The following is a 72089-nucleotide window of genomic DNA, read 5'->3' as shown; positions in this document are numbered from 1 at the left end:
ATGAACTCATATTTGTCTTTTATTAGCTAGTTTATTAGTACTTGAAATAAAGCTAAACAAGTTGCAATAAAAACAAAATATTTTATCTAAGTTCTAGAGTAAACCAACCTTCATCTTTGTGCTTCTCATTAATTGCCCAATTTTGAATGTAATATGTAGTAGAAAAATACCTTGAGAATATATATTTTAGAAAGTCTATATTAGAAAGTCTGATTGGCCTTTTTTTAATTAATAGATCTCTTAAATTTGTATCAATATTAGTCTCCTTTCTAGAATTACGTAAAATATTATAAATTCAATCATTGAATTCATTTACAAGGTGGTTCCCATAAGTATCTATGTCAGACTTTTCATTAGTTGTTATTTCTTTTCCTTGTATTGTTGTATTATTTGACTCAACTACATTAGTAACTTATTCAAAAAAGACTCTTTTGTATTTTTTTAAAATTGTCTTTTATTGCTTGTTAAAAAAGTTAATCAATAGCTCATTTTTGAGATTGTATTAAAGTTTCAAATTTTCTTTTTATTTCGTAGTTTTTCAAAATCAAATTCATATGTTCTAGATAGATTTCCATATTTTTAAAATAAAAAACTATATATTTATAAAACATAAATTAAAAATAATGTAAATTAAAGTAATAAAAGAAAGTTGAAACAATAAAATTTGTTAACTTGAGTAGTGAATATAGAAGATTTGCTAAGAAAAAGATATATGATTGGGACTTATTGACACTTGTGATCGATTGATATCTTTTAATCTTGTAAAAGAATAACTCAAAACCCAAGATAAAAAAATAATGATATAAAAATTAGAAGAAAAATCTTGATTTATAATAGAAAACATAACCATTAAGATCTAACAACTAAATTAGTCTTGGAAATAGTTTTGCAAGAGGTTAGTTGGGAGAAGATATTGAATTAGTTAAACATTAAATAAAAGAACTGACGAATTTAATTTATGAGTAATGCTATGTTGATTAGAGAGGTTTTTACGAATCATAATTAACATGAATGGAGAGTGAAAAAAAAAATAACAACGGAGGTGATTAGGAAAATACTAGCAAAAGGGATAAAGAGAAGGAGTATGGCAAGTAGGGCCGGAGCCAGAAATTAGGCAAAAGGAAGAGGGGGGGCGGAAGAGTTTTTTTTTTTGACAAATTGGTGACAAGCATCTTAGGGGGCTAGTTACACACATAAAAAAAAATCAATTAACAAAATTTTTATAAATAAAAAATTCAAAAAATTCAATTAACAAAATCCAATAAATAAAATTGAGGAATAATTACAATTTATTATTTTCTTGAAATAAATATTTTTATCTATATGTGATTTCTTTACGGTTACAACATATACTAGTTTTTTTAATTTTAAATAGTATTTTAAATTAAAAAAAATCTTATTTAATAGAATTGTGATGAGGGCATAAGTAAAAATTCAATGAGCAATTTGATCATTATCTTAAAATTCAATATTATTTTAAGGACATAACTTAATAACTTAAAATAAATAGTATTTTAAATAAAAATTCTCATTTATGATAATTATGATGAATGGGCATATACTATAAGTAGTATTTCAAATTAAAAAAAAAATTGTCGCCATATATTATAATTTATAAGCTAGTTTGAATTAATTATGAATCTAATTATTTAAATGAATATATTTTAAATAATTTTCTGAATTTATTTCAATGATTTTTTTAAGGGAAAATTACTTAAAAAGTCCCTGAGAAGGTTCCAACTTCCTGTTTAGTCATTCTGACTTTTCCATTTTCGTTTAGATCCCTCCTTTTTCCAACCAAAGACTTTTCAATCCTTGGTGTTAATTCCATCAATTAAATGGTTGTGAAATGTCACAATTGCCCATATGAGATGAAAAAGTAAAAGTTAGAATTTTTTTTCCCTCCAAATCATGTCACATTAAATGTAATATATGGTCATATCCTCCAATGAAGCTACTTTGTCAGATTACTTTTGCTTTTTTCAACCCTTGTTCTTCTCATTCTTCTTCAACTTCTTCTTTTTTCATCTTTCTTGGGTTGTCGACGCTTCAGCATCTTGTTTTTCATCTTGTTATCGGGTCAAAATATAAACACATAAGTTCTTCTTCTTCTTCTTCTTCTTCTTCTTCTTCTTCTTCTTCATACCTTTATGGTCGTGGAATCTTACAAGGTTTTTTTAATTTTTATGTTTTTTATAGCTGTGGAATTTAACAAGAATTTTGAAATTTCATGTAGGTGTCATCAATAATGGAAACCTTTGCTTTTCTTGTGTATTAGACCTATTACTTGTGTAGTATTATTGTTTCCTGTGTAGTAAATTTGTTTCATATTTATTATTATGGTGACCTGTGTAATAATTAACGTTCCTATTTATTTTGTGCGATTTTTATTTATAGCCACGTAGGGACTCCTCAGACAGCATAAACACCCAATGGTGTCAGCATTCTCTCCCAACATCCACCCTCTAGGGCACTTGGTATTATGGGGTGTTTCTAAGCACATGATGGGTCGACATTAAAATTAGGCCAAAGGTTTGAGAATGCAGACCACTTCAAAGATTCCTTGCGAAGCACAGATATAAGATAAAATTTTGACTTTACATTTATTAAAAATGATAAAATCCAGGTAACTGTAAGGTGCGCTGCTCCGGAATGCTAATAGCAAGTGCATGTTTCGAAAGAGGGAAACCTAGACACGTTCCAGGTGAAAACAATGCAAGTGGCTCACATTTGTGGTGGAGGCATTGGAACAACAACACATCCCAAAGCAAGCAAGAAATGGGTTTCTGATTGTGTCATGCAAAAATTGAAAGAACGGCCATTGTATCAAGCTATTGACATATAGAAAGACATATTGAGGGACCATGGTGTCTATTTACCGTACAAGAGTACTTCAATGGGGAAGGAGGTTGCTAGGTCGACCATTCATGGTAGAGAGGTTAGTAGCTATGATTTTCTTCTCTAGTATGCAGTTAAAGTGGCCGAGACGAATCCCGGTAGCATTGTCACCATTGACAATGACGACAAGCGGTTTAAGCGTGTTTTTTTCCTTTGGGGATTGTTGGGGTTCAAGCATGGGTGCAGAAAATTACTTTTTATTGATACAACGCATTTGTTTGGCAAGTATGGTGGGATTCTTTTAGTGGCAACAACCAAAGATGGCAATGAAGGTATGTTCCATGTAGCATTTGTTATCGTCAACAACAAAACTGATGAGAACTGGACTTGGTTTCTCGCGACTCTTGGGGAGTCATTGTATGGTCAAGATGACTACGATAAGATTATAATATTTATCTCAGATCGATCCAAGGGTCTAGTTAATGCCATCTCACGAGTATTCCCCTCATTACGACATGGTTATTGTCTATGACACTAGGAGGCCAACTTCATGAAGACCAACGTTAGGCTCGGGAAAGCTTTGAGAGATCAATGTTGGGCAGTAATCATAAAAATTACATACATGTATACTTTGAAAGAGTTTGATGATGTCGTTCGTGAACTTGCACTTATACTGGCAGATGCACATGCTTGGTTGCTACAAAAGTCCGACGTTGATCTTGCTAGAACTTTTTATTTAAAAGAATATGATGGTCTGAGATGTACTCAATATGTGGCAGAATCCTTCAATGACTGGATTAAAGAGGCGCGCCATCTACCAATAACAATCATGGTTGACTCGATAAGGTTAGGCTTCCCTATACACCTATAAATATTTCCCGTGTATCATAGTTTTTTGTTGTGTATTTAGAAGTTTTACTATGTATTATTAGTATGTTCCTATGTAAAATATAATGTTCTTATGAAGTTAATAAAGTTACTGTGTACTAAATAAGGTGTGTTATCCACATGTTTAAACTTATGAATATTTTGGCAGATAGACGCAAACAATCAAACAGGTGGGATACACATCTCTGCCCTGAGATACGTAAGAAGGTTGAACAAATTCTTGACGACAGTCATTTCCTGAGGGTGGGCCGATCCACTGAAGACACGTACAAAGTCATTGACGACCACGACAGTGCAGTCAACCTCCAGATTCGGGGGTTGCTCCTAGAGAAGATGGGAAATACATGGCCGACCTTAAAAGCATGCATGTGCCTCGATCATGCAAACAGACACGAATGTCCATTCGTATGTAGACCATTACTTCACAGTTAAATAGTACCGTCGGGCTGATGGAAACCCAATATCTCCTATTCCTAATAGTGATAAGCTATCTGACGATAATCGTGACCTCCGTATTCGGCCACCAATATCGAAGAAATGGCTTGGCCGTCCAAGAAAGAAGAGAATTGAGTCACATGCCTTCGATGTCCATGATTTACATTGTAGCCGGTGTCATCAAGCTGGTCATAATCGTGTATCTTGTAATACAGTCATAACGGACTAAGCATGCTATTCATAATCATATGACACTTATATTTTGTAATAGAAGTATAATCTTTGTATGTTTTGTTGTTGTTGTGTAATTTCCCATATAACTATGTAATCATATAATTTCCTGTGTATTTATGTCGCTTCATGTGTAAATTTTTCCTGTCCTGTGTACTAATTCTGTGTCCCATGCACTGTTTTGGTTTAGTATGCAGTGAAGATAATTCCTATGTATTTTATTTATTTGGTGTGAAGTATTTCCTTTTCATGTGTACATTTTGAAGTTAAGGTCGATTTTGTAATTAAATGCATACACAATGTTTCCATTGCCAAACAAAATAAAAAAAAAAGTAATAAACAACTACATATATGGATAATGGAGTTATTATAAAGTTAACATCTTCATTCACAAACAACATAATGTTTTTTTTCTAGGTTTATTCCTTGTCAACAGCTTTCTCCTTTGTGGCAGGTTAATCATTGATGGCATCATCATTTGCGGTAGCTTCGACGTTTGTGGCATGTTACTCATCAACGGCTTCCTTGTTTGCAGCAGATGAGTGTCCAGAACAAGCAAATGGTAATGACCATAAAAGACGATTGACATAAGTATGACTTCAGCGGTCTTGTGGCCGCAGATGACATCTTCCATCATGTACACTGCTTGCGCGGCAGCAAATTGCAACTTCTGCCTAGCAATTGCTAGGGGCCCATGACAACAACATGTTTCTTGAAAAATAGTGGATTTAATAGCAATTCTTCGTGGATCATGAGTACGAGAGTATCCACGACATTATCGGGAACATTTTCTTTTCCTTCGAGGAGTACGAAAAGGTTGTCACGGGTGGCATACCCACACTCATTCTGATCCCTCCAGATGACATAACTGTAAAAACAATTTAAACAAAAATCCATCAAAATCCACATAACAGAAATATGCTACATAAGAAATACGATTATTACACAGGACTCTTATACTTTACACATAAAAGTGTAAACCTATACAACAAATAGTTATCGTTACACATGAAAGCTAACACGTTACATTGAAAATGTTAAACGTACACATGAAAGCATATTATTACACATATTGTGGGATCAAAATACGCGTCTGGCATCATGAAGAAGACACCAGACAGTATATCGAAGCACAAATGTCATATTTGTTTTGTGTGGGTTCTTTCATTCCTAATAGGGGCAAGCCCCTATTATTAATTACCCTAGATTAGAAATTTTAGGAACCTCCGATTAAGGGCAAAAATACAAGTAAAAGCGAAAGGATTTGCGAATTTATTATATAAACATATTTATTTCATCACTTATATATGTATATATATATTTTTTTATCACTGTCGCCACCTGTGCCTTGTCACTGCGTTGCCTGCCGCATTGTCGTTTTGAAATTTTTTTTTTGTTGCCATTTTAAAATAAATAAGTCACCCCTGTCTGTGTCTCATTAATGCGTTGCATATCTTATTATCGCTTTAAAATATATATCTCATTGTTGCCTTGAGATAAATTTAGCAACTATCTTGACATAAGCACCCTAGTTGTTGCTACATATTTTCTCTGTGTTTGTTTTCATATTATTTCCAGTTTTTTTTTAATGCACTTTTGTCAACATTTTTTTTGTTATTTTCTTATTTTATTTTATTTTTATCATATGCGTATGCGCAAGTGTGCATGCATGTACTGAAAAGTTTTTATATCATGACATGCTCCTCATTATATATATATATATATATATATATATATTTTTGCCACACACGTGTGCATGCATGGTGGGCCCATTATACTTTTATTTCTCATCTCATGCATGTAGGCATTCTTTTATTCATCATTTTTTTATTATTATTATTATTTTTTTATTTGTTTATTTTAAATTAATTTTTTTATATGCACGTAATCATTTTTTTTTAATTAGTAATAATTTTTTTAAATTATTATTTTTTTATTTTACTTCGCATAATTTCTTGTGACTTTTCATGCGTACGCCTCAACATTTTCTTTTTTGTAACACATGTTTTCTTTTATGGTAGGCCTCCTTTTCATTATTATTTGATTTATTTGATTTATATTTTTTTTTATTATTTTTTTTAAACACGAATGTAAACTTGCATGTGGGTTATTTTATAGTGGGCCTGACGCATGCAACGTGTTTTTATCATTTCTTATTTTTTTCCCCCGCATGCTGTCCATGCCCATTCACATATCACACTCAATATCTTTAAAAAAATAATTATTTCATAACTTGCAGTCATAAGCCATTTTTTTATTTTGAACCTCGTGGGAAATCATCTTCATCTTGTACGTTCAACTTCTTATCAATACTTGGAGATGCATATACTCAATTTTGAGAATTTAATTTAATTTAATTTAATTTTTTTTTGCATCCACCTAACGATCACAACCACAACGTCACTATTATCATCGTTAGCATCATCATCATTATCATCATCAGCGTTAGTGGCATCATCATCATCAGCATCATCATCTATGGTATGTGGGCAACGAGATCCCCTGGCTTTTCATGTAAAACTTTATATGGCTGTAATGGCATGATTGGAAATTTCTGATAAGTCTTGAGGACTTCATTTTCAGGTGATAATTTCCGTCCATTGCTCTTTTATATATAATAATTTGGTGCTCACCCAAAAGCCTTGGCTTTCCTTCACCAGTGCTGGTAGCTATATCAATTGCATAAACTTCATTTTTCTGGAATTCTACATCATCAAACCTACTCTCTTGACTGGCTACACTAAGTACGACTTTGTCACCATCAATAACAAACTGCTTGAGTTGGTGGCTGATCACCACCTCAATAATTCTATAGTCATAAGTAGCAACAATTTTCTGAATAGCTTCAGTGACATCCTTGTTGTGCTTTTCAGACCTGACAAGCTTCAACGCGACCTCCACTGCCATGTTCACAGCTGCAATCACATCCACAACCCTCCCAGTATCCGACCCTTCATGAATGACATGAGTATGAGTCGCCGCAGCGATGAATCCTTCAATATGACACCCCATGTCAATCTTCACAATATTATTCTCCATCAAGACCGTCTCATCAGTAGGAAGCGGTAACATTGTTAATAGAGATGCATGTCAGGAAGGCAACACCCCTCTCAATCTTCTTCTTCTTCATATTCTTGTACACACTTCCAGCTTAGTCTCTGATAAAGACATTGCCTTTCCCGCAGAGGTCGACGGCCTTGACTTCAGGCTTGCACTGTGATACTGCAAACTGAAGAGTCTTGTTAATGATATCAGCAGCGCTCTTACATTTGGTGATGGCATCAAGGGAAGAAATATCAAGCTCGTTCTCCTACTTACCGGCTTCATCATCTGACACCTCTTAATCCTTGAAGGAGGGATGCCACAAGAATCAAAGCGGAGAGATTGGAAGAGAAAAGATGCAAGTTTAAGGTTTTGGTCTTAGTTCTGTTGGATATCTTGTGAGAGAATGAATTAGAAGAAGACAAAGAGAGCAAGCAGTAATGAAGACCAGAAGCTCAATAGATAAAAGTGCATATAAAAACACATACATAATGACATGCATATATAGCACGTGAACCCACAACGTCCACTAGCTACATTATCTCCACTATATACTCAACTAATTACCAAATAAAGACTAAGTCCATTGACTAGTTATTCTCCATGTGAGTTAATCCACGTCAGCCAGTGCATGAATTAACTCCAACACCTCCCCTTAATTCATAGCTGTAGACTCCCATCTTCATCCTGAAATAACTGAATTTCTGAGCCGATAATGGCTTCGTGAGAACGTCGGCTAGCTGGTCTTCTGAACAGCAAAACTTCAAATCAATGACTTTATCCGCAACTAGGCTTCGTATGAAATGAAACCGTATATCCACATGCTTCGTTCTTCCGTGCATAACTGGGTTTTTGGTTAATGAGATAGCAGATCTATTATCACAATAGATCTCCGTTGCATCTGTTTGTCCTTGGCCCATATTGGTTAGAATCCTTCTAATCCATATTGCTTGACATGCTGAGGAGGTGGCTGCAACATACTCTGCTTCGGTGGTTGATAATGCTGTGATTTCTTGCTTCTTCGAGCTCCAAGTGACTGCGGCTGATCCCATGATGAATACACAGCCTGAAGTGCTCTTTCGATCTTCAATAGATCCAGCCCAGTCACTATCTGTATAGCCATATAATTTAAAGTCATTAACATGAGTATAATGAAGCCCATAACTTAGTGTTCCTGCTATGTATCTCAGCACTCTTCTTGCTGCACCAAAATGATGCTTTGTTGGGCACTGCATAAACCTTGAAATAACTCCTACTGCAAACATGATATCTGGGCGTGTGTGAGTCAAATATATTAACCCTCCAACCAGCTTCCTGTATGATCTTGCATCTGCTTCACCTGAGCCATCATTTAGATGAAGCTTTTCACCTGTGTTCATGGGAGTTGCTGATTGCTTGCAGTGGAGCATGTTGAACTTTTTAAGAAGATTCTCTGCATAGTTTTTCTGTGAAACAAATATTTTACCTTCCATTTGCTTGATTTCTAATCCCAGGAAGTAGTGCAATAGCCCGAGATCAGACATCTCAAAGTGACTCATCATGCTGCACTTGAAATCCTCGATCATATACTTCGAGGAACCCATGTATATGATATCGTCTACATACAGGCAGACTAGCATTAGCTCGTTGTTTCCTTGCATCTTCTTGTATAATGTAGGCTCGCTTTCACACCGTTCAAACCCATGATTGATGAAGTGTTGATCGATCTTGCTATACCAAGCCCTGGGTGCTTGTTTTAATCCATACAAAGCCTTATTTAGTCGATAGACTTTATCTTCATGCCCTGCAAGAACAAAACCTTCTGGCTGCTCTACGTACACTTCCTCTTGTAATTCTCCATTGAGAAATGCCGACTTCACATCAAGTTGATAAATAGGCCACTGTTGTTGAGCAGCTAGTGCGAGAAACAATCTGACAGTTTCAAACCGAGCTACGGGAGAAAAGGTTTCATCAAAGTCCACTCCATGCCTTTGTGAATATCCCTTCGCTACAAGCCGTGCTTTATGCCTCTGAACACTTCCATCTGCACCAAACTTCGTCTTGAACACCCATTTCAGACCAATTGCTTGCTTATCGTTCGGTAAAGGAACAAGATCCCATGTCTTGTTTCTTTGTATGGCTAAGAGTTCATCTTGCATTGCTTGTCTCCATTCATCCTTTTCTACTGCTTCTTCATAGGATGTAGGGTCAGAGACGGTGAGAGCAAAATCACAGGTCTCATAAATCTCCTTCAAGGAACGAACTCTTCTGATAGGTGATTCATCAGTAGAAATAGATCTTGAAGATGAATTTTCTCCTACTGTAGCTGAGCTGGAAGAACCTTCTGTTTGGCCATTTGAATTGCTTGGACTTGAATGTGAATTGCTTGGACTGCTTTGACTCCTTTGACTTGCACTGTTGCTTGAATTGATTGATGGAGAATTGCTAGGTGGTAATGCAACTTCAATTGATTCCAATGGGGTTGTCTGCTGAGCAGGAACTTTGTCTTCACTCCAAACCCATTTAGCATCCTCATTAAATATTACATCCCGACTTACAATGACTTTACAAGTGACAGGATTATATAATTTATAAGCTTTGGACTCTATGCTATATCCAATGAAGATACATTTTTGAGATTTTTTGTCTAACTTCTGATGCTGATGTGAGGGAATTAGAGTGTATGCAATGCAGCCAAAGATACGTAAATGACTCACAGATGGTTGCATACCTTTCCAAGCTTCAAGTGGAGTTCGATTTTGTACAGCCTTGGTTGGTGAGAGATTCAATAAGTATACTGAAGTCGCCACGGCTTCGCCCCAGAATTGATTTGGAAGTTCTCCTTCTTTGAGTAAGCTTCTTGCCATTTCAACCACTGTCCTGTTCTTCCTCTCCACGACACCATTCTGCTGAGGTGTGTATGGGGCTGAGAGCTCTCTTCGAATCCCATTGTCTTCACAGAATTTAGTGAATTCTTTGGATAAGAATTCACCTCCTCTGTCGATACGCAGACACTTGATCTCATAATCACACTGCTTCTCCACTAGAGCCTTGAAGCTCTTGAAATGTTCAAATGCTTGAGCTTTAAATTTGAGGAAGTACACCCAATTCATTCTGCTGTAATCATCAGTAAACAAGAGAAAGAAACGATTACCTCCCAAGCTTTCAGTTTGCATTGGCCCGCACAAATCGGCATGAATAAGCTCCAGAGGTGTTGATGCTCTCCATGCCCTTCCAGATTGAAAAGGTCTTCTAAATTGCTTTCCAAGAAGACAACTTTCACATAATTCTATATCTGTGATGACTGGAAGACCATGCACCATTTGTTTCTGGCTCAATACCTTCAAGCCTTGAATGTTGAGATGCCCATATCTCTTGTGCCATAAGTCAGATTCTTTGGACTCATTCACGACTAACCCGAGATGCTCCATGCTAGCCACTTCAAGCGGAAACATTCGATTCTTTGTCATCTTTATATTTGCAAGTGTATGCCCAGTGTTTTGATCTTTGATAGTGCATGAATCTTTGTCAAACAATACACAGTAGCCACATGCTACCAATTGACCTACACTCAAAAGGTTATGAGCCAAGCTAGGAACATATTGTACATTCTTCAACAGTTTCACCTTGCCACATTCGGTCTTGATTACAACTGTCCCTTTGCCTTCAACTTGCACCTTCTTATCATCACCAAGCCGCACAGTCGATTGCATTGTTTCATCTAGATCGGTGAAAAGTTCTCTTCTGCTTGTCATATGGTTGGAGCAGCCGCTGTCCACCACCCATATATTGCATGGAACTATATCATTATCAGAATCAACCATGAAGAGATTGCTAACCTCTTGTTCTTCAGCTAGGTTTGCAGTCTTCTCATTGAACCAACATTCAGCCTTGACATGGCCAAACTTCTTGCACTGATGACACTGAATGTTGCTCTTGAAGTTCTTTGAGTCATTGTAGTGTTGCCTTGGATCTCCACTCCTTCCTCTGTCTCTGCCATGGTTTCTACCTCTGAATGAGCCTCTAAATGCACCTCTGCCTCGACCTCTGCTTGTGGTCTTATCACCTTTCCCAGCACTGGATATTTCTCCTTCAACTTGAAAGGCTTTGGCTTCTGTCTTCTCTGCCGATCGATTGATTCTCACCTCATGAGCTTGCAAAGAACCACTGAGCTCATCTAGGGAGAGAGTGGATAAGTCCTTTGCTTCTTCAATAGCTGCCACAATATGATCAAACTTTGGAGGCAAACTTCTCAGTACTTTTGCCACCACAGTTTGGTCAGAAATGGTGTCTCCGTACACCCTCAGTTGATTGATCACTTCTAAGGCCCGTGAGATGAACTCCTGCACACTTTCACTGGACTTCATTTGCAAAGTTTCGAACTCTTGTCGCAACGTTTGCATCTTTACAGCAACAACCCGAGAAGAGCCTTGAAATTCAGTTTTCAAGATTTGCCATGCTTGTTTTGCTGTTTTGGCTGCAGCTATCCTCGAAAAAATGGTCTCATGCACCGCTTGCTGAAGAAAGAATAGGGCCTTGGAGTCTTTCCTTCTGTTCTCCTTCATCCGAGCCTCATCATCTCCCTCGGTGTAACCAGTTTCCACAAGATCCCATAGATCTTGGGATTTGAACAAAGTACTCATCTTGATTGCCCAATAGTCATAACATTCACCCTTGAATACTGGTAATGAAGGTTGAGAAATACTCAAGGCATTTCCATTTGTCGCCATGGATGCAAGTGCGAACCTAGCTCTGATACCGGTTACATTGGATATCTTGTGAGAGAATGAATTAGAAGAAGACAAAGAGAGCAAGCAGATAATGAAGACCGAAGCTCAATAGATAAAAAGTGCATATAAAAAAACACATACATAATGACATGCATATATAGCACGTGAACCCACAACGTCCACTAGCTACATTATCTCCACTATATACTCAACTAATTACCAAATAAAGACTAAGTCCATTGACTAGTTATTCTCCATGTGAGTTAATCCACGTCAGCCAGTGCATGAATTAACTCCAACAGAAAGCAGAGAAGTGGGAGGCAATGGAATTTGGCAAGTAATGACCGCAGCAACAAATGATTTAAAGTTAAGGATGGAGGCAGTTGATAGGCGAAGATCAGAAGCACCACGAGCAGGGGCTTGGATGAGAGAGAAACCAGATGCAAATGGTCTCTCTCTGCGAGTAGTAATGTCTTTTGCGCTGGGTCCTCGTGGTGCTTTCGGGGACTGCGTCGGCTTCCTCAGTAATTTTTTTTTCGGCGGCAGTGGACAACGAGCGGCGGCAGTAACATGCTTGGCGGCATTATTTCAGCCATCAAGCAAGTCTCGGTGATAAATATTGACAACGGCGACGTACAGCGGCATGCTTGGCGGCATTATCTCAGCCATTCAAGTATGCTGCAACGATGAATAGCGGCAACGGCGGTGAGGGGCGGCACCGGTGACAACGATTTTATATATATATATATAAGAATACAAGGAGAGGAAGAGAAATATACCTCTTTCTTATTTTTGTCTTCTCTTGTTTCTTCTCTCACTGTTTTTTTTCCCCTCTCTTCTTACAAAGAATCTTTTTTCCAACCCCTCCTCCAAATCATGACGTGATGAGAATAAAATCAAAAATTCAAAATTTAAATTTTTTTTAGTGTGGGATCTTATCTTCTCAGCCAACCCTCCGTCAAATCACAACAACGATCAAATCTAATTTTTTTTTAATAATTTTTTTTTAATTTTTTTATTTATTTTAAAATTTGAAATTTTCTTTTAATTTTTTTTATTTATTTAAATCTTTTTTATTATTATTTTTTTCAACCTCCTTTTAAACTTTGACCGCCGGTTTTTTTTTATTCTCTAGATCATCTCTCATTCTTATCCTCGAGAGATTAGAGATAAAATTTAATTTATTTTTTTTTTATTTTTTTATCATCATCATTATTATTTTTATATATATATATATTTTATATATATATATATATATTTTAATTTCAAATTCAAAATTTTTGAAATTTGAAAATTTTTTTATTTTTTTATTTATTTATTTTTTTTTGTATCTTCCTCTTTTAAAAATTCGTCTGTTCTTATCCCCGTAAAATACAACCTCCCGTGGACTCAATCAACCAAATATAAAATTCAAATTTAATTAATTTTTAAATTAAATTTTTTTCAAAATTTAATTAAATTAATAAAAAAATTAATTTTTGAAAATTTAATTTAAAAATTCAAATTGCCTCAGGATGCGTGTCTGGGATACTTCGAGATTTGCACTTTCTCATGTTGCCTCGAGATCTGTTTTTTATAGGCTATATGAAATTTAGGATCGCCTTGAGATGCGCATTTGGGCTATCCTAAGATTTGAGATTACCTCGAGATATGTTTTCAAGTGCAATTTTGTAAATTTCATTTTTGCCTCGAGATATCAAGGGCAATTTTGTAATTTTGTATTTATGTCTCGAGATATTTTCTCAAGGATGTTTTTTTTTTGTATTTTTGCATTTATGCCCCGAGATGTGTTCTCAAAGGTAATTTTGTAATTTGGTAATTTTGCCTTGAGATACGTTCTCAAGGATAATTTTGTGATTTAAATGTTTTAGATTGTCTCGAGATCTGTGCTCTCGGATGATCTTGCGATTTAAATATTTTAGATCGCCTTGAGATCTGTGCTCTAGGCTGATCTTGTGATATGAATATTTTATATCGCCTCGAGATCTGTGCTCTCGGCTGATCTTGTGATTTGAATATTTTAGATCGCCTCGAGATCTGTGCTCTCGGCTGATCTTGTGATTTAAATATTTAGATTACCACAAAAATGTCTTTTGGACTTATCTTGAATATATCTAAATATAATGAAATTTATTTATTTTAACCATATGTTGTCCCAATTCGATTATGATTTGACTGTGTGTAATTTTTTTTAAATTTTCATTCAATTTTAATCAGGTCATGCAATTTTTTTTTTACATAAACACATATGTTTAATAATGATAGGGTAATATAGAAAATCAGTAAGATACAAACAAAAGAATACCTGTCAACTCGTGTGTTCAAGTAAAGGGTGAGGGTGTGTTGCTTGAGATGGTTCAGCCTTCCGAAACCTAGATAATTCTTCTTCCATGACAGGAAGCCTATCTCGGCCTTCTTCTGCTCCTCGTAGTACACCTACCCCTCTACTGGTTCCTGGTATGGGACCAGGGCAAGCGAATCCACTACTAGTTTATCTTTTCCCAAATCGGTGAGTGTCTTAAGTAATATGTCAACAGCGTGCAAAGCAGCCACTTCCGCTTCTGACATGTCAGAATCATGGGATTCTGTTTCAATAGGATATTTCTTTTGTGGAAGGACCTTTTTTCTTAGAGCTCTCTTACATGTAGCTTTCTTCGGCGGAGACTCTCCTCGGTGGTGGTCTCTTTGGTGGTGTCTTCTTCACTATGGCTCATTTTGGTGGAATTATCTTTAGAGAAAGTTTTGTTATACTGTGTTGATGTGTTTTTGTAGTAACTATGCATCCCATAACACACCTGGGGGAAGTCTCTTTGGCTATTAATGGAATATTTGCGGCCATTGGGGTCTCAGGAGTGGAGACAGTTGGAGGAATTTCATCACGGGGGACCTCCAGCACAGGATCCTCATCTGCGGGGACCGAACTATCATCGGTAAGGACCTCTTTAGGTATAGAACTATCATCAGCAGCGACCTTTTATGGGGACCAAACAGTCATTGGTGGGTACTTGTACTTTATTTTCTGCCTTGGGTTAATGGCTTGCTGTTGGGGAAACCTGAATATCCATGCAAGCAACGGCCTCATGATGTGAAGGAATTTCATCATCAGTAGTCATCTGTGCATCATGTTGGCCAGATCGGCCTCTCTAAGACTGTGCTACCCGCTTGAATCTCGTGTCGAAAGTAGGCGACCTACCTGATGGAGGACGACCAATATCTGTTGGTGTCATATGGGTGGCCGAATCCATAGGCGGTGATGGTGAGTTGCCCCTCTTTTGCTTTGCATCTTCTTTCTCACGATCGTCAATAAGAGCTCGAAAGATCATGAAACTCAATTAAAACTTGCTGCAATCACCGCCGCATGTCATTTTCACTAATTGGAACCTCGTCCGGCTTCTCAACCAACTCTTGACGGTGGTCAATTTTGTTAGAGGTGGACTGGGGGGATTCATCCTCAGTTTGCATCTTTGCTAGGTCGGCGCTTGGCCTCTTCCCAGTGTCGGGTGGGGAGTTATTTTTTTTTTGAAGGCCTTCTCAGCCTAGTAGTTGGTTGTTGGGACCTCCTTTTTGAGTTACCCGGATTGGACAATCTATCAGAGATTTGTTTGCGGCTTGGATTGACATGACCAACTAAGACATTCTCTTCATCTTTCGCTAGCACAAGCTCGTAGAACTTCAAAGAAAACACACAAGAAATATAAAGTTGTCATCATATCATACACAGTTTATATAAAATATACACATAAAATGCTAGATCGTACACAGCAAGGACTATTTTTACATAGGAAACTGTAATATTACACAATAAACTAATATATTACATGCGAACAAGATAGTTTACACAAGAAAAAGATATGTTACACATAAACGATTATCATCCACATGAAATAACTCATTACATCAAAGTAGCAAACATTTTACAAAGCAAGATGAATAACTTACTTGCTTTCCTTTGAGTGATTTCAATAGCGGGCCGATAGACGCCGCCTTTATGAAACTTGGCTTCCCCATAACACATTATATGAGGTGTCTCTCCCATTCATAGTTTCTTCACACTTTCTGTCATCTCATAGAACCAGATGATTAGGGTAATGGAGCAGCCTTTCATGTAGCTTGCAGTGCTATACTATCTTTTACATCGCAGTTAGACATTGCGGTTGTTGTAGCGACATAGGTCATGAGCCACCTATGAGTAGCATGAGCCCAAGCATAACGGCCGAGCAAGGCCAGATAGTCAGCGTATGTTGAGACGAATGTTGGGGCATTTAGAGAAGTATTGGGGAACAAGATCATAGTCATGAAGTACACCATGAGGAGCTTCACAAAGGTCACTTCCTCACCGTCTTTGATGTGTACAAGCCTAAATAGGTTTTCTTTAATTGCATCGCTGTGACGATTATGCATTTTATGCAGAAAAGTTTTCTCCAAATTGGATTAGGCTCTCTTGTGCTTGAAGGAGACTGTATCTCCATCGCAATGAAGGCCTAGAATGAGTGCGACGTCTTTTGCTCTGAATGAGAGCATGCTTTCCCCAATCTTAAAGCCTTGGCTCCGGTCATTGTACACCTGCAATAGCGAGAACCCCTCTCTCTTGAAACATCGGTGTGACATCCATCAAATGGGCAAATGGTGTCTGACGGAGGATCTCCCAATGTCGTCTCTTCATTTGTTTCTACAACTTCGAAATCATTTCAATAACAGTGGCTAGATAATACCAAACGTTCACAAGTGTTATTTCCATCTTCTGTTCTATGTAACAATATGTACACACAGAGTCAATGACTGAAAGATGAATATAATATTATACATATCAAAGCACAAATATTTTTACACATGAACGACACAAACAAAGCGACAAATATTACGATCTACAAGCCACAGAATGTCGACATTTACATAAGAAATAAACAATATTACACAGTAAATAAAGAATGCCAATCGGATAACCATCCTTCGATGGCCGCTTGTTTATGATTTCTCACCTTTGTGCTGGAATTTTCCTTCAAGGAAGTCACCAATCTTCAATTAACCAAAGCCCTTGCTAGAGACTTCACGAAAAATTCAAAAACAAGGATGGAAATCTCCAAAGAACTTGAAGGTGAAGTTTTGAAAGACGACTTTGGAAAAAAGGGGAGTTCAATGGACTTTACCACATTAAGGAGCCCAAGGGATGCATCGTTGGCAAAGATAGGATTTCCAGGCGAATCCTAATGATTCATGCACCAACCATCGACATGCCACCGACCAGCAGTTCCCAAGGAATTTGGAGGGTTATTTTGGTCTTTTCTGCCGGCTGACAAGATGAGATAAGGCACGGTTTCAGCAGGTTGACTGTGGGGGTATTTGGGTAACTTCCAATCCCACTTAACGTCTTCATTGACTCCATTAGATGAAAATGGGCTGAAAAATAAATAAAACAAAAAGGAGGGACTTATAAGGAAGCCCAATAATTGCAAGGATTTATTTGGATTATGCAAACTATGTAGGGATTTTTGGGTACTTCTATTTAAATATTTTTTATAGATAATTTTTTTATTTATTACTAAATCATAAATTTTGCTTTTAATTTGGATCAAATCTCTAAATCAAATTAATAATATCAATCCACATACAACAACCCACATTAAATCAATCTCAATCGACAAATATTTCAACAAATTTCCTCAAACTCTATACATGACAATATCTAAAAAATTATTTCATAAATTACCAAAATAAATAAACAAAGTATAAATTTAGAAAAAAAAAATTAGTTTCACCTCCATAGAAAAGATTGGAATTTTACAAAGGAGATGCCAAAGTCTGGAGGCTCAGAGCTTTGCTAATGTTTTTAAATTGTAAATTTGTAATCCTTCTCCACTCTCCACTCTCCACTCTCAAGAGAAGTTGTAATCCTTTCTTTTCAGCTAGGGTAAGGTTATTTTCTCTATATATATACATAATTTATTTATATAAAAAATTGTATGAAAATCTCATCAAGACAACTAGACAATTTAGCCACTTAGCCTAGCCACGTTTCAAGGGAACTTGTAATGTTTAATGTGCTCCAGCCGCTGTAACTCATCTATCCTTAATGTGCTATAGCGATCTTAACTCACGCATCTTTAACGTGATCCAACGGCCCGGAGAGACGCTCACCAAGTCACAGACTCAAGGCTCACAGCTCATGCACTCACGCCTGGGGCGGGAAAGGCTGAAGTCCAAACACTGCTTACTACCGAGGAAGGAGGGCATCCATGGAAGAACGCCTAGGAAGAGGGGTGGTTCAGGTGGAAAAAGGGGGCTGAGGAAAGCTCTGGGCAACAGGGTCCATTGACCGCACCAGTGACAAGGTGGGCGGCTGCCCCCTGTCCCTCCGCCCCTGATGGCAAGCTAGCAGCTTCAAGCGAGCATGAAGTTCTAAGGCAGATGGTGCTCCATATCACGGGAACTAATGAGAAGCATCTTGGAGAGCATATAGGAGAATAGCAAGGTAGGTCACGATAAGAGGATTGGCATTGCGATGCTAGGGGAGGAGATGCAATCACCTTGCCCTTGCAGCAAGCCACAAGTTCCAGAGCTTAGGCTGAGAAAGCCCAAGCTTATTGTTAGTGCCACTCTAGTTTCCCCGGCATCTTGGATGAAGATTTACACTTTCCTTTGTCAAAATCTCATGAGGATGCTTAACGATCAAATCTAGGAGTAATGGAGGGTGAGGCATCAAGAATTAAGGGAGAGATTGGTGATGTTCTAGGTTTTGAAGAGGGATTTAGGTGATGGGATTGAAGTTTGGGGATGATAGAGAAAATGATGTAGATGTCAACTTGGCATCCATATTATTAGTGTTATGATATAATTTTAAGAAATCTCTTAATCAATATAGGATTGCTCTTAATTTGTTACCTTCTATTATAAAAAGTTAGTTGATAGAAGATATGGTATTGATTAAATATTACAGTAAAGAAAATTAAATATCAATTTATTATTATAAATTATTATTATAATTAAAATATAAAATTTTTAAAAATTTTAAGGGTTAAAGTTAATAATGAGGCTCCCAAACTTGAGAGCTCTAAAGTTGTTACTTCAATGGTTTCATCCTTGAGCCACCATTGACTTAGAACTTAACTTTCTTATTTATTGACCTTTAACACAAAAATAGAATCAATTCCAATGAATTCATCTTCTATACTCCATTTAAATTTTATCTTATGTTTAGCGTATTTCCATTAAATAACTCATTTATTAAGTAAGAATACATGGTGAAAAGTAGATTTTAGGTCTAGGGAGTTACACATCTAATTAGCATCTATATATTCCTCAATTTCAAAAGAAATGGTTCCTCTTAACAATTTATTAACACTTATAAGAGAAATTTATTATTCTTTTCTAGGGTTGTTTACATATTTACCAAGTTTGGTTACAACATACAATTAGAAAGATACATAATAGATCTTGTAATTTGTACATAGTAATCATGGTCAACATATTCACCCTAAGATTTTAAAGTTCATAATAAGATTAAAAAGTATAACATAAGATCTGCCATCAAGAAATTCATATTTATCTAATATTTTTCATTGCAATGAGATTGGAACAGTGTAATATCAGGGACTAATCAAGTTAGTTTGATGCTTAGAATCATGTTTTCTTCACGTACACCTTTCATACCAAATGTATTAGATTAGAATCACTTGATATCATTAGTTAAGTGTATATATGTGTTAGTATAAGCAAATCATCAATACATAAACAAATTTTTTTTTTTTTGGTCACTGAAATTATGAATTGCTTTCAATCTGGTCACTGACGCCAATGCCGTTAATCGGTGATCTGACGTGGCTTGGCTATGTCAGCAGGGATTAACACGTCAGCATAGCAAGTTAAAAACCTTTCTTCTTCTTCTTACCCTTTCCCCTTTCTTTCTTCTTCCCCTTTCCCTGTTTCTTTCTTTTTCCTTTTCCTTTCTCCTTTAAATACTGTTAGCCATGTTAGCAGGGCTAACACTGATCTTCCTCCTCTCATGGCTTCGTGATGCTTGTTGATTGATCCTGTTGTGACTATTCTATTTGTGATTCTATGCATAAGAGCATCATTAGAGTTGGATTCTACCAAGAAGGGTGCCCAGTAAAACTTAATGGAAGCATTGTAAGCCAAGGTATATACATCCATACATAATAGTTAAATATCTGATGTAAAAAAAAGCTTCATAATGAAGCTTTTTTTTTTTGCATCAGATATTTAACTATTATGTATGTATGTATGTATATGCCTTGGCTTTGAAGACTATGAGTGAGTTAATGGTTTCAAATGATTTGGTATTCTCTGGGATGACTCTTTGAAGCCAATTTATGGAGACAAATTGGCCTATGTTTAAAGTGTCCCCTACAAACATCATCCTCTTTCCTCGTAGCATTTCAAGCATGAATGTGGCATTGAAACTGTAATTTTCAGTCAAGTATTAGAGCTAATTAGTTCTTAATTATTCAAAAATTTCTTTTTAATCCTTGAGTGATGTGTAAACCACTTTGTCATATATATGAAAACAGAGTAAAGTAAAGAAAAATTACTGAATGTTATATTAAGCTAGTGCATCTTACATGTCAAGGATGTAAATGAAAATTGAAATTTTTGTTTATAGTTCTTGTCTCATGCATTATTGTCCTTCAAACAAATAAAAAAAATCCAACTACTATATATATAATTAGCTTGAAGTCAAAACAGGTTGATAATCACATGAAGAATGGCAAGCATTCAGATCTAATTCATTATAAACACTTAATACTTTTATATAATAATCACAATTAAACTAATTAATGATAAAAAGAAAGACATCAATACTAAACCTGGGAAAAGAACATCCATGAGCTTGCCATCTCCAATGTTGGCATCCTTTATTAGGGTGAAAATGAGCTTGACATGTTAACTAAGGTTGAATGTAAGGACATTCATTTTTTTCATATTGCGGTCTTATATCTTCATCATAAACCCACTCACTGGAAAACAAGTTACAGCCTGTTTCGATAGTCTTTTTGATGACCTTTTGCACAAACTCATTATTCTCTAGATGGATAATAGTATTTAAAGGAGAAAGGAAAAGGAAGAAGAAAGAAACGGGAAAGGGGAAGAAGAAAGAAAGGAGAAAGGGTAAGAAGAAGAAGAAAGTAAAGAAGAAAGTAAAGAAGAAAGGTTTTTAACTTGCTATGCTGACGTGTTAATCCCTGCTGACATGGCTAAGTCAGGTCAGATCATTGTTAACGGCGTTGGTGTCAGTGACCAGATTGAAAGCAATTTATAAGGTCAGTGTCCAAAATAGAATTTTTTTTTTGTTTAGTGACTAAAATAGGAACCGGTGGATAGTTTAGTAACTGATTTTGTAATTTACCCTAATTTATTTATCATTCACATGCTTATAATACACACATCTATCAAAATTATTCACAACAAAACATGAGAAAATTATAGTGGTGTTAAACATAGAATTCCCCTATTCAAGGGCTTGCTTTAATCTATAAAGAGGGGTACAAGTTTATACTTTATGGTTGAACTTAATGACAATAAAGCCTTTAGGTCGCTTTATATAAATCCCTTCCTCTAAATCACCATTCAAAAATGTGGTCTTTATATTTAAGATAAATTATTTAAATAGTCACCCAACTATTCACTCACTTCTATTTGAGGCACTGAATTATAAAAAGTTTCAATTTGGTATCCTAACTTTAAATTCATGTTCAATTAGGTCACCCAAGCTAACTCCGTTGATAGCATGCTGGCGTGACATACCACATCATGCCCTCTTCCCATATCAACATGCTACATGGACAAAAAAAATCAAATTAATAAGGGATATTGCCACAATCTATTTGACTAAAAAAATTTTAAAAACCAGAAATTAAATTACATTCTATTTATTTGACATGAAGGTCTAGTTATATGAGTTGATTATCTCCAAGTTAAAGACGGTTTTTATCCACATGACATGCTGATGTGGCAAGGGGGCACGTGGCATGTCACATCAACACGCCGTTAATGTAGTTAGCCATGGTGACCGAATTGAATGTAAATCTAAAGTTAGATTAACCAACTAAAATTTTTTATAATTCGGTGACTTAATAGGAATAACTAAATAGTTAGGTGACTATTTAAATTATTTAACCTTTTATTTATATGATGAGACCTTAGGCCAGAGAGAAGCAAGTATAACCAAAGTCCTAATAGTAGCTAGAGGGCAATATAATACACACACACACACAGATATATATATATATATATTATAATCATTCCTTTTACTTGAACCCCATAGCTTCTAATTTGTCATTGAACATCTCAATAGTACCATCACATTTAAGCTTCTTCTTGAATCTATTTGCATCATAGTACTTGTTTCCTAATAGAAGAATAGTAAGAATTAATCCAAGTATATTATTAGTGAGAATTAACTTGTATGGTAATTATCATGCCCCGATTGGCTGGCTTGGCACGTGACAACTGCCGCAACAACCCGAGGAGGGAAACCCGTGCCACTCAACTCTCAAGTAGAGCTGTTAAAATGGGCCTGACCTATTGGGCCAGCCCTCTCCACCAACAAAAATTAGTGAGTTGGGTTGGATTTTTGTAGGTCCGTTTGAAAGCGGGCCTAAACAGGTCAACCCGTTTGGGTTATGGTCTTGGTGGGGTAAGGCGGGCTTTGGGCAGTCTGGCCCGTCCCTTTAATTTATAATTTTTTTTCAAATCTCTCTCAAATGAATCTCACAGTCTCACCGGATGAGTTGGAGGCTGATCTTTCCCTAAAAGTCTCGAACCTTTATGACACACCCCTTGCGTGTGACCCGCAGTGCACGGGTTTGTCGAAGTAATAAATCCCAGGTGAGTGGGTATTGTATCCACAGAGAGTAGAGAATACAAACACCAAGATTTCTACTTAACCAAGCGAAGATGAAACAATAATTGTGTTGATAAGATGTAATGTAGACAAAATAAAAGAAACAAGAAAGAGAGGCACAAATAAGTGAGAGGAAAGACAATCGATAAGAAGTGGGATACTCGGATAATGTTTCGCCTAGGATTACAGCTTCAAGTGCAAAACCAACTATTATGCTTCCTAACTAATGCTCAATGAGTCGTGGACATCCTAAGATACACTGTTCCAAACCTAAGGTCAACCATTACTAACTTTGCACTATGGCCCGACGGAGAAATCGATCAGTCTCAATACCTCACGCTGTGAAAAGTTGAAGATCCTCTAGGGATTCCAAGTGATAAACCCTATTTCTATATGTAGACCTAACCCTTTGGTCAAGGTGAAAGGCCCCTAGTCACAATTAAGCCCCAAATACTAAGGATTACTTTAACGCTTCACTCTGTTGCTCGCACAACTAAGCCCCAGTGGAGTTTCTCTCTTAGTACTTCACTCTATTGTGACCGCAAAAAACTCTAGAAAATGGAGGTAGGATAAATCACACCGGAGGGGAAAGGGGACACTCCGCTACTTCTCGACTCACCCTCTCGACCCTCTCCAATCTAGTTTTGTCTAACCCTTGTGGTGTGTCACTCACTCACAAAGATTACCAATGTGAACTCTCAACCCTAGTGTCACTCTAAGGGAGAAATCATTCAACAAGCATTTCAAGATTAGAACTCAATTAAAACATCAATTAAGGAAAGCATAATAAAAGATTAATGAAACAAATACATCATAGGGTTCACAAATCTAAGTACCCACTAGGGGTTTAGCTCTCCATGGAGCAAGACACAATCAATAGTAAAATCAAAAGTAAAAATAAGTAATATATAGGAAAACCCCTCGGTAGTCGTGTCGATGGTCTTGTGGAGTAGCCTCGTCCTCTCCAAAGGTCCCCTCGTTAAGCCTAGGGCACACCTCGTCGGATCGGTGCCGATGAAAGCTCTGCCAATAACTATCTTCCAAGAGAAACGCGGTGTCAAAGCCGTAGAACCACTTCAAAAGCCTTGCTAATACCTCTCTAAACCTTAGCCGCAAGCCTCTCAAGAGTTGGAGAAAAGATAGAAAGAAGAATGCTGAAATCGGGCTAAATCGCGGCTTTAAATAGGCTGGAATCAGGCATCCACACGGCCCTGCGAATGTTCCACACGCTCCTGTGTTTCCCCCCGCCCATGTGGAAATTCCACACGGGCGTGTGGATTCTCTAGAATTCTGATTTTCTATGGGCTGTGAACACTAACTGCTATAGTGATTTGCTACAGTACCTACTACGGTACCCCTGGCCAAAAACACTCCCGATTCACACTTTTCATCAAGGCAACATAAACGGGTACACGTTTATGCCATAGATCGCGTCGTTTTTTTAATAAAAAGCCTCATTAGTGAAGATCTTGATATCATTGCACAAGTCGAGATACGCAAATGTGACTGCCTTCGTGCCCCTCTAACTCATTGTAATTGCTTGAATACATGGAGGTTGGCACACATTCATGTATCTTTGAGCCCAACTTGTGTCTTCGCATTTGTTCTTTCCAAGATGTCATCAAATAGTGCATTCACGATCAACATTGGCTTCTTTTTTACATATTTGGCTCCACAACTCTACATGCACTAAAGTAACACAAATACACATGTATTAGCGCTAAACCTGATAAAAGTAATGCTTAATGCAAGAAAAAAATATTTCATATTACTAATACACAAGCACTTATCACCTTAAAATCTTTACATCTGCAGCACCCCTCCGGAGTTGGAGGTTGGGCCATCCCATGAGTCGGTGCCCCGTAAAATATTTCCGTGAACAATAAAGTTGGTGAACTATTTTTGGAGTTAAAAAGCTCTACGAAATCTAAAAAGGGGAAGTAAGGTTTTTCAAAACTTTGATTTTTTTTAGGTATATATAATATATCCACTTTTATCTTCCTTTTTATGCATTTTATTTGTCTCTCCGTCCCCCATTTTGTTCCTCTCTCCGAACTCCACTCCTCCTCATCCTCCTCCTCCTCCTCTCTCTCTCTCTCTCTCTCTCTCTCAATCATATGGAAATCAGGAAATTAAGACTTGGATTTGTTGATTTGGGAGATGAATACAAGCAAAAAGAGGATATCAAAGAAATAGTTAATTTGTTTTTTTCTACTCAAACCCAACTTTATTCAATCTTGCACTTGAGGTAGATGTTTGTAAATGATTTAATTATACTCATGATTTGCTTCTGGTTTTTCCAATTTATCTATAGTTTGTTGATGTTGCTTCTATTTTTGCAATTGCAATACAATTATGTCAAGCATCCAATGCATTGTTTTCACTTGAATTTCCCAAATTTTTTAATCCTTTTATTATAATTATTTGTGTGATAATTCAAATGAACTATTTGAATAAAATAATTTCAATATTTCATGTGGTTGATATTTATTTTGGCTTCATGAGTTGTTTTAGTTGATAATTAATGGTGTGATGAGTACTAGCAAAAAATAATAGCAATGTTTCCTATAATTGATGTTTGAATAAGATGTGGCTTTTACCTTTCACATGGGGTCAACATTGGTTACTGGTGCAGCACAAAATTCCATTGTTCAATATCATTTACAAAAGAAGGAGATCAGGCACTAACTCTTGCCATTGCAGGATATTTAGATAGTTTGTAAGACTTTTTTGAGACTTAGAATACAAATTCATATCTCACAAGAGTATTGTCATAACCTTAGCATTGACCAGAATTTTTCAAGATCGTGTCATATACTTCCAAAATAAAGAATCCTTGAAATATGTCTTCATTGAAACTATTACTTTCAAAGTTGAGTAACTAAATTCCTAATGCATACAAAAATATTCAGATAGTATTTCATAATGTATTTAAGTACTACCTGATCTTTAGAGTTTTATACTAATGCTTATCCCCTTCCATCTCTAGTGACATTTTGATTTGTAGTTCACATAAATTTTGATGTAAAACTAAGCCATTGCTTTGCTTATTTTAAGATCTATTATTTGAGCAGCATTACAATAAGGGTTAGAGTTGTTTTTCAGTTATTGTTTTTGGTCTCCAATTCATGTCCTAGCTTAAGAGTGTTCAGTCCTATGGTTATGAGATATGTTCCCATGCTAAACTTCAATATGATAAACCGTCTTCCTGAATTTGGTAGTTTTTTCTACTATTTGATGAGTGATAACAGAATATCAGTTGACCTTCCTTGCATGTATGATATTTTTTATATTTTTCATACATATTTGAAAAATAAATAAAAATCATGGGATCCACCTCTTTGAATCAAAGTGTGAGCTTAGATGAAGAAGAATTGCAAAGCACTAAATATGGTAAGGAAACAACTACAAAAGTCGAAAGAATTTTCTGATGTTTGGAATTTTTTTTATAAAGAAAAGGATGGTCAAGATGGCATACAAATAGCAGAATGCAAGGGATGAAAGAAAGAACATAAATGTGGGGGTAAAAAGTATGGGACTTCTTCATTAAGGTTCTAGAAGGATAACTGCAAAATGATTAAATTCAATGATGTAGGACAAGTGTTTTTTTGTCGTGAAGGGAAAATAAGGTCTAAGAAAGTAGATAAAAAAATTGCACATGACTTATTAGCTGATGCAGTTATAAAACATTATATGCTATTTGATTTGTTGAATATGATGACATTAGTGCTTGGATGAAATATGCAAATCCTGATGGTGCTTGCATTTCTAGGGATACTCTTGTTTATGATATTACAAGAATATATATGAGAGAGAAAGAGAAACTTAAGCATGTTTTGGGTAATATTCAGAACAAAATTTGCTTAACTTCTGATGTGTAGACTGCATGCACTAGTGAGGGCAACATTTGCTTGATTGGACATCTTGTTGATAAAAATTGGAAATTAAACAGTAAAATTCTTAACTTTGCTTAAATGCCTCCTCCACACTTGGGAGTTGAATTGGCTGCAAAGTTATTTCCATTTTTTAAAAAATGGGGAATTGAGAAAAAAGTGCTTTCTTTGACATTGGATAATGCATCTAGCAATGATAATATACAAGATATTTTGAAAGAACAACTATCTTTGCATGATAGTTTACTATGTGAAGGTGAATTTTTCATATTTGTTGTTTCTGCTCACATATAGAATCTCATTGTGCAAGAGGGCTTGAAAGTACTTGATGATGTTTTACAAAAAAATCAGAAAATTTGTCCAATATGTAAAGGGTTCAGAAAGTAGAATGAAAAAATTTGAAGAATCTGTGGGCGTAGTTGGCAATTAGATGTGTCCACATGTTGGAATTCAACATATTTGATGTTGGATAGTGTCATTAAATATAAAAGGGCATTCACTTCTCTTCAATTGAATGATAGAAATTATAAATATTGGCCTTCAGATGAAGAATGGAAAAGAGGTGAGAAAATATACTAGTTCTTGGAGCCATTTTATGACACTACCAACTTGATCTCGTGTTCTTCTTATCCTACATCAAACTTGTATTTTATGCAAGTTTGGAAGATTGAAGTTTTATTAAAAGAAAACTTGTCAAGTAAATATGTTGATTAGTGATCTAGGTAGAAGGATGAAAGAAAAATTTGATAAATATTGTAGACAATATAGCATGGTCCTTGCCATTGGGGTTATCCTTGACCCACGAATTAAATTGCCAATGTTGGAGTATTTTTATGAGAAGGTTGAGAGTGGTTCTATTAAATGCCAAGAGAAGGTGTCACTTGTGAGAACAAAGCTATACAAACTTTTTGAGCATTATTCAAATGCTAATAAGTCAAGTTCTTCACAACCACATTTTTCTTCTATCATTACACCTACATCTACACAAGGTGGTGGAGTTAAAATGCAAGGGTAAAATAATCTTTAATGTAAGTGCTCTCACACTTTCTTACTTTTTTTTCTATTTATGTAATTTGTTTTTGTTTTTTATAATAACATATGCTAATTATTGATTGTAGGAAATTAAAGCATTTGAGAGCCAATCAATTACAAGTGCGGGAAAATCTCAATTGGATCTTTATTTGGAGGAGCCAAAGCTTGAATTTGCATATTATGAATATTTAGATGTGTTGGAGTATTGGAAGAATCATAAACATAGGTTCCGAATTCTTGCATTAATGGCAAGTGATGTCTTGGTTATCCCAATAACAACTGTTGCATCTGAATTGGCTTTCTATATTGGTCCTCGTGTGCTCAACAAATATAGAAGTTGTACCCTTCTTGAAAAAGTATAAGCTCTCATTTGCACCCATAATTGGTTGCATGGTTAAAACATTGGTAATTTACTTACAAGTTATTTATTTAAGTTGTTCACTTAGTTAAAATCTTGAAATATTGGTTTATTTTAAATTTAATTTTTAACTAATTTTTATATTTGGGGGGGTTTTATGTAGATAATGAAGATGAAGCAAATACTAAACCAACTATATCTAGTGAGGCTTCAAACATTTTTGAAGTTATTGATGAAGATAGAAGGGAAGAAGGAGATGGATAAGAGGAAAGTTTGAATGATTTAATGGTTGATGAATTTTAAATTTTTAATGAAATATATTATTGTATGTCTTAAGAGGGAGAGAGAGATGAAGAATTATGAAATATATTTTTGTTTTATGGTTGAATTATGGTTGAAGGACTATTTTATTGTTGATGGGAAGATGTTTTTTTGTTGGAATTTAAGAAGATGCCTTTGCTCATAAATAGGAATATTGTTGGTTTGTAGTTTGGTTTCTTGGAATTTAGGGTTTTTGGATTTGATGCGTTGGATTTTGATTGTTGTAGGAAAGACGACATTTGTGAAAAGGCATCTTACTGGGGAATTTGAGAAGAAATACATGATATGATCTCCATTTTGTTGTTTCTATATATATATATATGTGTTCAGTTAGTTTGATTGATCGGTAGTTGAATCTTTTTGCAGCAATAATTGGCGTTGAAGTTCATCAGTTGGATTTCCACACGAACTGTGGGAAGATCCGGTTCTACTGCTTGGATACTGCTAGGCAGGAGAAATTTGGTGGTCTTCGGGAAGGATATTAGTGAGTTACCACTTCTCAGGGATACTACTGGGTAGGAGAAATTTGGTGGTCTCTGGGATGGATATTAGTAAGTTCTCAAGATTTCACTCTTTCTATCTTTTGGTTGTGTGTAAATGCGTTTAAAGTCTCTTTGGGTTGCATTTATGATGTTCAATAGTATAATGCTCTTCATATTTGCTTTTTGGAGTGGATGATTTCCATTATCAATTATAAACTTAAGTTGATGTGGATGGAATATTGTTATTGGTTTTAATGGATGATAAATGAGGACAAATGTTTTAGGTGTTTTCTGGTGGTGTCATGAACCAATGGTGTTGATATTTCTCTTATCTACGTTGATGTGGGAATTTTGGAATATTATGCTAATTGGTTGGGTATTTTGTTATTTACTTTTTTTGTTATTTTAGTTGCCTGAGATTTCTCATATAATCTCTTTTAGTACGTGGACTCTTTTGTATTTTATTCTGCTTTTAGCTTTAATAAATCTCTTTTGATTTGGTTTGATAATATATATATAATAAATAATTTTTTATTTGTTTCATATTTTTAACGGGTTGGCCCCTTCAACTCGATAACCCAAGGTGGGTTGGGTTGGATTAGCAAAATGCCAACCAGCCCAAAATGGTGGGTTGGCCCGACCCACTCTGCCAAATGGCGGGTTTTGAAAGCCCGCAGTCCAGCCCACCCCACTAGCCCGTTCTGACAGCTCTATCTTGAGTCACCGCAAGGCTAACAAAATCCTAAATTTTTACAATCCTAAAAAAAATTCACAAGCAGGAACATCCAAGGCTACAGAGTATAAATATACATAGAGTAAAAGGAATTCAAAAGTTAAATAAGACATTACACAACCAAGTTGACATATAAAGTAGAACATGCAACAACAATACTAATTTTCCAAACCTGACAGTACTAGTGGATCTATGAATGTTATATGATGTAAACATGGCCCAGAGATACAAATATACAATACTGTAGAAAAAGAAAGATGAACAATATGAGCCATGCTCAGCACTCCACTAGGCTGCACTGGTTCTAAAATTTGAAATCTAATAAGGGGGAGAGAGGGTGAGAAACCTAGGTTACTCAGCGAGTGGGTTAATACAATTCTAATATAATATTAAATCAACCAATCAAGTACCAAAAAAACCATAGTAACCAAAAGCCCAAAACATAAGTTCATACAAGTGAATTCAAACCTTAAAGCTTTTCTATAAGTATACAAACAAATATACATACAAAAATCTCATAATGGATGTAAAATACTAATTGATTAAATAAAGTTTCCAACTCTCACCAATGTCAAAATTTAGCATAATACAAGTTTTAAAAGCAGTAAAACATAAAAATCGACACAACTCATCCTCAAATCAAAATTTCCAAAGAATATAATTTTGTGGGGGACTGCCCTCCTATGAGCGACAGCTGCCCTCCTTGTCACAATATAATATAGCAATCCGAAAGATATAATCTTGTGAAGGACTGCGCTCCTATGAACAATAGTCGGGCTTCACCCCTCATCACAATCTAATATAATAATCCAGAAGATATAATCTTGTGAGAGACTGCCCCCTCATCACAATCTAATATAACAATCCAAAAGATATACAAGAGATTACCTTTCAAAAGCTCATTTAAGTGAAAAACATAATTTTCTCATATACGAAGTTTGCATCTTGATCAAACGAGGAATGGTCTAGCAATCCCTCTAAACTCTAGCTGTGGTCACGGCTACATTCAGAGTCGTCAAGGTTCTCATGCCCTTGACGTTGACTCATCTGTTCACTGTGTGGTGACTCTAGCTCTCGATGAGTATCTAATCAGGGCTCTACACTCCCATCTGAACTAGACTAGAAAGATTAGCAATGCCTCTAAACTCTAGCTGTGGTCACGGCTACATTCATAGTCATCAAGTTTCTCATACCCTTGACGTTGACTCATCTGTTCACTGATGTGGTGACTCTGGCTCTCGATGATTATCTAATCAGGGCTCTACACTCCCATTTGAATCTGGACTAGAAAGATTAGCTGGTCTTCCAAGCCACCTCAACAGGTTGGCCACGAAGACCGCCTGCTGCAATAGGACGTCACCAACCAAACTGATAAATATCCAATTAGGGCTCTACACTCCCATCTGAATTGGACTAATAACTTAGCCAGAATTTCATACAACCTCAACAAGATGGTGGTGGAACCCGCCTATGCAGCAGGGTGTCACCATCAAAACAATGCAATACATACATATATGCCTCATCACAAAGTCCATAACCAGCACAACATTCAAATCTTAAGAATAAATGCCACCTCCGCACAAAGAAATGTTATAAGCATGTGTGCATTAAGAAAGCCTCATAAATTGATTCAATTCAAAATATAGATATAATCATAAAACATATTCAATCATACATCAAGAGTTTCCTTTATGTCCCAATAACAACATAATTTTCCTCCAAACCATTGAACATAGATTCAATACGATGAAGCCCATGAAAAAAGCTTTCAAATAAAGTCGTAGATGCATAAATAATACATTTCACATAAATTAGATCACAAGGTCCTTGTCAAAGACAAATTTTCACATGTAGGAAATAAACATCAATTCTATATAACTAATGTCAAAAATTTAATATATGTATAAAGTTTCATAACTCATCTCAAGCCCAATATACCAACATAGCCATATGCATTTTCATCAACATCAAGAGTTTCATTTATAAAACTGAAGGCATAGAACTTCTTTTTTAAGCCAATTCAGTCATCAGTTTAGATTACTTTTAAATCAAACCATAAAGATATATATATAGATAATATTCTTCTAGAAACGTGCAATCACATAATCCACTCACAACGTTGGTAATTTAAAATCCCCGGATGTTCTAATTCTCCGTACGCTGCCAGCCTTGAGGCAAGCACTCACCTCCTAGTCAAAGCACACACATGAGCAATAACTAGAATTAAACAAAGCACGCACAAAAAAAAAAAAAGAAAAGAAACCCTAGGTCACATATAACGTGTAACCCTCAAACAATCCTAGAGTTAGCTTTTAAAACTGGCTTCTCAGGCTACCAATGAATTTCTAATTGTTTGAGCTTCACTCTAAACCAAAGAAGCCAAAGAAACAACTAAAGTTCACCTGTGATACAATACTAAGAACTGTTACTAAGAAATGTTACAGTACATCCGACCCTAACAAATGGTTTCTCTCAAATTTATAGCATTAAACATGAAAATTTCTTTACAAACACCCACCACAATGAACCACAAGATCAATGGCTTCAATTTGAATCTATAATTTCCCACAAATCAAGCTTTAACTCTAGGTTTTCAAAAATATTCAAAAACGATGAAATAAAAGAAAAATGCGGAATAAAAACTTTGATCTAGCTCTTAAGGTACTCACAAGCAAGGAAGGAAGAGGTTTCTAGCTTTGGTTCGCCGGAATAGGGTCATTGAAAAAATTCTAAGGGTAAGGTTGCTCAGCTGAAGAGAAAAAAACAAATGAAGAAGAAGAAAGAAAGAAGAGAGTAATGTAAAACTCTGGTTGGTAAAGTACCAGGTGCTACAATACCGAATAAAATCTACAATACTAGGCTAAAAGTTACAGTAATGGGCTAGCTATAACTACAGTGACAGACTAGTTATAACAGTAATGAATAATTGTATATTGATAATTTGAAATGTTATAAATATATAGCCATACATGGGGCTAATTATGGTAGGTATAAAAACAACAAGAAGTAAAGCTAATTGGTAGCCTAACTGATACCCTAATCGATAACTATACAAGGCTATTCTAGCAATCTAAATCACAAACAAATCTCACTAAAAATCAACCCTAATTAACCATGAATCTTGCAATAGTGAGACTAGAGTTGATCTTATTTTCTATAGTTTTTCCAAGAAAAGAAAATCATTGAACTATGACCTCCTGATAGGTGAAGATAATATCCTCAAGCATGAAACTAATAAATTATCTCCTAAAGAATTCTTTGGCTTACCTCCAAGGCTTTAAACAAGTTGAATCGAGTTGCACCGTGCTTGGCCATGTTCAAACTTAGCTTGCCACTATTTTAACCGAGCCCAAGAGGAGCTAGAGCCTATTTTAACCAAGCTCGAACCGAGCTCGGGCCAAGCTTGAGCCTACTTTGAGCTTCATTTGAATTCTAAGCCTTGGGCTCGGCTTGTTAGCTTGATAAAGCTCAGTTTTTTTTTTCCATAAATACTACATTATTATTATGATGATGATGATTATTATTATTTAAAATATATTTTTAAAAAAATAATATTAACCCTTATTATAATAAAAATGATAAATCAATATTATCTTTTGCTTAACTTATACGAAAAAGACGTGTAATATTTTTGTAATACATTATTATAAATGATCTTATAAACAATCATGTTAATATTTCTATAAACAGTTCTATAAATGCTTTATATAAATAAGTTTATTAATGATACTATTATTACTATAAACAACTCTACCTATGATTTTATAAATAATTTTTATAAGTGAACTTGTTAATAATACCATAAACAAACGTCTTAATGATTTTTATAAATGCGTCTTTAATGATATTATAAATGAATTATTCATGAGCTTTAATGAGCAGTGCTTGGTGGTGTTCAAGCTTGACTAGTTTACCTTATGAGCTTAGAAATTGAGTTTCTTAATCACTCTTTTACCTTAATAAATAAGCTAAATCAAGCCCTTAATGAGCTGAGCCTTTGAGCTTTTAATGAATGCATTAGTTATTTGTAGCCGTACTTACCTCTCTTACTCATTCATCTAAAGGAAGAGGAATATGTCGACTAAAAGAATCGTAAGCCTTAAGAACAAGAGTAGGATATATAACAGTTCTTAAAAAGAAAAACATTTCAAAATATGTATCTCTATCTTCAATGATGATGATATTAGTAATTTCACTCATAATGTTTTTAACTAATTACTAAAAATCTAAAAATATTACTATCAAGAGCATAGATTACAAGCACGGTAATAATTGTCTTAAGGATTGATCTTCCTAACCTTAGGTTGAGACATTTTGGCTTTAGTAAGTGACAAGTGCATATTATGCATATGATTTATATATATTTTGTATGCACTTTGCTTGGCTTCCCACATGATTTTCTATATTTTAGTGTTACTTTGGGTATTTTGCGCATTAATAGGCAGGAAGATAGGTTGCGGGGTAAAAGAAGGAGAGTACACGCGAATCATAGGTAAACATGGGAGAAATATATCATTCTAGAGACTAGCACCATCATGCTTATGGCATGTTATAACCTGCAGATCACAAAAAACGAAAATTCTAACCACAAGGAGCAACACGAGCAAATTTTGTATTACACGGCCGTGCAGATTGAAACACGGGTATGCTTATGCCCAAGCAGTTTGCAGGTTTTTGGAGGATTGAAGAAGTATGTGCAACCAGCCCCTTGCACGACCGTGCTTCAGAAAAGCATGACCGTGTTGAAGGCAGTACATATTTATGGAGATGAATTTTTTCACACAATTAAAGCCCTATAATTCACCAGTAAAGTGCATGTCTGTAAATACGGCCTAAGCATGACAGTGGGTTTTGGAGTGGGTTTTTTTGGTTGGGTAATAAAGATGACGGCTAGGGTTTTGAAGGGAGATCCAAAGATCATCAATCAAGTAGAGATTGAAGCTTTCTTTGAGGTCCTAGGTGAGCATTTGATGAATTAGCACTCTCTATCCTTGGGTTCTATTGCAATCTTAGAGAAGAGCTTGAGGGAGTTTTACTATGATTTCCTTATTATCTTTAATCTTTGATTGTATCATGCTATTTTTGAACATGAGAGGCTAAACTGTCATTCGGTGCCTCAGGCCATGAATCTCAAGACTCATTGTATTTGATTTCCTTATTCTTATATATTGGCCATGTGTATTCTTGTAAATCTCCTATGTTGCTTCATGCTTGCTATTTACATTATGCAAGAGCCTTAAATGCATATCCGATTAGTGTGATGATGATTTGAAAATCTATATATTAGGTCACACATAAAAGATAGGGGTTTAGTGCCCACTTACAGATAAGGTGTATGGTGTCAAACTCTCTAGATTATTGTTAAACCTAATAGACGGATTCGCAGAGCGTCATGCAATCATAGAGTAATGTTCTATTATCATATAAAATTAGTGTTGATTTCCTAGACTGAAGGGGTTAATTGCTTTAGGAATCTCGACGGTTCAAGAGTGACCTATTAATTGTCAATATAGGAAATCTATACATGTGTCTTAAGAGGAGTGAGCTATTAATAGTATTCATGTGCTTGGACACCTCCATTCCTTGATTTTATCATGATTTGTTATCCCTCTCCACTTCAGTTCTTGATTTACCCATTTAATTTTAGCAACATCAATCTCTTTAAATCTCAATTTCTACCTTACTAGAGGGTGAAGAAGTGCTAGTAGAGCTGGTCCTTGTGGATTCAACTACCTGATCGTAAGGTACATTATACTACCTTTTACGATTCGTGCACTTACAGTGATATGCAAGGGGATATATTAGTCTAGGTAGTCAGAACCGGACCGGACCGGACCGGCCGGTTTAACCGGGTTGGACCGGACCCGGGCACTAGGCCGGTCCGGTTCAGCTTAAAAAACCGGGTAAAGAAAAACCCGGCTATGAACCGGGAGAACCGGCCGGTTCAACCGGGAACCGGATGAACCGGGCCGGTTCTCCCGGTTTTAAAACTTAATTAAAAAAAATAAAAAAAAACTTAATAAACCAGCTAATCAAGCTTTCAAAGACCTCCACCCGTGACTCCATGAGCAGGCTGAGCAGCTAGGTCTCCATCTCCAACAGCAGCCTCTTCACCCAAAACATCATCGCCTGATCTCCCGATTCTTCCTCGCCCGTCAAGCAGCGACACCGCCCGGATCTTCCTCTCGTCAAGCATCGACAACCCATCATCTCTTCCCTCAAGCACCGGCACCACCCATCGTTTTTCTTTTTATTAGTATTTTTAAAAAATTTTATAGTTCTTGAGGTTCGTCTTTTCAGTTTTATTGACTTTAAAAAATTTTATAGGTAGTTTGCCTATGATTTTTGTGTTGCGTGTGCTCTTTCTTAATTATCTACTGCTTGTGCAATTGATAATTCTGTGATTGTGCTATAAATCAGAGCAGGTTTAATTAATTATAAATGTGATTCCAGTGGATGAGGCCTGTTTAATTGCTTTGATTTAGTGTTCATGCAACTCCAAATATGATTCTGAAATGAGGAATTTGCATTGCTAAATATTAATTTATCCTTGTTCATAAACATTTCATTTCTAATATAATCTAGTATGTTGCAAGTCTTAAATGGTTGGCAGATGTACATGGTTGTGTTGATGAACTTGGGATGAATATTATTACTGTTAGATATCATGAGCATGACCTAACTTTGCAAACTATATATATTAATGTTAATAGTTCTTGGAGGGAATTAAAAAGTTGTGAGTTTAATTAGTTGTCAAAAGGTGTTTAACTATATATATTTTATTTTATATTATTATTTATTAAATCCGGTTCGACCCGGTTCGACCCCGGTTGAACCTCTTGACCCTTGAACCTTGGCTTCCTCCGGTTCGAAGGTCCGGTCCGGTTCTGACTACCTAGATATTAGTAAGACATTGCTACAATGGAAGAAATTGAGCTAAAAAGCTTTTTCTTTGAAAGTTCATAATGTGTCATATCAAAGTCCTTAAAAGGAATACTATTAAGGATGAAACACAATAAGAGTAAAGCCTACCTTTAGAAGTTCTTGGGTATTCCAAAATTAATAACATGCCATTAACATATTTATTAAGGTTATATTGATTTTTCTTTCAAGTTGATTTTCAACTTTGGCTTTATATATCTCAAACATATCTAGAGCCTCAACTTTGCTATAAATCAAGTAAACATAGCACTATTTACTACAATCATTAATGAATGAAATGCAGTTTCCACATCTACTTGGAATAAGTCTAAGTAATTCATTTAGGCCCTGTTTGGGTACCACTAAATTCCATAGGAATGGCCACCATTCCTATGGAATTTAGTTTTACATAGGAAAATATAGGAATGGGTGTTTGGACAATCTTTTTACATGTTAAAATTACTATGGAATCATATGATTCCATAGGAATTTTACAAAATGGTGGAACCCAAAATATTTTTTCTTTTATTTTTCATGCGGGCACCTCCCACTCCCTCCACCTCCATCTTCCCCCTGTTTGGGCTATCGGGTTTGAAGAAGACTATTTTCAACCATATATTAAAGATCTAGAATTTCACCATTCTGGTCCCGGAAAACCTTTGTGATGGCACCGTCGAAACCTTCCGGACGGCTGACAATACCGTCGATGACCTATCCGATGACTCCTTCTGTGTCTTTGGTTTGGCCTAGAACCCCGTCTTCATTGTCATCCTTGGCCTCAGATCGGTCGATGCCTGCGGCCTTGAAGCTTTTGCTGGTGTCTATTTTCCCCCATTGAGTCTTCCATCAGGCCATGGCCCTGATTTTTCTAAGTCTAAGGAGAATGTGACTGTTACCGTCCGATTCCGACCACTTAAGTATAATGTTGTTCGTTTTTCTTCTAGTTTTTGGATGATTAATGTCTCTTTTTGGGGATTCGATCTTATTTGTTGGGTTTTGATAGTATGCAAGAGATTAACAAGGGAGACAAAGTTGCGTGGTATGCGGATGGGCGTTACATTATTAGGAATGAGTATAATTTGTCCATTGCATATGGTTTTAATCAGTAATCTTCTTGTCTTCTTCTTAGTTTCAATGTTGCTTGCAATTTGGCATTTCTGTTCGTGTCTGTGCTTTTGTAGAAAGATGGAAGACTAGTGAATGCATATGTTTCTTGATTTGTTTCTCCAATGGCTTCCATTGTTTAATATGTTCTTGAACACCATGTTATTGGACTCTATTTGGCAAATGTTTTTTGGTCTTCCTGCTTCTTTTTTTTAACAGTTTTGCATTGTCATTGTGTTTATTAAAAACAGTATTCTTGGTTTACAAATTTCTGTGCACATCAAAACACCATTTCGTAGGAATTTTTCCTGTAGTAAATTCCATAGGAATCATTTTCGAATCCTACCGAATAAAATTCCTACGGAAAAATTTACTATGCATTCAAAAAGGCCCTTATCTCAATGAAACTAACTTAAAATTTTATCTAGAAAATTTTGCTTCAATACAATTTCACATTTATGATTATCATCTAAAGCAAAAGTAGGCAATAATTCTAAATTACACGTGCGATGTAAACTATGATAATAAATATGTCATAATCTAGCAAGCCATATATTTGGAGATTCAACTATGTAGGTAGAAGGCTTATTATTATTAGGATTTAAAGAAAGTACAATGAATTTGAAGAGACCATCAACCAATTATCCTTTTCCAATAAAGAATCCCTACTTTGTGTTACAAACTTGTTTGACTCTAAAATAATTTTCAAACCTTGCTAATCAATACATGACATGAGACCAAAATTTTCCTTACTTTAAGAACAAAGAGAATGTCTTATAAAGTGAGGTTTTTTCTAGAGGTCAACTCATGCACAACTTTTCCTTTTCCTTTAACATTAGATGCAACATTATTTCCCATGTATTGCCTTTCACAATCTTAATCATCATGGAAGGTTGAGGACATATTCTTATCACAACATATATGCTTGGTTGCACCTAATCTAGCCACAAATTACTTATATTCAATACCATGTTGGTTTAAATGATAACAACAAATTCTTCCAATATATTTGCTTGATTATCATTTGAATTGACATTCTTTCTATGGTCGACATTACTATGCTTCATGTCCTATTTTAAGACACACCCATTATGATCCTTTGATTTTGTTAAAATCCTTTCTCGCAGGGCCAAATGTAGAAAATTTTCCCATACTTTTGTTCTTCTTTGGCTTGTTCTTTTTGTTCTCAATGATATTAGCCTTTCCTTCTAAAGCATATGAATTGGTTTTATCACCCTTTTCATGATCTTCTTCAACTCAAAGCCTGAGAATGAGACCCTCCAATTTTATCTCTCCAAGCTTGTGTTTGAGATATATTTTAAAGTCATTCCATATGGTGGCAACTTTTCAATACTGACATAGACTTGAACATGTTCATTGATCTCATAGCCTTCCACAAGAAGTCCATGGATCATTCTTTGGATTTCTTCAATTTGACTTACAACAGATGTAGGTTTTGTTTGATACATAACTAAGAATATCACTGCTAGTACAATACAATACAAGTAGTTGTAATACAACGCAACTACTTGTACTATACCATGTTTGATTTTCAATTGACAACAAAAAAAAATTTGTGTTGTTCCCCTTTTGATTTGCACAAGTAGTGGACAAAATATTGTAAAATTTCTATGATACCCTTTATAATCTAACTTCTTATTTATATATTTATTTATGGGAAAAAAGTATCCCTACCTTTTCAATCATTGATAAGACTTAAACAAATATTTTATATAAAAGCACTAAAACAAATGTGTAATTTAAATTTAAAGTATTAACTCTAAACTTATTTAGATTGATGTTTTATACATGTATGATAAGTTTTTTTTATTCTTTTAATATGAATTCACTAATATATTTGGTATGTTCATGAACATCATATCCCATGATTCATCAATAGAAATATAAAAAGATTTATATTTATATTTTTATGATTTTAATTTCAATTTTTAGGTATTGATCCATGTAGATATTTCTCACTTTTTTTTTCCAAAAAAAAAATATTTCTGAGTTGAACAGGCATTTGAAAATATGAAATTCGGAAAAATCATTTGAAAAGAAAGATAAATATGAATTAGCCAAGAAAGGGTATAAAGATAGCAACATAGTTTTGAATCAATCATAAATCTAATTAAATCTTCTAATTATTCAGTAATTGAATGAATTAATAAAAACCCACATAATTTCAATAATGCATACCTATCATGTCAGAATCTTTAACCAATATCTATTTCGGAGAGTCTGTGGAAAGCCTAAAATCTTAGAGAAACCCTAATATATTAGAGAGATGAGAGGGAAAGAAAGAGGGAGGAAAAGAGAAGGAGAGGGAGTTGATGAGGGAGAAGAGGACTATATAGATGGGGAAAGGCGTACGAGAGAAGGAGGTGCAAGGTCAAAACTGAGTGTCGTGGGATGTGGTATAGCATGGTTGTAATTTTTATTTTTTTAGTGAGGGTAATTTAGTCTTTTAGTTGTCGTGTACTTCAATAGAATTTTTATACCGAGGTTTTAATGGTACAAAATTTTTATCCACTTGTGCTAAATTCAAATATCCTTTTGTGTTATCCTCTAAACCTATTTACAAGTCAAACAATGAACAAGAAAACTTGTGTTATGCTATACCTTAGAACTTCATGCATCAAACAAACCCTTAAAGTTAACTACAAAAAATTTTTAAAACTTGCCAATTATGAATTTCTTCAAACCAACATCTTCTATTTCGTATTTCTTTTCTAATGACTCCTATAGTTCCTTGGTAGTTGGATAGTTGCAATAGATATCATAAAGATTATTATCCAAACTATTCAAAATATAATGTCTACAACAAATTTTAGAGTGGCTAGAAGCCTCAATGGCACTAAGAATCTCTTTTGTAATTGGATTCTCATAAGTTTGTGGTTTTTTCTTCTTTAATCACGTACGGGTTCAATGTTATTAAATAAAACAAAACTTTCTATTGCCATCTTTTGAAGTCAATCCCTTTAAAATTCTCCAGTTTTCTAGAATTTGGGTTTTAAATCTATTGATGCCTATAATAGTCAGTTCTTGTTGATCCATAATAACAAAAAAATTTTGTTTCAAGATTGTTAGTGATTAATATTGAGATCAACAAAGGATTAAAGGATAAAAAAAATGCAAATGGCTAAAAGCTATAAAGGGGAAAGTAAATACATATATGAACTAACTTTTTTTTTTTTTAATAGAAGCTTGCAAAATTGTAATGTCCTCGAAATAGAATTTGCCCATAATCAATGCTTATAGTTCGTTAGGGGCCTAAATCACTAGAATACAAGTGTCTAATCAAAAATTGTTGCAACACAATTTTGATTCTATTAAACTGTTGTGTATTCTCTCTCAGGATGCTATGAACTATTCTAATGTGTTGATGTATTGTGTATGTTCAAATCAAACAACGTCATCTATATTTATAGGATACTAATAGGCATACTTTTTCACACAAGCAACTTTTTATATAACATATATGTTCATAAAAAATACTTTCTCATTAGATATGCCCTTTCATAAGGAAACATTTCATAATAATATATATTTTCATGAAAAGAACTTTTCAATGGAACACGTCTCTTCACAAAGAAACTTTTCATAATAACATGGAAATGCAATTAATTAAAAAACAAACAGTGCATTAAAAAGTGTAAGTAATTATTTAACGAACATTATTGAATAATAAAAGATTTATACTCAAATGTATAAATAAACATCAACATATTCCTCACTTCTCAAGGACAAATGCATCAATCTTTTTGACCCATTTTTAAAAGGAAACATTACACAAGAATTTTTTTAATTTTTTGAAGCTTATTTAAGAGCATTAAAATAATGTCATACACTCAATCAAAGTTGGAAACACCAATGTTGAATACAACCTTATGAAAGTGGAAAAGACAAATATGCTTGTAGCATACCCAACTTAATTAGCATATAATTTAGTAGGTAATCTTGGCTTTCTTTGTGGCATTGACATAATTCTTGGTATTATGGAAAGCTACTCCAGGGACAATGATCCAAATAAGCCTGTTGAGTGTTGCTATGAAGCCCTCACCCACCCAAATAGCTCGGAAGAAATCTTCTATTGCACCCCAAAACTTCACTAGAATATATAATGCATTGAAGTAATTTCTATTTGGCACTTCACTCACATTCTGCAACAGAAGTTAGTATGTCAATATATGTTTTTTTTTAATAATAGGTAAGTATATAATTAACTAAATGTGAATTAAGTTTTTTCTAACTTGGGAGGAATGAGATATTAACTTTTCTGCCGTAAAAGCAATAGTGTGAACCAAGTTTTTTTAAGTCGAGGTAAGAAAATAAACTTTAAACTAAGATAATGCATCAATACGTATAACAAGGACTTCCTCAACTAACAAATTATGTCTAGTTTGAATGCCTATAGAAAACTCCATAATTGAAGTTATCTACATAAGTGGTTGCCTATACTAATGCGAATGCATACATAAATGACTTATTCATTCATATTAGATGGTGTAACGCAAGAGACAACTATTTATTTAAAAAATTTAATTTTATATAATGCTTATATAAACAACATATCAACATCATATGCACAAGTCCTAAGCTCAAAACCAACAAAGCCAATGTGTTGTAGGATATAAATAAATAATATTTCCTCTGTTAGATAAAAATGAACTATATTATATACTTTAGAAATAAATCTATGTTTACAAAAATTATATTAGTCTACCTATCTTTATTTTATAACATTCTATCAATTTATAGTTTTTATTTTTAACACAATAGAGAAAAAAGTGATAGAAGATTAAGTGACCAAATCAAGTCGGTCTCTCAACACATTACAAACATTTGGGTATTTTGGTCCTTGTACTATGAAGTAAAAAAAAAAGTACATTTGTTAAATGCAAATTTTCCACAATATATAATAATAATAATAATAATAATAATAATAATAATAATAATGCATTAATTAAGAACTACACATACCTTGCCATAATACCAACTATTGTAGCTGATGCAAGAGCCAAAGTGCTTGAAGTCAATAACAGGGATCTCAAATGGAATCCTTGGAACAATATCATGTCTATAAACCATTCTAGTGTACTTCTTTCCTAGTATTGAAACCATTGCTTCTCCAAAACAAGCATCTCCCACTCTTGGCTGTCCAAAGGTCATTACCCCACTTACCCTCTTCAATATATCATGTTCTTCATGCATTACAAGCAATGAAGTGTATAAAATTGATAATGCACCACCGAAGCTATGTCCGGTCACTAAAATCTTTGCATTCTTGTGCTTCTTCAATAGACCATGGAGAACTTCTCTTATCGAATAATAGGCTAATTGTTCGTTGCCATTGTATTCTTTTGGGAAGCCCATTTGGGCATCTTGTAATTTGTCTAGATCTGGATTCTTTTGGAGTCCTAGGGCTGTCATGAAACCTAAGTGAACTTTGCCCATGTTTGCCATTGAGATGAAGCTCATGTTCAAGTTGCATCTCCAATCAGCAATGCTATCGGTGCCGCGAAATGCAACGATGATTAGTTCGGCATCTTCTCTTTTGTCACAACATATGAATGCTTTGGTTGTGCAGGCATTGACATAAACTGAAAAAACAAAACATATATTATAAGAATTTTTCTGGATAAATATGGATGTTAATCAACCTTCAATTTTGAGTTGGGAAAGAAACAAAATACTCATTTAATGTAGACTAGTCATATAATTTTTTTTTAAGTAAAATATTTGAAAATATTGAATAAATTTTTCTTTGAAATACTCAAGTTATCCTAAAATATTGAATAAATATATATATTTAAATCTTTTACATTGCTATGGTGAAATTTTATTTTTGTTATAATCGATTTTTTATGGCATACATATGACAAATGAAATATATCTTGAAGTATAACAAAAGGGAATTCCAGCAACTTTGGTGAAAATCTTAAAATAATATATACATATAGAAAAAGTAACAAACAAATGTAAAAATAAAATATGTTCATAATTATATTTACATTAAAAATTAAATAATATTATTAAAATTAATGTTAGCCTTCAATTAAAAAAATATGTAAATATATGCCAGCCAACTTTGAGTTGATGACATCACTTACAGTTCCAGCCTTTGAAGAACTCCACAAAATGCATCTGAGAAAAGTTTAGCGACAAACATTAGTTGCAAATGTATCATGAACATATTAATTAAGTAGTTGGTTAGTTGTTATAAATGAAAAGTACACGCATCAAAAAGCCATTTTATTCTAAGAATTCATAGCTGTGTGTGGACACACTAGATACTTTACAGGTCAGGACACACGAGATACTGGACAGGTCAACAAGGGGATTATTATTATTATTATTATTAGGGTTTTTTTTTAAAAGCCCACAATTGCCCGAGCCCAATTTTTCAAAAACTTCAAATTTTTAGGGTTTTTTTTTTATTTAATGCTTACTAAGACTTGTATTATTGTATGATGCCATTTGGATTTTGGATTGTTGGACATAGTGTTTTCATTTGATGTAGATTAAATTATTTTTATATAGTTTAATATTTAATTGAACTTAACTGTAGCTTATATATGATTCTGATAAAATTCGGATATTTGAACAATCTGGCTTTAAAAAAACTAAGTCTAAATAAGTTAAGAAGTTTATTTATTTATAGAAACAGTTGTCGAACCCCTGTTTTGTCCAAATCCGAATTTTTTCACCCCTATTTCCCATATATTGACAAGTAAAATTTTGTTTTTGAAATCACAAAAATAATATAATGGAATACAACATAAAAAAATAGTGAAATTAAGGGTATACCTTCAAATGGTTGTTAACAATGTCTTGGATATGAGCTTGATTCTCATAAGCTAATTTTGAGGCAAATGCAGCAAGCTCCATGTGCCCATCTTCTTGAACTCTTGTATCCAATTTAGACCTTAAAAAAGTAGGCTTTGCATGTAACAACATTTTCTGCCCGGGAAGATGATTTGGTACAAGGCCATGCTCTGGTTGAAAATAAGAAGCTTCTTGATCTGGCCGACCTAAATGTGATGCCAACTTTTTGTCATCTTCGACTTCTCCTGATACAAAGCTATGCATTGATCTAAAATAAGAAGCATTTGGGTCTGGTCTTCTCCTCGAACCTAAATATACAAGCTCACACTGAGTTTACTTTTTGAAAAAGTGGATAAACCACAATCATTCAAAAGCTCAACGAAACAACATACAACAGAAGTCCACTAGCTGTGGAACCAAGAACAAAAAAAAAACAAAAAAAGGAGGAACAACGGGTCTCCTCCTGACCCACAGAAACAAAACCAACCAACTACCCCACAGACATATCCATCGCCTCCTCAGTCGTAAGAGCCACCCCTGCCCCCTCAGACTGAGGTCCCAAGAACTCCAAACTACGCCGGATTGAGGAAATGGAATCCTCAAGCGTCGATCTCACACCCTCAGAAGCTGCAGAGAATCACGATAACAAGAAATGATCGAGTTTAACTACTGACGACATGCGGACACACATATTTATCAGAAAAGATAGCATCATTTCTAGTAAGCCAAATCGCCCACACGAAAGCTTTAATCGCCCCGTCCCCAACCACACGGGAATCAGCCCGCAAGGCATTCCTCCAGGCCCCCCACATAAACGACATCGAACTTGGTAGCGAGCGGCAATTTTAGCACCCTACTAATGCTGCCCACACCTCGAGGGAGAAACGGCACTGCAGAAAGAGATGATCCACCGATTCCACCGCGTCATGGCACAACACGCATGTGGAAGTCGGGAAGCTTATTACACTGCGCTTAGCTAAATTTTCAAGGGTAAGAATTTTATCCTTCCAGGCCAACCAATTGAAAATATTGACCTTCCTCGGGCAAGGTCCCTTCCAAAAATACTTAGCAATAGGGCACCGAAGCCCCCCGTCATTCAGTCGATCATAGAAGGATTTGACCGAGAAGGATCCATTGGTCAGTCAAACTCCAAAAGCTTCAAGTCTTTTCGAGTCCGAAGGAAAAGTTCCGATTGGCATTAAACAACATAGACTCATGGTCACTCGAAAAAGGTTGTCGATTAAGAAGATGCCTCAAATCAAACATCGTCGCATTCTGCATCGGAGAATCCGAAAATTCGTTCGGCCAAAGATGCATTGGTGCCCGGCCATTGAGCCATCTATCCTTCCAAAACAGAGATTCCGTTCCAGAACCCACTTTAACCGTGACACACCCATTAAAGTCCGAAAAGCCTTTCAGGACCCCCGACCAAAAGAAAGAAACCCTGCCCCGCGGAAGACAAAACAAATTCCAAGAAGACACGTTATAATTGAATTTAATCACCTTCGCACACAACCAATTTGTGTCAGTCAAAAATTTCCATCTCCATTTCCCTAGCAGGGCCCTGTTGAAAGCGTATAAATCCAGGATGCCCCACCCCTTGCTCCTTCGAGCGACAAATATTCTCGCCAAGCTACCGGAGCGCGCTTAGGAATATCAATGTCAGGGCCCGACCATAAGAAATCTCGGCGCACCCGGTCAATTTCCTTAATTACCCAACTGGGTAAACTAAACATGGACATCCAATACGTCGGCAAGGAGGAAAGGACCGAATTTAACAAAGTAAGCCTTCCACCAATAGAAAGGTAATTTGATTTCCAAGAAGACAGTCGTCCTTTGATTTTATCGATCAAGTTCCTCCAGTCTAGTTTACGAGGACGTCTTCCAGAAATCGGAATGGCAAGGTAATGCACCGGCAGGCGACTCACGGCACAGCTGAAGGTGCTTGCCGCCCACCTATCAGGAAGCTGATTCAAGTTGGTAGAAAAAAGACAAGTCTTGGCGAAATTGGTTTCCAGCCCCGACAGTCCCTCAAACAGCAGTAAGATCAACTTAATAATTCTCAAGTCTTCCGGCCCACCCGTGGTCAAAATTAGGAGATCGTCCGCATAGTGCAAATTACAAATGCTACCAAAATCCCCAACCGGAACTCCAACCAAAATATGGGAACTCAGCGCGTTCTCAAACAAAATACTCAGCACATCCGTCACCAAAACAAACAACAAAGGCGACAAAGGATCACCTTGCCTCAGTCCACGTTGATATCTAACATATCCTGAAGGGGATCCATTAATAAGGATAGAGGCCTTAGACGATCTCAGAAGATTGTGGATCCAATCTAGCCATCTAGCACCAAATCCTCTCGCTCTCATCAAATCAAACAGGAAATCCCAGTCAACCGAGTCAAAAGCCTTAGCAAAGTCCACTTTTAACACATGGCCATTCAAATGTCTTTTTTGGATACTAAATAATAGTTCCTCAGCCGTAGCAATATTGTCTAGAATGCATCTACCTCGAAGAAAGGCCGATTGGGCATGATCCACCAAAGAGTCCATCACCGTGCCCAGCCTCGTCGCAAGGATCTTGGAAATGATTTTCAGGGAGGAATTAATTAAACTGATTGGTCGGTAATCTCCCGGGGATGCCGGGCTTGATACCTTAGGTATGAGAACAATGCTAGCCCAATTAATACGTTCCAGGTTCGCCTCCCCAGAGTAAAAGTCCTCACACAACTTCAAAACCTCGACTTCAATCTCCCAAAAAGATTTAAAGAATATCATTGGAAAACCATCAGGACCCGGAGCCTTGTCACTACCTAAGTCAAAGACCGTCTTTTTAACCTCCTCCATCGAGAAAGGCCGCTCCAAGTGAGATAAATCAACCCTAGCTTTATTCCTCAAGAGCCTATTCAGGTCAGCCTTAAAGCGGAACGGACGTTGATGACCAAATAATGCTCGAAATTGATTTTCAAACACTTTCCCGATCTCCCTGACCTCCGAGACGGAAACCTCCCCAACCTTAACAGAGGGAATAAAGTTGGTGTTTTTTTTGCCGTTCGCGACAGAATGAAAATACTTCGTATTTTCATCCCCTTCCTGTAGCCAACGCAATCTAGATCTCTGTTTCCAGTACAGCTCCTCCTGTTTACGAATCTCACCTAAACTGTCCCACAGCCCAAGCTCCTGCTGGGCTTCCTCACGATTCAGAGACCTGGATTCTTTAATGATATCCAAAAACTCCAACTCATGCAGGAGGGCCAACTTTCGCAATTTTATGGAACCAAAACTCTCCTTGGCCCAAACACGCAGCTTATCCCTAACCCATTGCAACTTTTTGGAAAGCACAAACGCCCCGCACCCCTGCGGGTTGAAACTATACCACCACTGGGAGATCAAACTGGCGAAACCATCCACAGTAGTCCAAGCAAGCTCGAAACGGAACGGCCTTGGGTTAGAGCAATGCATACCCACCTCAAGCCTAATCGGAACATGATCCGAACCAAGACGAGGGAGACAATTTTGGATCAATCTAGGAAACATCTCTGCCCAAGTCCTATTGACAACAAACCTGTCAAGCTTCACCCAAGTAGGATTGACTTGCCCATTCGACCACGTAAACCTTCTACCCACAGTTGGGGGTTCGAAAAGACTCAAATCATTAAGGAAAGAAGACGCGTCCCGGAAATCCCCAAGGTTTGGAGGCCCACCACTTTTATCCCCCAAAGCGAAAATTGCATTGAAATCACCACCAACCACCCAAGGAACACCCTGAGCTGGGCAACATCCCCGAATCTCCTCCCAAAAATCAGCTTTTAACTGACGCACGTTAGGACCGTATACCGAGGTACATCTCCAATGAAAGTTTTCCTTTTTGGAAAAAGAAGTCGTGCAAAAGCAGAAGGCTCCCTCGATGCAACCGACCCCATGAGGTGGACACTATTCCACCCAATAACAATTCCGCCAGAAGAACCAACCGAAGGAAGAAAAATAAATTTGTCTAAGCGGGGGTCCACCTAACTCCCCTCCAAGTTGCATGAAATGGAAACCAACTTGGTCTCTTGTAAACAGCACACATCCGCAAAGTGAAGATTCAAAAAATATTTAACTAGGAAGCGTTTCCCGGGTATTCCTAACCCCCTAACATTCCAAGAAATAATATTCATGACTCACTAACTAGTGACCGCGGGCCTCACAGGAGGTCTCCGCCTGCTCATCCTGAGCCGAAACACCAGACAAGGCACGGTTTTTTTCTACTTTACGAATATGCTCTAAGCATGCAATCTCATGAAAATCAGAAGCATCCAACACAATACCACAAGCAGAGCAATAGTTCACTAATTGAGCATTGGACCAATCAGAAATAAGGAGGGGCTTTGAGGTCATACCTTCAGGGGGGTCGCCACGAAGAGACTTCTTCTTAGCAGATCTCGGTGGCTCCACCACAAAACCCGCCTCCTCGTTCCATCTGGAAGATGGTTTCTTTGATCTCTCACTCTTCCTGGTACCCACCAAAGTTCCCGTGTCTGCAGAAGAGATCCCCACCTTTAAATCTGGAAGCATCTCCTTCAGAGATCGTTCAAACTCCGTGACAGAGACATCGGAACTGTATTCCTCTGCCAACTCTTCAGATTCTGACCCAAGATCATTACACTCCACCCCTTTGTCCCCCTCCTTTGGCATGCAAATTGGAGTGAGCACCCACTGATCCGCGAGAAATTTCCACTGAAATCCCCCAGGAGGAGCAGATTCCGGTGCAACTAAGCTCCCACAAGTAACTTCCCCATCTCTCTGTGAGGCATTTCCTATCTCAGGACCCCAATTTTCTAATTCTGTATCCACCAGCCCACCCAGCCCAACAGACTCCACCATAGCACAGGCCCGGTCCACAGGCCCAAGATCCACTGGATCCAAGACCCGAATTGCACTGGCAGGCCCATCACCTGGCTTTGAGAAAACTGATTCCACCTTCGCAGGATCCTCTCTCCCCATGTGCGCAGCAGACACCTCCATCCGGGAACAGCTCAAGGTGCTACCCATTGGGCCCAACTCACACAAGAACATGGGGTCCATGCTCCTCTCCTTCTCCACCCCAAGTAAATCTAGGCCCACTTCCTTTCTCGGCCCAAACTCCATGATTAATGGGTCCAAGAAACCCAGCCCACCAGCCTTCTCATGCATGATCATCCCCTTCTCACCAGCACCCTCCTCCACTCGACCCCGGTTTTCCAAACTCCACGTGTCTTGGGCAACCTCGGACACATGTTCCGTCCCATCACTTGGATCTTCCTCCATCTCGGAACCATGCAACTTGGATCGGGCGCCACCTGGGTCAGCAGCCTTATCGGTTCGCACCACCCAATTCTCGACACCGCAACGTCTCGAGCCACGCCCCTGCGACCTCCCGTCCTTTCGAGCCATCACCGTAGCAGCAGACGAGCGACCACCGGTCCGCTCAACACCACCCCGTTGGCCCATCGGATCACGCACCAGTAGCCGTGGCACAACCTTCTCTCCGGTGATGTGGGAGCTCGGCTCAACCACCCCGGTCTTGTCCCCCCGAGATCCAACCCTCGATTCGAGATGGGAGCTTCGCTCAACCAGCCTCTTTGAATCATTCTCAACAACAGCACGGTCATCTCTTCTAACATCCGCACCTTCAACGCACGGTCGAGACTCCCGGTCCTCCCTCACCAGCTGCGTAGCACTCGGGCCAATCCCTGGGTGGGAGCATCGCTCAACCATCCCCTCCGAACGACCCAAACCCGGCACCACCGCTGCCCTCTTACCTTTGTCCACTAAGTTACAACCTAGATCAGTTCCCCGCCGAACTTGGTCACCCAACTCATCACCACTTCGTTCCTCCGGCAGAACAAAGCGACCCAGCTCCTTCCGGAAGATCGGATGATCACTGTTGTCGTCAGTAAGGAGCACCTGATACCTTCGCATGCCCAAACTCAGGTCGAGTTCAATAGGAAGGACCGTCCCCTTTCTCCGACGAACCAAGGCCGAGATGAAAGTTTTATTAGTCTTGAACTCCTGCGACAGCGAGACAAGCTCCCCCACTGTCTTCAGAACCTCCAGAATCACACTCCAGCACCATCCGTGTAAAGGAAGGTTCCACACTCGAATCCATTGGCCTTCCCCGGTCGCTCGCTCGGTCGCTCCCAGTTCCGCCGACCAAGGTGCAAGCCTCGCCGAACATCGCCCATCCTTAGTTGAGAAAGACACCACATCCAGCTTGCTTACCTCCTTCACCTCCGCCCGACAAGAAAGAGGAATCAAAAAGGTGATATCGTTCACCGGTGTTAGCGGACAGGCAAGAGCACAGTTAATGATCGACGGTAACACTTCTTCCAAGGCCTTGTCAGTGGTGTACCCCGAGAGCATCGTCACCACCACCACCTTGGACAGTTCCTCCCTAACCGCAGCAATCTCCGGAGAAAGAGATAAGGACAATGAGGTTCTCCACGGCCCGCCAAGACGTGCACCAGGAGGTGAATGAACAAGAACTTTCTGAGATTCAGGCCGATTCAGAACTGGATCTACTGCCGCATGCTTAGACCTCACGTGGAGCCGCTTCCTCTTGGGACTCCGACGAAGGTCGACCCTACAGTTCGCAGCCATGTGACCCACCCCCGAGCAACGCAGGCAAACAACCTGGTGCCGACAGTCAACGGTCTTGTGGGTCGTCCGAAAGCACCGTCCACATGAAATATCTGGCGGGGACACAGGGGACGCTTTGCACTGCATCTGAAAGCTGCGCCCGGTCATCGTACTTTCCCTAGTGTCGGTCGCTTCGCGCCCGTTCCTCATCCGACGAGCTAAGAGCTTCGGAATAGGTCCTACCCTTGCTCGTAGCGCACTCACAGACGACTACGAGAAAAGAATCCACGTAACTTACCAGTCATCTCCTGCTTCTTCACGGCCGCCGTATCTACCTTTTCCGGTGAACCGCCCCCGGCCCACAACTCCCCCAGCAGACTCATCTCTTAGAAGTATATTGAAATAATACGAATAATAATCATAATACGAAATATGACCTTTTATATTTTACAGTAAACACAAAATATCACTACTGTAATAAAACGAGAGTTAGTCTTTCATTCTTCTCATCAATCAAAGATTAATAGTTAGATCTACCATTTATCTATAATATACTTTAGTACCAATTAATATATTTTAATATAATGACGAAAATGGTGATCATACATTAGAACACTAATATTACTAATAATAATGTATTTTCAAATGCATTAACTAGAAGATTTTTGACTTTTGAGAATGTGAAACTGCTAATAAAATAAATTAGACGACTTAAAAGAAATAAATAATTGGTGGTTGCCGACATGATTATTCTTTCAATAAATTTGTAATTTTTTTTTATTCTTCAAGAAAGAAATAAAGAAAAAAAAGATGAACCTTTGATGGTGTTCTTAATAAGGCCAAAGAGACCACCATTGATGAGTACGTTGTTGAGAAAATACTCCAACCAGCTCTTGAACTTGTTTCCTACTCCAGATGTTAATGAGCAGATGATTGAATAGAACAAGAAAATAAGAATGAAGAGCCTTGAGGTGATGTTCATTGGGGATTTACTAGCCTGTGTGTTTGTATCTACAAAGTCATACTTTGAAAGTAGAGATGGCAATTTGTACCATACCCGACGGGTATACCCGTACCTGTACCCGGTCAAAGAGGGTATTACCCTCTTTGACGAGACTGCAATCTGAAAATGGGTATACCCAGTTAGTTTTTGAGCGGAGTGCAGGTCGGGGTAAGGGTATGCCCCTACCCTACCCGTACCCTTACCCTTACCCTTACCCGTTGAAGAGGGTACGGGTAAAACCCGTACCCGTACCCTTACCCTTTCATATATATATATATATATATATATATAATTTTTTATTAAACTAAACATTTACTCAATATCTATTTTCATGGTGATTAATTTGAAAAATAATACTTCAAATTTTTCTCTTAATATATTATTTTTAAATTTTTATTTAATTTCTATATTTATATTTGATAATATTATCAAAATTGAATTTTAGATATATATTAAAAAAATCATAATTAAATTTAAAAAAATAAACAAATATAAAAAAATAATGTTATAATAATTTATTCTATAAATTATAAAAAAACATCCCGAAAAAAATAAGATACTAATAAAAAAATCAATTGGATATAACTTATGAGAATTACTTATAATATTTTTTTATATTCAAAATCTTACTAGATATTTATAAAAATTTGAAGCTATATAAAAATATAAATAGTAGATATATGAAAAAAATTTAAAACAAAAACCAAGATAGTTAAACATGAACAAAACAAAAAGGTAGAGTTACCATTGAGTTCTAAATAAATGTCATTTTTATGTGATTATATAATTTAAGATAAACAAATATATATCAACTTGTAATTTTTGAATTTATGGACATGTGTTTAAAGATTGTAATATAATGTATAATTAATTTATTTTTTTATTATTATTTAAATTTAATTCGATAATTTGAACAATGGGTAACAACGGGTAGCGGGTACCTGCTGGGTATACCCGTACTCACTGAGGATAAGGGTAAGGGTATGATTTTTTACCCGCAAGAGATGCGGGTAAGAATGCGGGTATGGGGTAGGGGTTACGGGTACGGGTAAGGGTTTTGGCATACCCTACCCATACCCTACCCGTTGCCATCCCTATTTGAAAGGCTCTTTGAAGAGAAAACAAGGGTAAAAAAATCCCACACTCTAGCACTGTTTGGACGAAAGATCATGTACTCTTTTTCAGAAGCCATTTGGTAACAATGTGGAGGACTTCTCTTAATTGGTAGGTTGTTGATTCAACTATGTGCAATACCTTTCTTTATATAGGGATATATTGTGAAAAATTTTTTTAAGTTATAAAGGATTTTCCAGAGTATTTTAAATATTGACTCAAAAGTCTTTAAATATTATTAAGGGAGTTTTTTGGTTTAAGTTGAACAATTTAGAAGTTTCTCGGAAAGTAAAATGTCATTTTTTTATTGTTTTTAATATATATATTTTTGTACTTGGTCTGAGACATATCAGTATTGTTATTATTATTATTATTATTATTATTATTATTATTATTATTATTATTATTATTATTTATAGCTCTGTTTACTTTTGTTTTTTAATTCTCCAATTGTTTGTTACTTATAAATATTTTAAGTTTTAATATTAATAGATAAAAATGTTAAATGTGTTTGTTAAAAAATAATTTTTTAAAAGGAGTTTTCATGGTAATTTTTTTAGTGTTTTCTTAGGTGATAAGGTGACCCGAATTAAATAGGGTATAGTGGTTTTGATATTTCTATTGAAGTTCGGACAAATAGGGTATAGGTGTTAAGGTGATCAAGCACTAAAGAAGCAACAATTGTTTTGATATTTCTATGGAAGTTCGGACAAATATTGTTTTATACTGAAATAGTATTTTTTTTTTTCTTATTTTGATATATAAAAAAATAAAAAAATTGCTAAATATGAGACTGATTTGATTGAGCATAAAAAAAACATAAAAATAAATCCCTCATTTTACTCTGGAAGAGATATATTTATAATTATAAAAGTAATTTTTTTTTATTTTTTTCTGTCGATTTACTACCAGCCTCAAAGTTTAACTCTACATAAAATATCTTATATATTAATGTCCAAATTATACGTATAAGCACATAATTTAACTTTTCTATAACCTGTGGGACTACACATGCTAATGTCTCCATAAGATGCCACATATAGAGCCACTTGTAGAAGGACCTAGTTGGTGCTGGACTCCAACACTAATTCTTGTAGAGATTGAGAGAAATATGAAGAGGTCATGATCATGAAAATTAATTCCATGTAGTTGAAATGGTTGATCGCTGGAGGGATATTGTGATAATGGTCTATATGAGGGATAGGTGAAGAAGCTTCATGCATCATGTTGATCGGATTATGAAAATGACAAGACTGACAGATTCAAACTTATATAAATGATACTAAGGTTGCATCGAACATGATATTTCCATGTTTGAAACTTATATAAATGACACAAACTTGTACATTTACAGATATTATTGATTAGATGATATGTGTCTGTGTGTGTGAACACATGTGTACGTGTATATTTAATTAAAACCTTGAAATATCTACATGAGTTCCATGAGTTAATGTTGTTGACAAGCTATAAAAGTAGTTGAACATATTAATCTGCTGAATTAACTCCAATCTTGTGTAATGGTCATCTGAAGCCTTTGGATTTTGTGATTCTAGCCTTATCCACGTTGCAACAATATGAATGAAGTGGAATTCAGAGTATTAATTTGTAACAACTAGCAAATGAACTAGTTTTTTTTTTTACTAGAAAATTTTGATCAGATCACATGCATTGTGATCTTTGCAAAAGAGTGCTTGCAATAGTAGTTATTAAAAATACACTGTGTAGTGAGATATTTTTTGGGACAGTATATCAAAATAAATATTTTTGCTTGTTACATGGCAAATGAACTTTCAAAAGTAGTTTAGGGACCACAAATGTAACTTCATACAACATGCAATAAAAATCATTGAAAGCCCAAGGTGAAAAGCTAAAATAAAAGCCCAAAATTAGTGAACCAATTGCATGCGCAAATTTTAACTATAGAATTAGGTTTTCAAAGGGTATTTTGGTCATGCCCATGGTTTAGTAAATTAATCTTTAATTAGAGTTGAGTTAAAAATGGTATGCCTATTTCATGTAACACTATATGTGGACCCCACCCAGCACTAAAAGCATGCTTAAGATGCTGATAACCTTAATTTTCCCTTAATCCCTTTCTTCTTGTTAGCTTGCTTTGGAAACTTAGTTGAATGAGGAATTCCTCTGGGCTCCATCACATCCATGCCTCCTAATAACCAAGCCTTTTACCTCCATTTCTTCTTTCCTCTCCATTGTTTCATTCTTCTCCTTTTTCTTCTCCATTCTATTGTTTGTGAGCGCGGTTGCTAACTCTTGGAAGTTCTTGGAGCTTGGAAATTTAGATGGTTTTCTCTATTTACCTCCCTCTTTTCCGGCCATCGAAGTAAGTCTCTAACTATGCTTGGATAATTTTTCCAGTAGTGTTGTTTTTGTAACTAAAACCATAACTCTTCTTCTCTATCCTAGCTTTTTCTTGTGAGCTTGGTTGAATAAGTTTTTGGTATAGCATGCCTTAGAAACAAGAGTTTGTTAAAAAACTCTAGATTTTGATAACAAGAGGAATATGTGCAATTTGAGTCCTATATGCGATGCATAAAAACTTAGGGCTCTATTTGGCCTAGAATTGATTTTTGATTGACTCAACCTACTTATAATTATGGTCATAACAAACCCAACATTGAAAAATCTTTAAAAAATTCCTATTGTACTACGGTAGCAGCTTGACCCCGAATTTAGCCCATCCCTTACAACAGTCCCCACTTGAAATACAAGGAATTGTTTTTTTCCGGTCCTCGTCTCCGCTGGGATTTTTCAGGTTCAATAATTACCCTTCCCGATTAATAAGTTAAAATATTATTATTATTTACAATAATTTTTTTTAAAACCCAGTCAGCAGCCCAGTCATTAGCCCATGTGTTGACTGGGCATTAATGCGATACAATAATAAAAAAAGATAGCCAAATAGGTAAAAATCCCAATTTAAATTCGATGATTTTAATATCATTTTCTAGGTAATTCAAGCCTAAATTCTCCGGTTAATGAGATTAAACCAATCTATTCCAAGTAATTAAATGGGAGAAAAGACAAAATGGGCTCATGATGATTGCTCATTCATTATAGTTTCGACCCACAAATCTGGCAATTCAAATGCCAACTCAAGATTACTTTCCAACTTCTATAAAACTAATACTAATAATAATACAAATAATAATAATAATAATAATAATAATAATAATAATAATAATAGTAGCATGCATTGGGGAAAAAGAGTTTGTTAAAAAACTCTAGATTTTGATAACAAGAGGAATATGTGCAATTTGAGTCCTATATACGATGCATAAAGAATTAGAGTTCTATTTTGCCTAGAATCTATTTTTGATTGAGTCAACATACTTATAATTAAGGTTTTAACAAACCCAACAGTGAAAAATCTTTATAAAAATTCCTAGGTGCTAGAGTTGTTTGCTTGACACCGAATTTCTAAGCGCATTATTGACCCCAGTCCCGAACCCTAATACGGGGAATTGTTTTTCCTGTCCCCACCGGGATTTTTTGGGTTCAAGGATTCTCCTTCCCCGATTAATAAGTTAAATTATTATTATTATTTAAAAATAAATTTTTTAAATATCCGGTCAGTAGCCCATGTGTTGCCTAGGCATTAATGTGATATAATAATAATAATAATAATAATAATAATAATAATAATAATAATAATAATAATAAAGATGGCCAAATATGTAAAATGCCCAATTTAGGTTCGATGATTTTAATATCATTTTCTAGGTAATTCAAGCCTAAATTCTCCAGTTAATGAGGTTAAACCAATGTAGCCCAAGTAATTAAATGGGAGAAAAGACAAACTGGCTTCCTGATGATTGCTCATTCATTTTCAGTTCGACCCGCAGATCTGGCAATTCAAATGGCAACTTAGCATTGCTTTCCAACTTTCATACAACTAATAATAATAATAATAATAATAATAATAATAATAATAATAATAATAGCATGCATTGGAAAAAAGGGTTTGTCAAAAAAACTCTAGGTTCATACAATAGCGGCTTGACCCAGAATTTCTAAGCCCATCACTGATCCCAATCCTAAACCAAAATATGGGGAATTGTTTTTCCCATCCCCGTCCCTGTCCCCGCTGGGGTTTTTCAAGTTCAGGAATTCCCCTTCCCCGATTAATAAGTTAAAATATTATTATTATTTGAAATATATTTTTTTAAATACCCAATCAGCAGCCCAGTCAGTAGCCCATGTGCTGACTAGGCATTAATGAGATACAATAATAAAAAAAATGGCCAAATAGGTAAAAAGATGAATTTAGATTCGATAATTTTAATATCATTTTCTAGGTAATTCAAGCCTAAATTCTCTGGTAAATGAGATTAGACCAATCTAGTCCAAGTAATTCAAACTCTTAATGAGAAATGTTTATAATAAACAAAATAGAAAAATTTTTTAAATATTCAATACATTATTCACTCATATCCAAAATCATTGAATTTCTTATGTCCTTACATATGTGTCAAGACGAAGAAATAATGATCAAGCACTAAAGAAACAACAATTGTTTTGATATTTCTATTGAAGTTCGGACAAATGTTATTTTATAATGAAATAGTATTTTTTTAATTATTTTGTATATATAGAAAAAACAATAAAAAATTGCTAAATATGAGACCGATTTGATTGACCATAAAAAAAAACATAAAAGTAAATCCCTCATTTTACTCTGGAAGAGATATATTTATAATTATAAAAGTAAATTTTTTAAATTTTTTTCTGTCGATTTAATACTACCCTCAAAGTTTAACTCTACATAAAATATCTTATATATTAATGTCCAAATTATAAGTATAAGCATATAATTTAACTTTTCTATAACCTATATGGGACTCCACATGCTAATGTCTCCATAAGATAAGATGCCACATGTAGAGCCACTTGTAGAAGACCTAGTTGGTGCTGGACTCCAACACTAAGGGTGCGTTTGGATGACGGAATAGGAATAGAGATAGGAATGGGGGTAATGAAGAGAGGAATGAGAATGGGGGTAATGGGGAGGGGATATGAATGAAAACTGTGTTTGGTTAGAGAGGGTTATGCATTGGGAATGTAAAAAATAAGTAAAGGATATATGAGACAATTACCTTTATACCCTTCTTAAAAAAAACAATTATGTATATATGTTTAATGACAATTAGAAATTATTAACTTAATTAATTAGGTTAATTGATTAATTAATTATTTATTTAAGATAATTAATTATTTATTTAAGATAATTAATTATTTTATTAACTTAATTAATTAGTGTTATTTATTTATTTATTTAAGATAATTAATTATTTTATTAACTTAATTAATTTTATTTATTAATTAATTACAATAATTAATTAAATTAATTAATTATGTTAATTAATAATTTTATTAATTAAGTTAATCAATTATTTTATTAACTGAATTAATTAAGTTAATTAAATTAATACAATTAATTATTTTATTAACATAATTAATTATGTTAAATTAAGTTAATTAATTATTTTTTAACTTAATTAATTATGTTAATTAATGATTTTATTAATTAAGTTAATCAATTATTTTATTAACTGAATTAATTAAGTTAATACAATTAATTATTTTATTAATTAAGTTAATCAATTATTTTATTAACTGAATTGATTAACTTAATTAATTAATTTTATTAATTAAGTTAATCAATTATTTTATTAATTGAATTAATTAAGTTAATTAACTTAATTAATTATTTAAATAATTAAGTTAATCAATTGTTTTATTAATTGAATTAATTAAGTTAATTAATTAATTAATGAAGTTAACAAAATTTATTATTTATTAATTAAGTTAATCAATTATTTTATTAACTGAATTAATTAAGTTTAATTAATTAAGTTTATTAAGTTAAATATTTAAGTTAATTAAAGATGGTTAGGTTTTAAGTTGGGATATACAAATAATATTTTATTTTGAAATGGGCAAAAATGTAATTTCCAATCTCATTAATGGGTATTCCCCCCAATATGGGGGGAATGACTTATGCCTTTGGGGAAGGTAATGAATACCCCTAGCCTTCAATGATTACATGCACAAAAGAACATCCAAACAAGGGGGAAGGAATGTGTAATCAATGATTACCCTACCAAGGCTAATCATTGATGTCATCCAAACACAAGGGTACGTTTGGGAGCTGGATTCATCCCTTGGGAGTGGGAATGGGATGCACCCATGTGGTTTAAACCCTTGTTTGGCAACCAGGGAAGGAATGAGTAAAGGGTTAGCATGGTAATGGGAAGGCTGCATGTGGGGTCTTCCTAATCCTGTCAAAATTGAGGGGAGTTGGACTCCTGAGTTGTATGATGACTATTTTGCCCTTACTTTTGAAAAAATTTCCACCTTTTTCTTTCTCTTTTCCCATTGCCTTTGTTTTTCCTCTTTTCCCATTGGAGATCCAGCTTCCATTGTCCCTCATCTCCGAGCTTCAGATCCATCGCCGACGCCGACACCGACGCCAATTTCGTCCTTTCTCCCTCCCTTCCTCTCTGATTTGGCCTCGGACATTTAACCAGGTTTGTTTTTAATATATGTAAAGGAGCATTTCAAATTCATCTTCTAATGTTTTTCACTGCTTTTGGTGCTCTGTGAGAATGTAGCAGAACATAATCTTGCTTTTGGTGCTTTTATATAGTCCTCAATTTTTTGTATCTAAACTGATCAGAGATCATAATCGTGTGCCATATTTAATTTTTCAATCTATTGTCTAGAAGTCTTGAAAATTTCTTTGTTAGAGAACATTATCTGGAGACTTTCAGGGAAGTGGGAAGAACATTATTTAAGCACGCAGTCATTGTCTTCATGGGGCCATTCTCTCTCTCTCTCTCTCTCTCTCTCTCTCTCTCTCTCTCTCTCTCTCTTATATCATGTGTATTCTTCCTCATTACTGTGAAATATTCAATGCTAGTCACCAGCTTTCTTTAAGGTTCTTTTCCGAAAAAGAAATATATACTTTGCATAGTTTGGTGATCTTATTGCAAATAAGGCAACTTAACTGATTTAAGAATAGAAGCAGAAAAATTCTACTCTTGGTCTCTATATAAATCAGAAGGTTAAAAGGCTTCTATTTCGGTTAATGACAATTAATCCAGCTATGCCAACCAACTTGCATCTGTAGCATTTTATTGTTCGTAGGGACCAAGTTTGATTATAATACAAATTAGACCATGAATGCTCATCAACTACTCTGATTCTTCAATCAATGCAAATCCAGGTCAGCAGTGTTAATTAACCGCATTGTAAACCATTAAATGAACATTCCCAAAACTCGGTTAAGATCTCGAGAAAATTGGCGGTTCTTCAAAAGATTTGCAAAGCTACCATGTGTGTCTTTCCCTCCAAACTGCACAAAGTATAAAGGATCTTCTCTCATTCCCTGTACCTTTCCCTTGCGGTACATCAACTAGTTGAGTGTCGGCACATATTGTTTGATGTACTATAGATCAAATCCTAAACAGTTTTTCATAGAGCATCCAATGAAAATTTTATCCCTTAACAGTCTTTGTTAGAGAACATTATCTGGAGACTTTCAGGGAAGTGGGAAAAACACAGACAGAGGAAGAAAGATACGTTTGTGTATATATAGAGAAAGATAGAGGATTAGTTATGTTTATCATAATAGAAAAGAGAAGATAATAGCAAGCTCATCAGGATTGTTACAAAGAGATAATGACAAAAATAGAGAAGGATTAATTTTAAATTTGAAAAGAGAGATAATGAGATACAAGGATAACTTCCGTATATTTGAGTGGAGATTTATTAGGCTTTGATATTTATTATTTTCCAAAAAAAAGAATAATCAAGGCTTGAATTGAGAGATAAGCAAGGGATCGTTTTAACTTGGTGAATATTCATTGGTTTGTTTCTATTTTTTCTATTTAAAAAATTATTTTGACCTGGTTTAATATTTATTTGCTTTAGTCCTTTTAGTATATATTTATTAAATTTAAAATAAAGATTAATAATTTTCTTTCCAGGACTAATCATAAAAGTGGTTTCTTTTAAATATATATATATATATATATATGTGATTATTTATTTATTTATTTTAAAATTTTGATTTCAAATGGTTGGATCAGTTTTGACATGTAATATTCAAAGATATATCTATATATTACTACATATGTACATATATATATATATATATATAGCAGCATTGACCTAGTCATGGCATACTCATAGATAAAGAGAAGTTTGTTATTTTGTTCAAAGACCATGAAGAGGATACCAAGACATATAAGAAATTTTCATGTTGACCATTTTGGTTAATATTTGAATGTTAAATTGCAGGAGTTGGAATTATGTAATTGCTACATTGAAAGTTAAACATGTGGGCTGTGTGAAATTTAATAATTTTCAATTGGTTAAGTACGCAAATTTGTGTTGAAACTTAAATGTCTAGTCATATGGTTGCTATGAGGGATATAGAGCATGGATAAAACTTAGAAAAGTCTGGGCTAATGTGGAAACATGTATATTTATGTATGTTTGCACTCAAAGTAAATCGAACAGGGTTAATGCACTACAGGACATGAAATATTAGTTAGCTTTTAATATAACTGTGTGCATTATGGTTTGAATAAAACCAATCATTCTTACGAAACATATCTTGTTTCATTTGTAAATTTTAGATATGACCAATGAAAACGTGGAAGATGTTCACGCGGAGCAATTGCTTCACATGATGTATGCATGAATTTTTTTCGTTGTGAACATCATCGTCACCATTTGTACAATAGGCGAGGAAAATGATCAAGACAATGTCATCCATTATGAGATTGAGTCAACATGTATTAGGCGTCGTAGACAACATGAGTACATGTTCCATGTAGTTTATGAGAGCGATGTCAATTGTATCAATAAACTACGGATGGATCGTCATTGTTTTCATAAATTATGTCAATTATTGACCACTACCGGTGGGCTTCGCAGTACAAGAAATGTGATGGTCGATGAAATGATCGCGATATTCTTAAACATTGTGGCACACCACATAAAAAATAGGATAATTAAGTTTGACTTTGTCAGATCAGCTGAGACGGTTAGCCGACATTTTCATGCAGTTCTAAAGGCAATTATCCTATGCCACGATGTACTATTGAAGAAACCCTAACCTATTCTCGAAAATTCAAATGATCATAGATGGAAAATGTTTAAGGTAATTTCACACATTTGTTTATAGTTGTTGGAAAAATATGGTAGATGCCTTGTTAATAATAAGATGTTTACTTCAATGTAGAATTGTCTTGGAGCATTAGATGGAACTCATATTCATGTGAATGTGCCAAAAGTTGATTGCCCAAGATATAGAACAAGAAAAACAGAAATAACTACTAGTGTGCTCAGCGTTTGCTCTCAAGACATGCAATTTATATACGTATTGTCTGGATGGGAAGGTTTAGCACATGATGGTAGAGTTCTAAGAGATGCTATTACAAAGCCCAATGGGTTAAAAGTTCAAATGGTAACTAGAACATTTAATTAATTTTATTAGTAATGATATTAGCTAACAACAAACATTTCTTTACCTATTAGGGTGCTATTACTTGGTTGATTCTGGATATGCAAATTCACCAGGATTTCTTGCACCTTTTCGGGGTCAACGTTATCACTTAAGTTCATGGGCAAATGGCCGACAACTAGTTACGGCGCAAGAATTTTTTAACATGAAACATGTTGCTGCTAGAAATGTGATTGAGAGGACATTTGGTCTTTTAAAAATTCATTGGAAAATTTTATCAAGTCCAAGCTTTTACAATATAGTCACTCAAAGGCGCATTATTAACACATGTTGTCTTCTACATAAGTTTATTCAAAAAGAAATGACAGAAGACCCTGCAGAGCATGAAATTAATTCTGATATGATGGAGGACAACATTGAAGATGACACTGATATCATTACATCCATTGATCCAATAGATGAATGGACCCAATTCAGGCTAGACATGGCTACAGAAATGTTTAACACTTGGCGTTCAAATTAATTAGAAATTTTTGTGTATTGTTATTTTTGATGAACAGTTTTTGCGCATTACTATTTCATGACATGGAATGATTTTATCTATGAACTATTATTTTGTTTAACATGGAATGATATTATATACAAACATGGAATGAACAATTATTCTTCTTTATTACAATAAACATGTTATACATGGAATGGTTTGAATAGGTTGACATGTGTGTTATATTGTATTTTTTAATTCTAGGATGGATCAAGAATCACAACAAAGGGGTAGAGGTATAAACAAACACTAGTGGACTACATAAGAAGATAAGGCCTTGATTGAAGCTCTAGTTGAGTTATCGACAAATACACTGTGGCGAGCTGAGAAAGGATTCAGAAATGGTTATTTACATCAATTAGAGAAAATGATAAAAGATAGATTTCCGTATACTACATTGATGGCTGCGCCAAATATAGAGTCGCGGGTGAAACTTTTTAGAACCAAAACTACAGCAATTGCAGATATACTTTCAATCAGTGGCTTTCCTTGGAACAATGAGCACAGTACCATTGAATGTGAGAAAAGTGCATATAATGAATATGTTAAGGTAAGTTTGCCATCATTTGTCAATTATTTTGAATGCTTAATTTTTAATTGTTATTGTTGACACCCACTTAAAAATTTGCTTATAGATTCATAAAGAAGATGCGGGACTTTATGGTAAGTCATTTCCATTTTTTAATGATCTCACTCCAGTCTTCACAAAGGATAGGGCACAAGGCAATGCAAGGGGTGACCTTGGAGATGATGTTGACCAATAAATGCATGAAAACATTAGCTTGGACGATAATGCCAGTTTCTCTCAATTTCATATGGAAGATGTTTTCATGCCCACAGATGAACATGCAGAGCCTCCATCACCTATAACTTCAGATAATGGCGCCTCAAGCTCTATTGCCCAAAAGAAGAAAAAATGCGCTAAAGAATCGAATATCGCATCAATTTCAGAAATTTTCACCATTTTGTGGATTTGGTGGACCCAGGCTTCAAAGCAATGGCTGAATGTGTTGTTCGAAATGCCGATGCTAATGCGCTTAGGGAAGCAGCTCATAAGGAAGTTCAAGAGAAAAAGAAGCTATTGAATCAAGTTATCTTCAACATTGATGGCCTATCCAAAGATGAGGCATTAGTGGTAATGCAATCTTTAAGAAAAGACGAGGAAAAGCTTAATATGTTTTGGAATTTGCCCGATGACAAAAAACTACGTTTTTGTCGCCTACTTCTAGGAGGTACAAGTATTTCTTTGTTATTTGTCATTTTGGCTTGATTTGTACATGTTCCACGTTATTTATCGTATTGGCTTGATGTTCATGGAATTTTCCAAATTGGCATATCCATGTTATTTTTTTCATTCATTGCTATGAATTTCATGACAACATTTCACAATTATGATATTTTTTGTGCATTAATTCACATATATAATATTTGCTTGGTGTGGTCAATCTATTTGTAGGAAGGGACACAATGTAGAAGAGGCAATCATGTCCATGCCCGAGCCATACCATGACGAAACTTCAACTTTGCTTGTTATGTTCAATGAAAAAATGTTTATCTTATGAATGGTTGTAAGATTACCAAAACTATTATGTTGTATTTTATTAGTACTATGTTGTAACCACTCGCACTACTTTTCTAAAACTTGGTTATGTATGTGTTATATTAAAACTATAACCTTACTTCATGATGGGTTTGATAATGCTACTTTTCTTTTATATTGTTAAATGATGGGTTTGATAGTGTGTTGATTGATGAATTTGATTATGTTGCATCTCTTTTTTATTGTTAAATGATGGGTTTGATAGGTGTTTAATGATTGGTTTGATAATGTTAATTCTCTTTTTATATTGTTAAGATTGTATTATCAAAAATATGCTTTCCCAATGGATTTTACAATTGTTTTTTGATATTGGTAAATGATATCAAAATTACATGGTCATACGTTATACTAACTAGTTATTATATTGTTAATTAAAATAAATAAGTTATCAATATAATAAGTTATTATATTGTTAATATTAATAAATCATGTTAATTATTTATTATTTAATATATCAAAATTTTCTTAAGTTATCATAATTAGATGAAATATTTAATAACAATAAATTAAAATAAATAATTAAATATGTTACAAGTATTTAATAATAATTATGTTAATTAGTTACTAATGTAAGCCATTGTTTTTTAAAACGGCATTCTATTTACATAAAAGTCATGTGAAATTTTACTATTACAATTGTCTTTTTATATTGGTAAATGATATTAAAATTACATGGTCATACGTTATATTAATTAGTTTTAATATTTTATTTTAATTAATTAAAATAAATAAGTAAAAATAATGTTAATTATTTATTATTTAATATATCAAAATTTTCTTAAGTTTTATTAATTAGATGAAATATTTAGTAACAAAAATTAAAATAAATAAATAATTATATTATAAATATTTTAATAATCATGTTAACTATTTACTATTAAATATAAACCATTGTTCTTTTAAAATGTCATCCAATTTATATGAGAGGGCATAATTGTAATTGTCTTATATTTCTCCCTCTTACTTTTCCTATTCCTAACTTACATTCCTTCCAACCAAACACCTTCATCATTATCCTCCACTCTCCCTCTACTCCCATTCCCATTCCTCCCTTCTTCTCATTCCCCTCCTTCCCATTCCCATTCCGCAATCTAGAAATGTAAGTGAAGCGGGGAATACCCGTTCCTCGCGGGGCCCCGCACCGACGCGGCGGGGATTCCCCGAAACTTCCCCCGCGGGGCGGGAAGCGAGGAAAAATTCCTCCCCGCCTAGCGGGGCGGGGCGGGGGCGGGGAATGGTCTCTCCGCCCCATGGGCTCCCAGCCCCGCTCCCGAGTGGGGAATCCCCACGGGGCACGGGGTTTCCCGTGCCCCGCGGGGATTCCCTGAAAAAATATATTATATATTTTTATTATATTTATTAAAGATTATTTCAACATTAATATAATATTATATATATATATAATCAATAAATATTTATTTGTTATTTTTTTAGTTATTAATAAGTTTTAGTATATATAACTTTCATATTTAATAGAAACTTAATTTAAAATAATTAAGTTTAAATATAATTGTAACAATAAATTTGAAAAAACGTTATATATTATTTATTTAGTGGTGGAATTGGATTCTCAATATAAATGATTTGGAGAAAAAGTAAACAAATTGATGGAAGCTTGAAGTTATTGTGCTAGTTTTGCATTATGAATTTTATTTAATGGATTTGTAATTTTAATTTAATTTTAAAATTTATGTTATTTGCATTACTTAATTTGTACCTTAATGTTGTTTTTCATCAAACATTATATTATGACTTGTTAGGAGAAATATTTTGTGTGAATTTTTATTTTATATATGATGTGTATGTTGTAAAAAAAACTTTGGTTGAGAAATTTTATTTTATTTCATCATACATTATATTTTTTATTTTCAATTGTATATAGCATTTTTAGCATATGTGTAACATAAATGCATTAAAAATATTATAGTTATTTACAGAAAATTTTTATATCAATGTTTTGGGCGGGGCGGGGATCCCCGGGGGGGGATTTTTTCCCCGCAGGGAATTTTAAACCGGGAAATCCCTGCTCCGTGGAGAGCCAGGATGGGGACGGGGATCCCATTCCCTGCCCCGCCCCGCCCCACCCCACTTCCATTCCTACCGCAATCCAAACACCCCCTAATTCTTGTAGAGATTGAGATAAATATGAAGAGGTCATGATCATGGAAATTAATTCCATGTAGTTGAAATGGTTGTTCGTTGGAGGGAACTTGTGATAATGGTCTATATGAGGGATAGGTGAAGAAGCTTCATGCATCATGTTGATCGGGTTATGAAAACGACAAGATTGACTGATTTAGGGAGTGGTGCATTGAAGAGTATATAATATTTTAAAGGCTACTTTAAATGACTTAAAAAGTCTTTAAATATTAAGTGTTGTAAGTTTTTGTCTTAAGTTGACTTGGACTTGGACAAAAATCTTTTGGGAAGGTTCAAAGGAAACAAAATATCATTTTATTATTATTATTATTATTATTATTATTATTATTATTATTATTATTATTATTATTAAAATTTTTTATTACTTAGTTTGAAGATATTTTTTTAATGAATATGTGAGAAGCACTCCACTTAAAAAATATCAAGAGACAGACAAATACAAAGATGCTCTATTATTTTTCTCATAAGTGATTCAATGTGTATTTTGGGATTTGAGAAATTTAAACTCTAGTCTCTTCCAAATGTAAAGCGCATGAGAGCTCACAGGATATGTGTCTATGCCCTTATTCTCAATTTGAAGATTTTTTTTTGTTGAATCCAATGATATCATTGTTGTTTTTATGATTTTATTTGTCTATGTTTTTTAATTAAAATGCTCTTTGTACTTAATTGATGACGGGTATTAATTAATATGAAATATATTTATTAAATTATAAAACTTTGTAAGAAAGAATTATTTGGGTAATTTGGGGTCATGAGGTAATCCCATGACTAAAAATAGCTAAAAGTTTTCTGAAGGTTTGAACAATATTATTTTTTCTGAAGATTTTTTTTTTAATTTTTTGCACCCTTAAAATTCATTGTATTTATTTATAAGTATTTAATATGTTTATAATAAATGCCTTTTTTTTTTGTAAATCTTCTCTCTGTCTGCAAATACTTGCCTGCCTTCATTTATAATCAAAAACACTATTTACATTATTTGTGGTTTAATGCAAATGGTTAAGGTAAAGAAAATAGATTAACTCTCAATAATAGCAGCAAATCCACAGAACCATCATCCAGAGTTCTTACAAGCATATCCAAGTAACAAGCCAAACTAATTAATAGAGTTTCATCAATATACTATGACAACTAAGAAGCTAACTTCTCTCCCGATTTGATCGTCGGAGGAACTCATCGGAGCTACACCGTTGCCAAAAACAAGGCCAACCTTCTAATAGGCGCTCTCTACTTCTCCTCCTCCTTTTTCGCTTTTTATATGCTTTTCCACATAGACATAATTAATGTTGGATATGGGTCCTGTGGGTCCCACTTGGTCCCACATGTTTTACACTCAAACCAAATCCCTCTCATTCTTTTAGTCCCACATTGCCTATTTTTGAAGAGTTGCTAATGAACTCTCTCCTATAAATGCATGTCTAAACCATGAACCCAAAACACACTTGCTTACTTACTTCTTCTCTCATATGTGTGCCTTTGCGTACCTGGAACTGGGTGTGCTTTTGCGTGCCTGGAAAACCTAAACATTTTTGTTACGTGGTTCCTGCATCGAACCTTGCGGGTGCTCTTGGAATATCTCGACCCGAGCGTGCTGAGGCTACGAGAGTTCTTCCTTCCCAGGGTTAGTGTATCCTGGCTTGGGTGAGGCGGAAAAATCCTGCGCAGGAGGCCAATTCAGCGTTAGAGGCGGTGCTTACGCACGCCTACCCCTATCTTTGAAAATTTCTAAGCATTATTTTTGAATTATTATTGTATTTTGTGTTACTGCACATTATAGTTTGTAGTATTTGCATGCTATTCAGTAGTATATTTCCTACATTCTAATGCTGAATTGGTGTCTTATAGATAAACTGTTTAGCCACAAATATATTTCTGTATTTTGTAAGCATATTCTGCAATATTATATTTTGTACTCATAATACTATAGACTGTATTTTATACGTAGATATCCTGTATACTGTATTAATATATATAATACTGTATCTTGTATTACTGTACATATAGTTCTACAGTATTGTATTTTTGCAAATCAATTTCTGCACATTAAAACTTGCTTGTGTCACATTAGTAGACCTTGAACTTGATTAACGTACATTACACACACTTGGATGCACAATCTGATACTTCGTGTAAACCTGTCAAGTTTGACGGTAAGGTGAACTTTAGGAGGTGGAAACATCAGGCTAAATTTTGGTTGTACACCTTAGGAGTATCCATAGCTTTTACTCTATCCCTCGATTACGATTCCTCACGATCTTGATCCTAGTGGACTTCGCCGATTATCCATCCTCATTGTAGACTCAAACATCTAGCTCCTTAGCTCCTAGTAAAACTCCTAAAGAGATGCGATTTCAAGCTGCATGCTATAGAATTCTTAGCATTCTTTACGATCGTCTTTATGACAAATACTTTGATTATAAGGCTGCTAAGGATATATGGAGTGCCCTAGAAAAGGAGTATGGCTACGATAATGCTACTAGGATTAGCCACTCGAGCATAGAGTTTGAAAACTACAAGATGGTAGACGGAGTAGAGATGGGAGAACAGATTCACACTTTTCAGGACTACCATAGTGCCATAGAGAAGTGCGGTACTGTATACAATGAAAGTCACATTGTGTCCATTCTCCTGAACAAGCTACCACTTTCTTGAGTCGGGGCTTTGCGAATGGACTTAGACACAAGATCGATTCCTTGGACCTTATAGGAGTTTACAACACCATTAGAATTGAGGAAGCTAACCGAATCTTCTCTGAGGGTGTAGATCCTCCTAAAGGCCGGGTTTATCTAGGTCGAACATAGTGATAGCCCCTAATAGCTCTAAAAGCTCTAGGAATTCCCACTCTTCTAATAGAGGTCGCTGAGTTTTTCCCTAAAGGAAATCCTTTGAAAGGCCAAGGGCAAGCCAACCCATTCTCAGTTCTCAAACCTCTCAGCAACCCAAATCTTCTGCTTCTAAACCTTATGAGAAAAGTCCTAAACACTGTTTTGGTTGTGGTAGGACAAACCATGTTGCTCGAGATTGCTTTTTCCGAAGACTGAACCCGTCAGCAAAAATTCCGGTCCACCCAAACCGTAAGTAAATGTACTTGAGATGGGTGAACCCTCCTCTAGGACTTTCCTTAGGTCAGTATCTTTCATTTTTTCTGTCAATTTGGCTTGTCAAAACCTAGAGTGGTTCCTTGATTCTGGTGCTAACGTCCATGTTTGCGCTGATCGTTTCTGATTCTCCACTTATCATGTCTCAAGTGGAGGATGTGTGACTCTTGGAAACGGCTCAGTAGCACACGTGTTAGGGAGAGGACGGATTTATTTGAAGATAACATCTTGGAAAGTTTTCACTCTATTAGACGTTCAGCATGTACCCGACATTAGAAAAAATCTGATCAGTGGTTCCCTTTTGATTCAGTCTGGTTATAAGATTGTACTTGAGCCAAACCGTCTTGTAATCTCTAGAAGTAATCTTTTTGTTGGTAAAGGTTTTGTATCTGGTGGTCTGTTCAAGCTCAATGTTTGTGAACCTTCTGATTTATCTATTAATGAAAGTTCTGATTATCTTGCTTCTTCGTCTTCTTCTTCTTCTATTATCTTAAATATTGAATCTTCTGATCTTTGGCATGGAAGATTGGGTCATGTGAACTTTGGATCCATTAGAAGGTTGATGAACCTTGAACTGATTCCTAAATCCAAGATTGATCAAGTTTCTAAATGTCAAATATGTGTTCAAGCCAAATTACCCAAGAAACCTTTTCCTCGCATTCACCGTAATTCTGAAGTTTTTGATATGATCCACAGTGATATTTGTGATTCTTGTAGACCTCCTACCAGAGCGGGAAACCGTTATTTCATTACCTTTATTGATGATCATTCTCAATTCTGTTATACCTACCTGATCAAATCCAAAGATGAAGCCCTTAGCAAGTTCATGATTTTCAAAGCCGAAGCTGAGAACCAGCTAGGCAAGACCATTAAGGTTCTTAGATCTGATAGAGGTGGAGAGTATACTTCTAATGCTATGTCTTCAATCTGTGAACAGAATGGGATTGTGCATGAGTTTACTGCTCCTTACACTCCTGAGTCCAATGGGGTTGCTGAAAGGAAAAACAGGACATTGATGGACATGGTAAATGCCATGTTATTAAGTTCTAGTGTGCCAGAACTTGTGGGGAGGCTTTGCTCTCGACTTGTTTTATCCTGAATAGAGTTCCTTTTTAAGGACCGTAGCACAACACCCTATGAACTTTGGAAAGGGAGGCCCCACAGCTCAACTACTTCAAAAATGTGGGGGTGTCTAGTTAAGATTAAGATCCCCGATCTTAGAACCCTGAAGATAGGCCCTAAAACCTTAGATGCAGATGTTTGTAGGGTATGCTCTAGATAGCAATGTTGGAAGATTCCTAGTTGTAACTCCCGGAGGTGGTGAAATAGCTAGAAACACCATCATTGAAGCTAGAGATGCTACCTACTTTGAGAACATCTTCCTTCCGAGATCACATGTAATCCCACGTCCTTCTGCACTTTTTGCACCTCTGGCTCGCTGGATCAGTTCCTATTCCTGTACAGGAACCTGGAAGAAGCAAGAGAGGTAGAGTAGAAAGGAACCTAGGTGATGATTTTGTCACCTTCATGATTGAGGATACTCCTACCACATATCAAGAGGCTTTGGCTTGCTGATTCGAGTTTTCTCTGAAAGAAGTCGTCAGATGATGAGTACCACTCAATCATGAGTAACCACACCTGAATACTTACTTCCCCCTTTTTGGGAGTAAACCTTTGGGACTGTAAATGGGTCTCGGAAAGAAGTTGAGACCGATGGATCCATTGAAAAGTTCAAGCTAGGTTAGTTGCAAAAAGGGTTCAAGCAGAAGAGGGACTTGATTACTTTTGACACCTACT

General features: G+C 35.4%; 1 protein-coding gene, 1 long non-coding RNA gene and 1 pseudogene across 3 annotated transcripts; 1 reads left to right on the top strand and 2 right to left on the bottom strand.

Moving 5' to 3' along the window:
* Positions 1-6778: 6778 nt before the first annotated feature.
* On the bottom strand, positions 6779-7924 carry LOC120265554 (annotated as a pseudogene).
* A 33721-nt stretch (positions 7925-41645) lies between these two features.
* LOC120264573 (triacylglycerol lipase OBL1-like) lies at positions 41646-53497 on the bottom strand. Its single transcript, XM_039272394.1, has 6 exons — positions 53383-53497; positions 52092-52307; positions 44656-44981; positions 43959-43992; positions 42829-43448; positions 41646-42008 (listed from the first exon to the last, which is right to left on the bottom strand). The coding sequence occupies exons 1-6, from the start codon at positions 53468-53470 to the stop codon at positions 41793-41795; spliced, it is 1500 nt and encodes a 499-aa protein (XP_039128328.1). The 5' UTR covers positions 53471-53497; the 3' UTR covers positions 41646-41792.
* Positions 53498-55518: 2021 nt separating this feature from the next.
* Positions 55519-65044, top strand: LOC120265653. Of its 2 annotated transcripts, XR_005537708.1 has the most exons (5): positions 55519-55735; positions 59829-59942; positions 63636-63981; positions 64067-64663; positions 64888-65044. It is a non-coding gene; the product is annotated as an uncharacterized LOC120265653 (long non-coding RNA). The 2 variants fall into 2 exon arrangements; XR_005537707.1 differs by lacking the exon at positions 55519-55735 and having other exon boundaries at positions 59341-59942.
* The last annotated feature ends 7045 nt before the right edge of the window (positions 65045-72089 follow it).

The sequence above is a fragment of the Dioscorea cayenensis genome, chromosome 7, assembly GCF_009730915.1.
Source record: "Dioscorea cayenensis subsp. rotundata cultivar TDr96_F1 chromosome 7, TDr96_F1_v2_PseudoChromosome.rev07_lg8_w22 25.fasta, whole genome shotgun sequence".
Lineage (NCBI taxonomy): Eukaryota > Viridiplantae > Streptophyta > Magnoliopsida > Dioscoreales > Dioscoreaceae > Dioscorea > Dioscorea cayenensis.
This window is presented reverse-complemented; position numbering and strand designations above follow the sequence as displayed.

Excerpts from the sequence above, each read along its gene's own strand:
- LOC120264573 (XM_039272394.1), bottom strand. The coding sequence starts at position 53,470 with ATGGCTTCTGAAAAAGAGTACATGATCTTTCGTCCAAACAGTGCTAGA. Across the intron at positions 43,449-43,958 it reads GTTCTTCAAAGGCTGGAACT|TTTATGTCAATGCCTGCACA; the intron begins GTAAGTGATGTC and ends TTGTTTTTTCAG. Across the intron at positions 42,009-42,828 it reads ATAGTTGGTATTATGGCAAG|AATGTGAGTGAAGTGCCAAA; the intron begins GTATGTGTAGTT and ends CTTCTGTTGCAG.